At 35.4% G+C, this 72,089-nt stretch overlaps 5 protein-coding genes across 7 annotated transcripts in view; 2 read left to right on the top strand and 3 right to left on the bottom strand.

Moving 5' to 3' along the window:
- The window catches only part of plpp1a (phospholipid phosphatase 1a), a 23,210-nt gene extending 12,228 nt beyond the window's left edge, over positions 1-10,982 (bottom strand). Inside the window, exons 1-2 of one of the 2 annotated variants that reach the window (XM_028463162.1) lie at positions 10,374-10,982; positions 3,626-3,780 (exon numbers count right to left, since the gene is read on the bottom strand). In XM_028463162.1, coding sequence (XP_028318963.1) covers positions 3,626-3,780; positions 10,374-10,431 — 213 coding nt within the window. In that variant the 5' untranslated portion in view covers positions 10,432-10,982. Of the gene's footprint in view, positions 1-31; positions 184-3,625; positions 3,781-10,373 lie in introns of both variants that reach the window. The other variant, XM_028463163.1, reaches the window with a different exon arrangement.
- A 4,454-nt stretch (positions 10,983-15,436) lies between these two features.
- Positions 15,437-55,973, bottom strand: csgalnact1a (chondroitin sulfate N-acetylgalactosaminyltransferase 1a). Its single transcript, XM_028462524.1, has 8 exons — positions 55,899-55,973; positions 41,072-42,353; positions 36,285-36,501; positions 31,572-31,673; positions 22,061-22,239; positions 20,065-20,159; positions 19,771-19,852; positions 15,437-15,950 (listed from the first exon to the last, which is right to left on the bottom strand). Exons 2-8 carry the CDS (start codon positions 41,856-41,858, stop codon positions 15,661-15,663), a joined length of 1,752 nt encoding a protein of 583 aa, XP_028318325.1. The 5' UTR covers positions 41,859-42,353; positions 55,899-55,973; the 3' UTR covers positions 15,437-15,660.
- Positions 55,974-60,197: 4,224 nt separating this feature from the next.
- On the bottom strand, positions 60,198-62,510 carry nxnl2 (nucleoredoxin like 2). Its single transcript, XM_028462527.1, has 2 exons — positions 62,016-62,510; positions 60,198-60,938 (listed from the first exon to the last, which is right to left on the bottom strand). The coding sequence occupies exons 1-2, from the start codon at positions 62,315-62,317 to the stop codon at positions 60,770-60,772; spliced, it is 471 nt and encodes a 156-aa protein (XP_028318328.1). The 5' UTR covers positions 62,318-62,510; the 3' UTR covers positions 60,198-60,769.
- A 2,144-nt stretch (positions 62,511-64,654) lies between these two features.
- Positions 64,655-66,281, top strand: gng10 (guanine nucleotide binding protein (G protein), gamma 10). Its single transcript, XM_028462528.1, has 2 exons — positions 64,655-64,837; positions 65,787-66,281. The coding sequence occupies exons 1-2, from the start codon at positions 64,757-64,759 to the stop codon at positions 65,910-65,912; spliced, it is 207 nt and encodes a 68-aa protein (XP_028318329.1). The 5' UTR covers positions 64,655-64,756; the 3' UTR covers positions 65,913-66,281.
- A 4,440-nt stretch (positions 66,282-70,721) lies between these two features.
- btc (betacellulin, epidermal growth factor family member) overlaps positions 70,722-72,089 on the top strand; it is a 6,632-nt gene continuing 5,264 nt past the window's right edge. Inside the window, exons 1-2 of one of the 2 annotated variants that reach the window (XM_028462525.1) lie at positions 70,725-71,183; positions 71,595-71,702. In XM_028462525.1, the coding sequence (XP_028318326.1) occupies positions 71,144-71,183; positions 71,595-71,702 (148 nt within the window). In that variant the 5' untranslated portion in view covers positions 70,725-71,143. Of the gene's footprint in view, positions 71,184-71,594; positions 71,703-72,089 lie in introns of both variants that reach the window. The other variant, XM_028462526.1, reaches the window with a different exon arrangement.

The raw sequence follows: 72,089 nt of genomic DNA, 5'->3' as shown, positions 1-72,089 counted from the left end.
GTGAGCAGACAATAAAAACAGATGCACTTACAGTGAGCACTGTGACGGGAATCATGACACCTCCTAACAACTGATAGGAAATGGTGTCGTCTTTAAGCGGGTACTTGATCGTATCATCGTTACAGAAAAAGCCTCGGCGGAAAGGCCGGTGCTGTGCAGTGAGTATTACAAAGGGGAGTCCGGCTAGCAGGGAAGCAACAACAAAGAAAAAGAAAACAGTTACAAAAGGGTGCCCCACACCTCTACCCATGATGCAACAGGACAGCCCTCGCAATCTGTTGCATCCCCTGAAGACGGCTGCATCCTCAGCAGCTTTCAGGAGCGTGGTTAATAATGGTTAATGGTTAATAACGTGTTGGCAGGGAAACAGAGCAAATGGTAAATGCTTGTAAAGAAAGGCTGTTAATGTAGGAAGGTTCAACCTGAAGGAAAGAAAATAAATGAGCTTCTGAACAGGTTATTAATCCTTTAGTCTGGTTTATTTCTCTTTTAGGCATCTGAGGACAAAAATGATTTATTATTATTTAAGGCAGGTCATGGACGTCAAACCCAACAGCCCAGATTGGCTCCTTATTGGTCGAAGCATAAAGGATGCACTAATTAAACCGTGACAGCTGCCTCATACCTTCTAAGCAAGCATCTCGCACCCCACCTCCACTCCAGCTCCTCCAGGTCAGTATGTATCTAACAAACTGGGTGTCATTTCGTTGTCATTAACATCTGCTCTGCTAACCGCTCTCCTTGCTTTAGCCTTTTAGCTAGGGCTCGTGGAAGGTCAGGGAGGTCCCAGAACAGACCCATATCGCCAAATATAAGATCGCATGCACATCAATGTAAAGCGTTTGAAGGCTCTATATAAAATCCAATGCATTATTATTGACTGAAATATCTTCAAATTTTCCTAACCAGGTTACAGCTTTGCATCATCATCATCATCATTCATTTTTAATAGCAAACAGATGAGTGCACCCACATTCACACAAGCACTGCTATTTCCTGCCTCAGTTACTCTCCACCACTTTCCAGAAAAGCATTCCAGCTTTATTTATTTATTTTTTTTAAGAGCTGTTGATGTATTCTTTGAATTCTTGTTGTACTGAATAAGAGCAGCTGGCAACTTTACCCAGTGGGTCATTCCACGTCAATTCAACAACCCTCTGTAGTGCCATTATTTGTGCACTTAGCAGAAAGTCTATGGGCTTACGCTATTAAAACAAGCTTTTTACATCTAAAGTGTTTGTCAATGAATTTTCCTGAATGTGATGACTAACAATCGTGAAAAAAAGAGAAAAAAAACATTAGGAAATAAACTGAAAGAGGATGTTGCAAAAGGGGTCATTCCATGTCATTTTACAAATGGCCCACACACTTCGGTCTCAAAAAATGCTGAAATTTTTACCAATTGTTCGGTGATTAATCAATGGGCACATTTTAAATTTTTTGTTTGATCAGATGAATACTTCTTGAGATATGGCCAATTTAGTGAGGAGGGTAAGTGTCGGTTTTCGTGCATCCTTATTTTTCTTCCATTTTCAGCTTCCAATATCTCAAGAACTACATCACATAGAAAACTGAAATTTGGTATAATAATAATACAGCTCCACCTACTCTCTCAGAATAAACAAAAAGATGTGCTATACATCATATCTTGTGGACATGCCAGCTCCGCAAAATTGATAAAGGTTTGTTGGGATTTAGGGCTGGAACATATTTGGGCCTTCAGTAAACAACTTTACATAAGCCTCAGCTTCCTGTAATTTGATCAGCTTTGCGCTATGCACATAGACTGTTCACATCAATGATTAGTCTCATATACGCATTGGTTCTTGGGTAACAGTCTCTAGAATTCCATAGCTGCATGTGGAAATGTAAGAAAATGTCTGCATTTTTATTTTGGACCCCAACTTTGGGTTATTTCACCACTCTAAGATATTGAAAATCCTTTACACAAGGCCATTGTAGCTTACCTCTGTGTCTCATAATCATTTATTGTTTATTAGTTTTTCCACTAGTAACAATAAAAATGTAAAAACATGAAAAAAGAGAAAATTACATGGAATTACCTCAGTAGAGTTAATCAAATTTAAGCCAAAACAGGTGATACTGACATCACGGGACATACAGGGTCACATGAAGTCGTGTCAGTTTAGATATTGGCCAACACTCCTTTAGTTTTTAGGATACTAACTAAAAAAATACTAAGATTCAGGAGGAAAATGTGCAAAACAGTGAGAATACAGGACTGAAACCAATGAAACCCAGATTTGTTTACTTGGACAACACAAAGAAAAATGTTAATGCACCAACTTCATTTCTAAATGCACAAAATGGGCAGCATTCTTGTGCCTGAATGCAATACGTGCTAATGTTTCAGCGCAAATGAAGAAAAGGACATTTAGTTACACTATCCCATTTCATCAAAGCATGAAGTTTACTTGAAAAAAAAAACAATAGTTATATTCCTCCTGCAGGCAGCTGTGTTAAACCTTTAAGCAGCATAACTGGACTGGTTATTGTTTTGTGTGAACTGGATTTAATCCGTTTAAGTGTAATTTCTCAAAACAAAGCAAAACACTAGCAGCTATAGTCACTAAGTACAGAGTCTTTGTGTTGAGACATCAGTGAGGATGAGATGTAATGGCTCAGAGTGTTTGTCCTTTAACATGCTGCTCTCTGTTCCCTCCATCACACACCCACACCCACCCACACACCCTCACAGCAAATACAGAATTCTCCAGTGTTGCAGGGTAGACGTTGGTGAGCCTGGACACCATCACAATTATAACTGCGTAACTGATAAGTAATTACAATAATTGTAATTGTAATTGAAAACATTGGTTGCTGTTGTAATTATAATTGAAGTGTAACTGAGTTCAAATAATTGACTTTGTAATTGTAATTGGCATGAAAATTATATAAAAACCACAATTTAATTAAAACGCAAAACCGGGGAACCAGGCTAAGAGTTCTATGGCTTGCTTACATATACATATATACACACACACACACACACACATATATATATATATATATATATATATAGTTAACAATTGTTAAAATATGTTTCATATCAAGTTTTTTCACTACATTTCAGTTCAGTTCTCCGTTATAAGAGATGCTAACAGAAACCTAACACAAGAAGAAGGTTAAGCTTTATGGGGTTATTTATTAAAGGCTCAGTAATTGGGATTAATTGAATTTGAAATTTAGTAACTGAGAATGTAATTGTAATTGACGTTCAACGGAAAAATTATTTTGATTGAAATTGGGAAAAAATGCTGGTCACAGTAATCATGTAGCTAAACATGGATAATTAAAGAAGTAATTGTAATTGTAATTGTAATTAATTGAATTTAAACTTTAGTAATTAAGAATGTAACTGTAATTGACGTTCAGTGGAAAGAAAAAAAAAATTTAAATGTAATTGGAAAAAATGCTTGTCACCGTAATCATAATTTAGTTGTAACTAAACATGAATAATTGAAGACATAATTGTAATTGCAAAATTTAATTGACCAGAACCCTGCTGTAAATCACTGATGTAGGTAAAAGCACCACTCGGCAGTATTTGCTGTGAGGCAGGTTACTAGTGTGTGAGTTGCTGCCTTGCATCACTCTTACTTACACAACTAATGGGCAGGGTGAAGCCCACAGTATAGAGCACGGTGGAGGTGACTGTGCTGGGATGGAAAGGGTACCTGATGCTGTCATCACTACAGAAAAAGCCTCTCTGGTAAGGACGGATCTTACCCAGGTTAAAGGCTGCCAGAGGCAGACCGCCTGTGGGAGGGAGAGGTTATCACCAGTTAACACAAGGGTCAGAAGGAGCGTGTGATACAGAGCTAATATTATTGGGCTATTTTTACAGCTAAGGTCATCAGCTCGCATGTTAACCTCATTTGAACACAGACTGTGAGGCACTAATACAGCTAAGGACTTCCACATTTTACCTGAAAATCTAAATGTTAAATGTACATGTCAAATCTAAATGTAAATGTAAATGTCATTATCATTATAAATAATAAATGTTAAATGTAAATGTACATCTAAATGTTAAACGTAAAATAACAAGCGACGGCATTTTGCAGAGATAAAAAATTTGTAAATGAAGGATGATCAGATATTTTACACCCGAGTTTATGTGTGCACATATCAACAAGCCCTTAAAACAGAGATGGGCAACTTTTATCACAGTGGGGCCACAGAAATGTGATCCAAGGGCCACATTATCAACAATTATGTCAACATTCAGATTAATGACCAATCTGGACAAAACAGGAAATAACAAAGGCATGGAACTATGAAATTAATTTTATTTATTTTTTCCACATTAAGTGTTTTCTTAATTCAGTTTTTTTTTAAATAAATATTTATCATTTTTTTCAGAAAATATTAGTTTTCAACTCCTGTGAGGAAACAAAATAAATATTAATTTTAAAAGAAAGAAAGAAAACGATAATGAATGTGTAAGCTACAAATAAAAAGTTAAACTATGTGTGTTGTTTTATCTGTGTTTTTTTAATCAGTTTGTGCATTTTTTTTCTTGTCCTTTTCTGTGTTTTTAGAGTCATTTTTTTTTTTTTTTACATTTTTCACTCATTTTGTTTGAGTTTGTTGAGGTTTCGGCATTTTTGTTTTTGTTTTGTATATTTTTCTGTTGTTTTGTATATTATTCTTTTATTGTGTGTGTGTGTTCTTTCTTTGTGTGTGTTCTGGAATCAGTTCGTGCATTTTTCTTGTCCTTTTCTGTGTTTTTGAGTAATTTTTTTTTACATTTCTCACTCATTTTATTTGAGTTTGTTGTGGTTTTTGGAGTCAGTTTGTGCATTTGTTTTGTATATTTTTCTGTCATTTTGTGTATTTTAGTAGTCGTCTTGACTGTTTTTAAAATTATTTTCTGTGTATTTTTGCTGTGGTTTTGTACATTTTTGGAGTGACTTTTTGCATTTACCTTGAAGGCCTCATAAAATGAGACGAGCTGCATGTGGCCCTTGGGGCCGCCAGTTGCTCATGTCTGCTTAACCACTTTTGGCCAAAATGCTGTTCCTGTCGCACACTAAAACCATTACCCTATTAAGTAGATACAGATTCAAGTGAAACCTGTCTATAGAGAGCTTTTTTTGAACAACCAAACCACACAGAGACCACACATGCACAATGAATTATTTACTACACCTGCTTTGTAGAAAGCCTGGCCTGCTGTGTGAAATCCCACTTTGTAGCTGCTTTTTATTGCTTTCCTTGTGTCGTTAAAAGGACTAGCCAAAAAACAGAATGGCTGGAATGGTATTAAAACAGAATTGCTCGATGAAAAGGAACCTCTGATGATGAGGTCATCAGATATATAGGATTGGGGAGTAATATATACGGTATGTTGGTAAAAGTTGCTGTATTGAATTAGATTAAATGTCAGTTGACTTTTTTTTTAAAGCATTCCTGAAATACGATTTATAGCAGTGGTTCCCAACCTGTTTTACTGTTTTAAGTCGTGACCCCATTTTTATATTATATTAGATTAGATTAGATAGAACTTTATTGATCTGTTGGGAAGGCTCCTCAGGGAAATAACATTTCCATCAGCATTAAAAAAAAAAGAAAAGAAAAGCAGCACACAAGGTTGAAATAATATATTAATACAGAATATAGAGAATATACAGAAACAAATTAACAAGGTTGGTGCTACAGACTACAATTACTGCTCCTCCATATCACACATTTCTGGAGACACCAGAGATGTTTTTGTTTTTCTCTAGAATTAATTTTTATCATGTTTGTTTTATACATTTGTTGTTTGTGCACAAACTATAGAATACAGTACTTCTGTTTGAGATTGTATGTGGTAAAGAATAATAACTAAACAATAATAATTCAAAAATGTATAATTTATTCAGTATTTTTTTTTATCAATGACTAGGCGACCCCACATGGGGTCATCACCCCAAGATTGAAAAACACTGCTTTATAAAATGAAAGGTAGCTTGTTTAAAAAAAAAAAAAAAAAAAAAAATATGACTATTAAACAAAACACAGAACAGTTGACTTTTTTCAGCTATTTTTGAATTCCTGGTGGAATGCTTAACCATGTTAACAACAGCATGATGTCCTATTAACCAATCACACAATACATTACTGAACTCAAGCTTAAACAATAAGAGTTTTTTAAGTTATTGCCTGATAATCTTTAACTGTGTCTGGATTAAGGCTGAACAATTAATTGCATTTGCGATATTCTTACGATATAAAACGCGATTTTCTAATCGCAAAGGCTTTTTTTTTTTTTTGAAGTAATAATTTATTTTAAGTTTGTTGGAAGTTTGATTTAAAGTTTATATATTATATTTAGTTAAAGTTTAAATTATTCTGAAATTGTTTATTATGAAACGAATTGATTTATTGCTTGAGTTGATTGAAAAATACATGACAAGAGGCCCTTAAAAAAATAATTGCAATCGCAATATTGAGGGAAAAAAAAAAAAATCGCAATTAGATTATTTTGCAAAATTGTTCAGCCCTAGTCTGGATTTAACAGACAGGTTATGAGCAGATAACTGTTGGTATTGAATAGCTACATAGGAATGAAGAATCCATGAACACACTGTAGCATGCCCAACAGATTAAATCCCATAAAGATAGCGCCTTATACTAATTGCTTTCAGTGGTCCATAGTCTGCGTGCAAGGTCGCTGTCGTTCCTCAGAGCGGCTCATTTATGCCTTTGGATGTCAGAGAAGAAAAAAAAAAAACTCATTTATTAGATGAATCTGGCTTCCAGCCCCTGTCTGTGTCTGTAGCCCCCCCACTACTCTGTAGGTGGTTTGTGGGCGGTGTTTCTGCAGCTGTTGGCACCTTCAGCCGTGCCATCCTCAAATGACAGGCAGCAGCAGCAGGTCCGCACAAACACAGGCCGATGGCTGCACGCATGATGGTTATGATACTCTGATTATTTCTGATCACTGCAACAGAACTCAAAGGCCTCTGCTGCATAATATGAGGCAGTGAAAGCCAAAAACCATGTGCATGCAGCATCAATAACTGCCTAAACTGGTCATTTTTTATTATAATATATAGTCTTTGTGTACTGTGTGTAAAACTGTGTTAAATTATATGTATTTAAAAGCAATAAAATGAAGACAAACATGAGCTGAATGCTTTAAATAATCAGCCTAACTGTGATCTGCATTATACGACCTTATAAAATGAATAAAACCTTAATAAGAGATGATTCTTCCTTGATTACCATAATTACCACATGGAGAACTTGGTTGATTTACAACATTCAATTAAGAAATTGCGTACTTTTTACGTCATAATCTTCTAGAGTTTAAAACTTGTGACTTATCTTTAGAGTTTAGCTGACTGCATTCTAATTTTTTCACGGTATATTTTTGCACATTTCACTGTTTCTGGATCATATGTTGTTTTCCATCTGCATGGTTGGCAGTGGAATGTTATTGTTGATAATGAAATGAATGAATTCTTTCTCCAGGAAATGTCACAGATTCCTGATTTTACGTGAATAATCAGAAAACTTCCCCCAATTAACATTTAAAATCAAAAAAATATATTTTGTCAAAGAAAAAAAGCTTTGAGAAGGTCAATATTTCCTCTCTAAAGGGAAGAGTATTTAATTATAAAATGACTGATGAATGATATACTTGTTCATCCATATCTACTATGGTACAATTCTGCCAAAACAAACCTTTTTATTTTCAAAATATCCTGACAGTGTTTTTATTTTTTTTACAAATTCACCATAAACTATCAGGACTATTGCTCAATAAAATACTACATGTTTTTGTAACAGGATTATTTCATGCTACAGAGATAATTTTATCACATTTCTGACAAAAGAAGACAATAACTAGCTACATTTTACAAAGTAGACTTTATTTACTTACAATTGAAGTTGTAGTTTAACTAAATTCCACTTTAAATTCCACTCAATGTTTTGGATTTGTAGATTAAGCCTTGGGAACTAACGTTTGAGACAAAGCATATGAAATTATGGAGGGGGTATTTATGATATAAAGAGGGCATACAAATGATTTGACAAATAAAATGCCATGGGGGTTCACAGGACAAAAAAAGATTGGGAACCACTGTCCTAAGATATAAATATCAGCATTAGTTCAGCACAATTCAGAAGATGATTTAAAACCTCCAGATTTAAAAAAAAAAAAAAAAAAAAAAACAACAACAAAACACACAAATGTGATGAATTCAAATGGAGACAAAAGGCTTGTAAACATCTATAAACTGGTTTTATCCATAATAAACAAACCCCATCCAACAGCCCAAAATTATCACTCCAAGCATTGGACTTTAGAATTTTAGCCGATTGCATTCTTTTTTTTTTTTTTTTTACATATTTTGCACATTTCATGATTTCTGGATTATGTTTTTGTTTTCCATCTGAATGTTTTGCAGTGGAAGATTGTTGTAAACAACTTCTTTCTCCAGGAAATGTCACAGATTCCTTATTTTAAGTGAATAATCAGATGTAGTTAACCAGAAAACTTCCCCACAGCAACACTGCCCCCCCCCCCCCCGTTTTCTTCCAGGGCGAAATAAACAATTTCTCCCATAATGTTTAGTCAAAAGAGATAATTTCGTGGAGGTAAATATTTACTCTCTAAAGCAGGGTTGTCAAACTCATTTAAGTTCAGGGCCAAATACGGAGCAGTTTGATCTCAAGTGTGGGCCACTGATTTTATGCAGGAAAAATGAGTAATTTCGACAATATTGGGCCCTAGTTTGCACTTCTACGTATACATAAAATACTAAATATGTAAGAAACCGACAATATCCAAGCAATACGTCACAGATATGAGTCCCAACAGGGTCCTCAATTCAAAAATTCCTAGATTTTGTGACAAATTTCTATTTAATTAAGGGAAATGTTATGTAGTAATTTAAGGAAAATTGAAGGATTTTGTAAGAATTTGTGGTTTTTTCAACAGTTTAATATTAAAAATGACTGCAATCATGCGATATAAGCATTTACACAGTGATTCTTGTCATTTCTACTGTCTCCTGTGGACCGAATTGGATGCTCCAAAGGGCCAGATTTGGCCCCCGGGTCTTGAGTTTGACACATGCGCTCTGAAGGGAAGTATATTTAATTATAAAAATGACTATGATTGATGATGTTGACTGTGGGAGGCCAGCAATGGTTTTATGAGTCTAAGTGTAAACATATTCAGCCCTCACTATCTACTAAGGCAGTGGTTCTCATCCTTGTTTGGCTCAAGTCCCCCCTTTGTCTGGCTACAACATTTAGCTCAGAATAATGTTAAAAAAACAACAATAAAACATAATGATGAAATGAATGAGTGATAACACACATTTTAAAGAATATAACTTTGTAAATAAGTGGGAAAAAACAGTATTTAGTCCCTCCTGAATAGATTTTTTACAATTTCCTGTCATCAAGACTGATCCTTGTATTTTTTAGTTTATGTTCTAATAAAGATCATTTTAATGATCATTATTGTGATTATCATTACATGTTTTGAAATCCGCATATCTTTCATATCTCTATCTATTTAAATTAAACTCAAAACAGCTTTATTGGCATGATAAACAAGCTTATATTGGCAGAGCAGGTGTGACGTAGAACGATGTACACACAAAAATAATAAAAACTAAAAATAGCAACATTTGTGTTGTGTAAAAGATTCAAATAAAATAAAAATAGGGTTTCACTATATATATGTGTGTGTAGAACAAAGTATTCACTAAACTTATAAGTAGGGTGGCACAATTATGGCCAAAATGATAATTGTGGTTTTTTTTTTTCAATCAATAATTTAATCCTAAATATTTATCATGTGTGGGGAAAAAAAAAAATCTGTTTTTATTACAATACTTTTAAACAAACAATAGGTGGTGTAGAGTTTACAGTGCAAAATGAAGCTTTAAATAACAATTACACCAAAAACATAATTTGAAAAAAATAAATAACCCAAGAATTTAAAATGTAAAAACTGAATAAATACATTATTACAGAGTGCAGGCCCATATTTTAAATGTTAATATTGCCAATGATCAGGTTAACTTAATCGTAGCAACCAAAATCGTGATCACGATGAAAATGCGATTAAATGTGCAGATTTATAAGTAGTGCCATCGCGTACCCGGGTACGCGTACCGCCATTTGAGAAACACTGCACTAAGGTTCAGAGCTGCCATAATAATGCATTTATTTTTAAACATCCTAACATATAAATATCTGCATTAGTTTAGCACATTTCAGAAGATGATTTAAAATCTCTAGATTAAAAAAAACAACATACAAATATTATTAATTTAAATTGTGAGAAAAGGCGTGTTCGGAGACCTGAAAATTGTCTTTTATTCGTAATAACGACTTACCCAGAATGAGACAAACCCCGTCCAGCACCACAAAGAGAATCCCTTTGGTTTCAAACATGTTTCCTTGTTGTGTGAGGGCCGCAGTGGACGGTGCTCCCGGTCCGGCTGATTTCAGGGACTGAGGGTCGGTCTCTCTCTCTCCTCTCTCTGGGCGGTGACGCACAACGTGATTACGTCACACGGTCAGCGGCTTGCGATGAAATTACGTCGGGAAGTCATGTTTACAGACTTTATATCAACTCCACTAAATAAAGCCACAAACCTGCTATGTCACAGGTCTAGGTTAGGTAATATTGGATAAGTGATAGTTTATAAAAAAGAAGCACCGAGCATCAAAAAAGACGCGCGTCACCGTCGCACGGTCTGTTGTTGTCTGTAGGAGGTAGTAATCCACAGCACACCCAAATTATCCACAACAGCCTCATGAAGTGATAGATATGTATTCACTAATGTACAAACAGCCCTTATTCCTCAGCCGTGGTCATATTTAACAAGACCTCCGCCCGCTGAGAAGCCCTGAATCGGGGGAAAAAAACGTAACGCGAAGAAGAAGAAGAAGAAGAAGAAGAAGAAGAATGAGGCAGTAGCTATCCGCCCAATGCTGCGTTCAAATGCTCCTCAGAAATAGTGGGATATTTGTGCTGCATTATGCGGTGTCGAATGTATGAACTCGGTCACGGTTTCATGGCCGACAGTTGGAGATTTTGTACGTAAAAGATTAAACTTTGACCCTGAATCATGTACCTTTTGTCCATTCTAAACATTTATTTTTTTGTTGTGAAAAGACAAATGTGCTTTGGACTGATATTCACAGTTTGCTGTCTCTAAAAATCAACAATGTACCACCATTTTCTTCCAAAGACATTGTTTATTTCATGAACAATCTGGGTTGAAGTATTTCTGATGTTATACATCTTGTTATTGTAATGTGTAAATATCTTATTCATACTTGTAAATGGATAAACTCTACTCTTTTGTGTGATGTGTGTATTCAGGATTCTCAACTGATGGGTCGGGACCCAAAAGTGGGTCACGGACCTGTACTGGGTGGGTCGCGGACAGATGGTCAAAATAAATAAATAAATAATCAATGTCCCTCATGCTGGACTTTTGATACGCATGCTGTGAAATGCATGTTGCGCAGGAAAATATATAGATTTAAGTTTTTTTTTTTTTTTTTTTAAGAGTATATATGTATGTTTTCAACAGCTATTTTTGAAAACCTATATTTGGTTGGTTGAATTCTAAAAAAAAAAAAAAATAAAAAAAAAATGGGTCACGATTTAATGACGTGGCAAAACGTGGGTTCCAGGGTGAGACCAGTTGAGAACCCCTGATCTAGATCACTGATTACTTCAAGTATCTTAAATTGATCAGACAAAATACCAAAAAAAAAAAAACACCAAAATTTATAAAGAAATCAAAATGTCCTTGTTTTTTTAGGTTGTCACAGCCTTTTTTCTCTCTTATTTAGAATTTTATTGTAAATTATGTTCACTTCTTTAGCAAATGCCAGACTGTGTACATTATTGTGCCTATGTACCCTGATTTAAAATGTATATGTATTATTACATTATAGAATAATTAAGAATATATATTTTTTGAACATTTAGCTCACTTTCCTTTGAGACAGAGATTCATGTAAAACAGCATGTTATATCATTGTTAAAAATGTTTACAGATAATAAAAAATCTAAATGTACATGTTAATTGTAAACCTAATTTTTAAATCTAAATCTAAATGTATAACATGCTGTTTTACATGAATTTCTGTGATTCTTGATTTAGAGATGGTCAGAGCGCTTTTTCACTCGCATTCCATTTATTTGATAACAGTGACACCAAGTGGCAAACAACAGTTAAAACAACAATTTAAAAGCATTAAAGCGCTCAAAAACGTCACTCAAGTTTGTTTTATAAAAGCAAACTTACATAGCAGGAAAATATCCAACAAATACCCCAACCCTTTACACATTAAATATGTGTTTTTAATGTCCTTTACCTCATTTATCACGTCTACCTGACAGATATTGCGTATTATTGGGTATTTAACAGGACAGGAGGTTCATATTTTGGATCATGAAGGGAAACCTGAGGATACAAAAAAACAAACAAAAAAAAAAACCAAAAAAAAAACAAGGGAGAACCTACCAAAAATAAAAAAAATAATACCATTCCAGAAATAATTAGTTTCATGTTTATATGCTTGGGCAAATTTATTTATCATTTTGAACCAAACATGAGGCCTTGTAAAAATAACAAAATACACGAAAACATCATGTAAATGCATACAGATCCACATATGTTTTTTTTTTTTCCAAATTTTCAACTGTACATTAAGAATTTAAACATTTTAGATAAGGCTTCAAAAGCAACTATAACTATAAGTGAGAGTGTGCTGGTTTATGCTTTAAAATGCACCAGCTTCACTCTTCCTCCTGATCTAATGTAACAAAATATCTATGACCACAACAATGCAAAGCAAACTGTAAAGTATTGGTTACCAAAAATCATAACGACGTGCTATACTTGTGACTAGTCACAAATGCAACGCCCGACCACACTTTAAAATATTGCACTATATGGATTTCTCCACTCATTTGTTTGTCTTCACATTATAACTTGAGGCCCGTGATTTAAAATGTTGATTTCATCAAATAAAAATAACGTTTTTCTGACTTCTCAAGTCATCGTCAACAACTATTTCTAAGTTGCAATTGAGTTATGTGGGAAGAAAAAAACACAAAAATATACGTACGGTAGTTTGATCTTAAGTAGGTCACAGATTATAGGTGGAAACACGAGCAATTTCAATATTAATGTCCTTAAGTTTGCACTTTGACGTATAAATGAAACATAAAGTATGTAAGGTGGCCACAATATCCAGGCAATAAGTGACCGATATCAGCCTCTGCAGGATTTTCTGACCAATTTTAATTTAATTTGGGGAAATTATGTGAAATTGAGGAAAATTCAGTTCTTTGAACAATTTGAGATTTGAAAAGACTGTAGTCATGTGATAAAAGTGTGGAAAAATCATTTGCCATCCTCCAAATATTGTGGAGTTACATTGAATTTGAGTATTTAGTAGGACTGAGATATCTACAACTGAGTTATTTGGTAATTTGCACAATAATTCATGTTTTTTTTTTTTTGTCTTTTTGTACTTTCTCCTGCAGGCCGAATTGGATGGTCTAAAGCATGTGTCAAACTCATGGCCCGGGTGCCAAATCTGGCCCTTTGGAGCATCCAATTCGGCCTGCAGGAGAAAGTGGAAATGACAGAGAAAACACGAATCATCGTATAAAATGAAACAATTTTTGCAGGGGCTTAGTTTTCATTTTTTATGTTAAACTGTTGAAAAAACTCAAAATTCTTACAAAATCTTTACATTTTTCTCAAATTATTACTTAACATTTCCCTTAATGAAATAGAAAATGGTAAAATATATATATATATATATATATATAGGAAATTGAAAGTAAAGACCCTGTTGGGACTGATATTTGTCACTTATTACTTGGATATTGTTGGTTTCTTACATAGTTTTGTATTTTATGTGTACGTAGTATACACAAGTATACATAAAGTGTAATCTAGTACACAATAATTACTCGTTTTCCCACCTCAAACCTGTGACCGACTTGAGATCAATGCTCCTTATTTGGCCCTTGAACTAAAATGAGTTTGACACATCTGGTCTAAAGGGCCGGATTTGGCCCCTGGACCTTAAATTTGACACGATATGTATGTAATGTTTCTTTCACTGCAACATTCCCTTCATAATGAATAATCCACAAATAATACTGTCAAGGTAAAAACAGAAAGCCAATGTGTTGGCAGAAAATGGCAATAAAATAAGAAATACCATATATAATCAATTATATAATAACATGATTCTTGTTCTTTTACTTGTAAAAGTGTTCCATAAATGCCCTCTAGGTGGCTCTGTTTCCATTCACGTCAAACCTGTGTGGGATGAAATCAGTTCTTAGTCCAGAGGAATGAATGAAGGGTTATTCATGGAAGGCACATGGCTCATGAGTGCTGAGAGCGGAAGAAGAAGATGATAAAGCAGCTCTCAGAGTCCTTTGATCAAGTTCTTTCAAGAAAAACCAACAATTCGTCATATTTTAATGAGTAAATTGGGGAAAGATTTTGTGAACTATAGTCATTTGGCATCTAGTCGAGATCTGATCAGAATATGCTGCCAGGGGAAGCAGACTTTATCTCAGTTTTTCTTAAAAAGCTTGAAAAATGACAATATAGGTCTAAATATCAAGTCTTTCCTTTTGTTAAATCACTTTTTCAGTTAATGTCACGGTATTTTAGGAATTTTAGCAATCATATCGTCCAACATGACACCCTGACACTTTTTTTCAGGAAATTTGATCTCCTGACATGTTTCGACTGTTAACTGCCAGTCTCTCTCAGGGGTGTCTGCTGATTGCTTTGATGTGTCCTTGACTTCAACGTAATAATTCTAGCACTTCTTTTTGTCTTCTTTTTAAATAAAATGTTAAGGTTTAATTTATTCAGACAACTGGTTTTCAGGAAATTTAATTTGATCTCCTGACATGTTTCGACTGTCAACTGCCAGACTACCTCAGAGGCATCTGCTGATCGCTGTGATGTGTTGTTTGACTTCTGTGTCCAGCAAGTTATGTTTGAATAAGATGTTGAAGTTTCATTTATTCAGAACTGGTTTTATGGAAATTTACTATGAAGAAGACTGGCAGTTGACAGTCAAAAAATGTCAGGAGATCAGAGGTGTCTGCTGATCGCTTTGATGTGTCCTTGACTTCTGTGTAATAATTCCAGCAAGTTATTTTTGAATAATATGTTAAAGTTTAATTTATTCAGGCAACTGGTTTTCAGGAAATTTCCTTTGATCTCAGGACATTTTTTGACTGTCAACTGCCAGTCTTCTTCAGAGGCGTCTGCTGATCGCTTTGATGTGTCTTTGACTTCCGCGTAATAATTCCTGAAAGTTAATTTTTGTCTTCATTTTGAATAATATGTTAAGGTTTCATTTATTCAGACAACTGGTTTCCAGGAAATGTAATTTGATCTAAGTACAATGAAATTTTGATCTAAGTCAAGGACACATCAAAGAGATCAGCAGACGTCTCTGAGGAAGACTGGCAGCTGAAACGTGTCAGGAGATCAAAGTAAACTTCCTGAAAAACTGTTGTCTGAATAAACCATAGTTTATTATTAGAATATAATGCTTCGATACAATGATATTTTTATACCAGTCCATTTTCACTCTTTTTCCGGTGCTTTTCTACGTTTTCTTGGTGTTTTGCTGCAGTTTTTGCTTGCGTAGATGAGCTTCAATCTCCTGCCTAAAGAAAAGCATCCCCAGCTGTCCATGCGAGGCTTCATTCATAGCCTTGGACTGCATGCACATGCGGTACTGGTCCGGTGGGAGCTCGTCAACACACTGCTTCTCGTGCCAGAGGTGGAAGAGTCCTCGTGATGGCGCACGGACCACCAGGAGGTTACTGTGGAGGTACTTTCTGTAGAGATGGACGTCCTCACCTCCCCACCCTTTGATATCGATGTCAAAGCCACCTAAAGTACCAGGAAGAATGGAAAAAACCTTTATTACACGTCAGATATGGTCAACAACTGTATTATCACAGTGGGGGCCATTTTTAGAATTTGTGTTAGCATTTAATATAACATAATGACCAACTGTCAATGACAACCAACCACTATGGTTTTGCTTTTGTTGTTTTGTATATTTTAAACATCATTTTAGTACATTTTCGTAATATTGTGTATTTGATTTGTTTTTGGAGTCATTTTGTGTATTGTTTTTGCTGTTTTGTCCATGTTTGGAGTCATTTTATATATTTTGGTGTTTTGGAAGGTTTATTTCAATCATTTTGTGTGTTTTGGGGGGTTTATTCCAGAAATTATTTGAGTTTTTAGAGTCGTTTTGTGTATTTTTGATGCTGTTTTGTCTGTGTTTGGAGTTATTTTGTATATTTTGGTGTTTTGGGGGATTTATTTCAGTCATTTTGTGTTTTTGGAATCATTTTGAATATTTTGGTGTTTTGAGGGGTTTCTTTCAGTCATTTTGTGTGTTTTGGAGGGTTTATTTCAGTGTTTTTGGTGGTTTATTTCAGAAATTCTTTATGTTTTTAGAGTAATTTTGTGTATTTTTGTTGCTATTTTGTCTGTTTGGAGTATATTTTGGTGTTTTTGTGGGTTTATTTGAGTCATTTTGTGTATTTTTGCAGTTACTTTGTGCGGTTTTTGTAGCTGTTTTGTATTTCTGTTGCAGTTTTTCAAATTTGAACATTTTGTGTGTTTTTGATTAATTTTGTACCATTAATTTGGGGGCCGTACAAAGTTTGACTGAGGGCTACGTGTGGCCCCCAGGCCACCACTTGCCCATATCTGTATAACATAATGAAAATGAGATCCTCAGTCCTTCCAATTTGATTTCACTTTCTCAGAAAACGAAGCAGGTTTTCTTTTCTACTGATTTACAACAAACACGAGCATCCTTCAGTCTATTTTCTTTCACTTCGTGTGGGCAGTGAGGAGATTTTGAGCAGATGGCTCAAAAAACGACAGTTTTTGATCAAACATGTTTTTGACACGGCATCCTTTAGACTTTCCAGCAGCTATTCATCTTCTCACTTCTCTGCATCAGGTTTGTTTTGATCATGTCTGCCTTTTTCTATTTTTAAGACCCAGGCTCGAGGGGTAAACAGAGACAGAACACAGGTGAGCTGTGTTGTGTTTGCAAGTGCACTAATCTCCATAATCGTCTCACAGCATAAACCTCTACATCTATAGGATGCTTTTATAGGATTCCTTACAGGATATTTTCTTTGAAAGGCATACAATCACTGAAAATAGGAAAATGCATCTGTTTGAACACATTTATCAAAAATCTGTGGTCAGATTAGGCAGTTTTCAGCCCCTCGAGGGAATATACACTCTATTTCTCAAGCTAAAAGTCATTCAAAGTGGATAAAAAAGTGTTTTGTTTATTCAATTTGGGATTGATTGATCCTCATAAGTTTAAGGACAGGAAATCCTCAGCTGGTAACACAGTTTCATGCATTAACAGTGCTTTTATTAGCGTTGCCTATGACCAGTCCTTTACTCTCAGTAAAAAAAGGCTTGATCATTAACAGAAGGGCTGCAAAGCTAGAGGAAGTAAAACATGTTGAGGGCGGGGCCTTGAGACGTTCTCTCGGAAAAACTCTGAATAGCAGTTTTAATATATGTCGCTCTTTATTTTAATTTAAAAGGTTTATTTCAGAAATTATTTGTTTTTAGAGTCATTTTGTGTATTTTTGATGCAGTTTTTTTGTCTGTGTTTGGAGTTGTTTTGTATATTTGGGTGTTTTGGGGGATTTATTTCAGTCATTTAGTGTGTTTTTGGAGTCATTTTTTATATTTTGGTGTTTTGGAGGATTTATTTCAGTCATTTTGTGTGTTTTGGGGGGGTTATTTCAGAAATTCTTTTTGTTTTTAAAGTAATTTTGTGTATTTTTTATGCTGCTTTGTCTGTGTTTGTGGAGTCATTTTGTATATTTTGGTGTTTTTGTGGGTTTATTTGAGTCATTTATTTCAGTATTTTTTGAGTTATTTTGCATGTTTCTGTTGCTGTTTTTTCAAATTTTGTTGTCATTCTATGTATTTTAGGAGTCATTTTGTGTATTTTGGTTGTTTTGCATTTTGTTATTTTTTCAGTCATTTTGTGTGTTTTTGGAATCATTTTGTCCAGTTACTTTGGGAGCCACACAAAATCGCACCGAGGGCAGCATGTGGCCCCCAAGCCGCCAGTTTCCCATGTCTGTATAACATAATGAGATCCTCAGTCTTTCCAATTTGATTTTACTTTCTCAAAACGAAGCAGGTTTTCTTGCCTACTGCAATAATACAAGAAACAATATTAAAATAAACAAAAGATTTGATGCAGATGGCTTCCCTCCAGAAAAAAAAACTGCAAAAAACAATAATTAGATATATTACTGCAATTTTGTGTTTGAAAGGGAGTGGGTGGAAGTACCCACCCCTTTTCTACATTACAGGAAACATATATTATAATTTTCAGCATCCTGTTTTCTAACCATTGCTGCTGTTAATAGATTATTTTTGTCTATTCTTTAATACACACAAAAAAAACAAAAAACATATTATACACTTTCAAAAATTGTCATACAACATAAATGTATTTTCTTTATATTTTCCTTTAAATATACTTTGCAAATGAAAACTGGTTCTCAATGGCCAATCTGGTAAAATAAAGGTAAAATAATAATAAATAAAGTCACTGAGGAAGGAATTCCCAATCATAAAAACTACACTATTTCTATAAATCAAACTTAATGGCAACTTTAAATGTACACACGCACTGTTATTGTGTGTGTGTGACTGTGTGTGTGTGTGTGTGTTTTAGGAGCTAAACAATAAAGCAATAAAAGATCCCATTACCTCACGATGGTTTCGCTTTGAAGGAAAACTGAGCTGCTGTAAATCTATCCACCGAGACTCATTTCCTCACATATTATGCAGATGGAGAGAGGACGTGATGTAGTATTCTACCACATGATTAAATATCGTCATATAACGCAGAAACATTTTCCTTTCGATCATTAAAGCCGTGGTGTTGTTAGCGTGGCCAGGCTACATCAGAGAAACAGTGTTGTTTAGCACAGTGTTTTATGCTATTTTGAGCCAAGGTACATGTTTTTATTGAAAAAAAAAAAAAAAATCCCAAGGCACGCCACCAACCGAAAATGTAAAAAAAATTAAAACTTTGTCACCTATATTAACAATATACAGTAATTTTCATCAAAGGGTCATGAATAGGAATCAAATAAACACAAAAAAGTGTTTTTTTAATAGGAATCAAATTAACAACAAAATCTATGATTTTTACACATTTCTTTTTTCAAATAAAAGAGTGACATTAACAATATGCAATAATTTTTATCAAAGTGTATTGAACAAATAAAATATATATATATATATATATATATATATATTATCTTTCATATTTTGCATACTTGATGCACATCGTGGGATGAATAAAACTAATTTAAAAAAAATAAAACATTAAATATGATTAGAACTAAAGTTGAACTCTGTGCTGTTAAATAATGATTTGCATTTTTATTATATTATGTAATTTTATTTTATATTTATATAACATATAATACATAAATATATGATGATTATTATTAATAATAATATTAATAATAACAATAAATACATTTATAACACATTTTTATCACTCTGAGTGTGTGACAATCTCTCATGGCACACAGTGGTTGAAAAACCTTGGTTTGAGAAGCATTGGCGTGAAATGCTGCACTGCTGAAATGTTGTGAAAAAGATGCAAATGCAAATGTTGGCAACTCACCGATGTTGATGAAGTCCGTCCTGTACTGGCAGGTCATGCCAAAACCAAAGTCCCTCCAGAAACCTGTGTCTTTCTTGATTATCTGTCAGGAAAAGGATCTGAGTGTTCAAAGAGCTCAGGAAAGGAAATGCAGGATTTTAATCAGACGTGGAGGAAGAGGGAGATATTTAAAAAAATGAATAAAATAAAAAAGTATCATCCTCAGTCACTACACAAAACAAACTGCAGAATCATTCCATTGCTCACTATTAGTGAAGAGGAAAGGAAGGAAACACGTGTGATTAGTTTTGTTACCAGCTGTTGTTCCACAGGTGGGATGTGATCTGGTCCTCCATAGATCAGACTGGGATTGTACTGGCTGAACAACACTGGGTAGAACACCTTTTTACCTGGGGTTAGGGAGAACTCATGTTAACGTCTTAGACCAGCGGTTCCCAAACATTTCACAGTCCTGTGTTCAGATCTTTAACCTGAGGCCATGCACCCCCTACACTTAAAAAACATAATGTCATATACGATGCAGCCCTACAGTGATATTTGTCTCTGGAAGTTTACCTATCCTGTTGAGGAATAATATATCATTATAAAAAATAATAATATTCTGTAAGCACACAACAAAACATCGTATTCAGAATTATGACTCGATTTATGTAATTAATCAGCCTATTGTCATTTTCAGTGAGAAACAATCTTTTTTGGCAATGCATGGAGGCTCCTGACCACTGCTCTATTTACAGTATATTCTAGTTTCCAATGTTGTCACCATGTCTTTAATTTTTGTTCACATACCCAATTTGCATGCTATTGTGGGTACCCGTACCGCACTTTGGGAACCTAGGTTTTTAGGCAATATTGAAAAAGTTTCCCTGAATGATCTCTTATTACTACAAATAATGTTTGGACATTATGATGATCTCTTATTACTACAAATAATGTTTGGACATCCTGCATTCACACATGAAAACATGTTTTAATGGCTTTCGCTTTGTAAAGCATTAATGAATTAAATTAAATTTGTGAATTATTCTTTAAAGCTTAAGCGACCAAAGATATTTTTATTTGATCCATAGTATTTACTCCCTCCACACTATTTAAGTAATACTATATATATATATATATATCTTCTGTCCATCTTATCTATAAAGCAAGGAACCTCTGTGTGTGTCCATTCCACAAATATCTCTGTGAATCAGGCTCAGGTTGACCTGAGACTTTCAACATGGCTGCTGCTTGGTTAAAGAGTGTGCAACATCGGATTTGTTTGGACTGCAATGATACCGTTCATAAATTATTTCATAAAAATTGTTTTAAATGCAGCTTTTCAGAACAGCTCAACTTTGATAGGTAGTCATTGTAACTCAGGATAAGTTAAACCAGCTCAATGTTGACAGGTAGTCATGGTAAATCAAGATAATCGAAAGCTGCATATAATCTACAGGAGTGACTGCACAAAGGGCTTTTAAAAACGACTAAAGTGGGCCTAATATCCTTAAAAAAAACACCCCGTAAATATTGACCTGCAGGTGTCCTCAGTGAGCAACGTTTGTAACTATGGAAAGTAATAATAATAATAATAATAAATTGCGCGCGTGTGTGTAATTCAGAATTAAATTTGCATTAGTAAATGAGAGTTTACAAGGTTAGTTTAAAGAGGATTTAACTATTATTTTAAATTAAAGCGGAATTAAAGATCCCATGTAAACCATCCATGAAAAAGCAAGTTAATGTCCCACTTTTATATAGCAAGACATACTTGCTATTTATTTTGACAGCAAATTTTGATTTAGTTTTAGTCGTAGTCGTTAGTTTTAGTCCAAATTTAGTCTTTAGGACTATTTCAGTTATAGTCTATTTTCAGTCAACTATATGACATCAAGATTTAGCCGACTAAATCTGTTACTGATATAGTCGACTAAAATAGGCTTGTCCCGCCTTCAACGTAGCAATAGTTAAAAAGAAACTAAGGTTTTATTAGACAGCGAAAATAACAATTTAATTTGATTTCGTTTTTCTTCACATTTATTTTTGTTTAACTAGTCATAGACTAGTTATTATCACTTTAAAAAATTATAGTCGTCAAAAACTATGACCAAAATCTTTTAGTCAACAAAATGAACGCTGGAGTGCTCACAGCAATCCTCATCAATCCACTGCGTATTCTGAAATTCAGTAATTATTACATCTTGAAACTTGAATTAAGATACTGACTAAACCTTTATTATTCATGAGGTAAATGAACAAACAATAATTGAGTGTGTACACTGTGTAAACCTTTGCGTGACCCTCTCACCTGGTTGTGTGTTGAGCCGGCAGGTGTTAAGGAAGTCAGCGGTAAAGAAAATGTCCACGTCGCAGAAGAAAAGCAGCACGTTTCCTCCTTTCCAAGCTCGGGCCCCGACATCAAGACCCCGTCCCCGAGAAAACTCCTCGTCCAGCTGCAGCAGCGTATAGTTCTTGAAATTAACCTCCCTTAAAAAAAGAAAGAAAAAAAACAAGATATAATCAGAGTGTGTTTCTGTTTTGTGCGTGTTTGGAGTCATTATGCATGCTTTTGTTGTGGTTTTGTGTACTGTTGTGATGTTTGGTGTCTTTTGGAGTCATTTTGTGTATCTTTTGAGTCATTTTGCATGATTTTTGTTGCATTTTTTTTGCGCCATTTTATGTGTTTTTGGAGTCATTTTATGTTGTTGTTGTTGTTTGTATTGTCTTTTGGTGTCATTTTATTCAGTTACTTTGGGGGACGCAAAAATTAGACCAAGGGCTGCATGTGGCCCCTGAGCCGCCATTTGCTCATATCTGTATAACATAATGAGATCCTCATTCATTCAAATGTATAGAGATCAAGAATTTTACAAGAAGGTGGATCAAAAAAAGATTAGAAAAAAAAGAAATTCCTTTATTTATATATATATATATATATATATATATATATATACATATATTATTGCGTTTCCTCATTTATTCATTTACTTATTTGTAACCATGTCATTTTTTGTCCCCCATACCATGCAATTGCAGGCGATAAACAAAAAAGTGACAATTTGCAAAGAGAATGAAAGATTTTCAAGACCAGCAACTGTAGCATTTATTTAGCACGTTATGCTGACTACACATGATTGCTTTTTTTTGGTGATCAATGTTTATCTTAGTAATTACTTTGGGATTCCTCATTAACTCTGGCCAACTTGAAATCGTAGTTTTAATTCAGCTGAATCCCTTTTTGAAACACATTTCATCACTTTAGTGGCACTTAGGCTTGTGGTGATTTACCAATTATCCTTGGTAATTAGTTTTGGAGTGTGCAGCGCTGCAGTGAAATACATAATAGAAAGAACAGAAATCAGCTTTAGGCTCTTCCCTGCATTTTAAAAGAGTCCTGTGCCAAAATCTAATCTAATGACTTGTTTGTGCCTTCGGTGTTTCCCACAGGTTCTCATCAACACTAACGCCTTCTTCCTGTGTCACTGCTCACAAGAGTTTATACAACTGTGGGTTTGAGGAAAACAGGCACAGTTGGATCCAGATGTGCACAGCTGTGGCTTTTAGGTTGACCATAACAAGTTGCACAGTTAGCGAGTTATACTTTACTCAGGCATGCAGACGCACACAGCAATTTCAACATTATTATACCCTAGTTTGCACTTCTACGTATACGTAAAATACAAAAATATGTAAGAAACCGACAATATCCAAGGAATAAGCGACTGATATCAGATCTTCAATTCATATTTCCTAGATTTTGTGACCAATTTGTATTTAATTAAGGAAAAAATGACGTAATAACTTGGGGAAAATTCAAAGATTTTGTTAAAAAGTTTTTAGCAACAGTTAAACATAAAAAAATTATTGAAATCATGCGATATAAGCACAGGGTAAACTGTGAGCCGCTGCAAATATTGTTGAGTTTCATTAACACAATGATTCATGTTTCCTCTGTCATTTTTACTTTCTTCTGTGGGCCAAATTGGATGCTCCAAAGGGCCAGATTTGGCCCCTGGGCCTTGAGTTTGACATATGTGCTTTAGAACATCAAATTCAGCCCGCTCAAGAAAGTAAAAATGGTAGAAAAACATGAAACATTTTGTAAATTACCAACTAATTCAGCAGTAGATATCTCAGCCCCTCCAAATACCAAAATTCAATTAAAATCCACATTATTTGCAGAGCTCAGTTTTCCAGTTCTTATATCAAATGACAGCACTAATTTTTAATCTAAAAGTGTTGAAAAAACTCCTATTTTTTCCAAAATATGGCAAATTTTACTCAAATTATTCCACAATATTTTCCCAAATTCCCAAAATCTGACTGATATACTTACATAATTTACCATTTATATATTATTCATATGTGGAAGTTCAAACCAGGGCACATTAATGTTGAATTTTCTCTTTTTTCTCACTTAAAATCTGTGGCCCACTTGGGATAAAACTGGTCTGTATTTGGCCCCTGTACTGAAATGAGTTTGACACGTGTGCTTTAGAGCAGTGATTCTCAACTGGTGGGTCACGGACCTGTACTGGGTGGGTCGTAGACAGCTGGTCAAAAATAAATAAATACTCAATGTCTCTCATGCTGGACTTGACTTTTATTTTGAAAGAAACTTTTCTTTTGATAGGCATGCTGTGTTTTTTGTGTGTGTTTTCTACAGATATTTTTGAAAACCTAAATTTGATTGGTTGAATTCTAAAAACAAAATAAGTGGGTCGCGATTTAATGACCGTGGCAAAACGTGGGTCCCAGGGTGAGACCAGTTGAAAATCCCTGCTTTAGAGCATCAAATTCGGCCCACTCAAGAAAGTAAAAATGACAGGAAAAACATAAGATATTTTACCAACTAATTCAGCTGTAGATATCTCAGCCTATCCAAATTTAAAAATTCAATTAAAATCCACATTATTTCACTTTTCCAATTCCTATATCACATGATGGCAGTCCTTTCTCATTTTGAACTGATGAAAGAACTCCTACATTTTCCAACATCTGGCAAATTTTAGTCAAACTGTTACACAAAATGTCCCCAAACTCCCAAAATCTGGAAGCTTTAAGCAAAGATCCTGCAGGGACTGATATACTTACATACTTTATCATTTATAAAGTATATATCATTCATATGCGGAAGTGCAAACCAGAGCACATTACATTGATGTTGAATTTGCTCCCTTTCCCACCTAAAATCTGTGGCCCACTTAAGCTCAAACTGGTCCGTATTTGGTCCCTGAACTAAAATAAGTTCAACACCCCTGCACTATTGCATCAGCTTTCACAGACGACACTAAGGAATGCATGCTTCACAGTCTGAAGCTGGAGTCATGATTTGTTTGATGCTGGGGAACACAACATGTGAGGCAGAGAGACAGTTACACACACACCAGTTAGTCAGAGGAAACCTGCACGGTCACCAGAGGAAACGCTTTGCCTCGGGGCACGAGCTCCAGTCATTCCCACAAATCCATCTGTGTGTCGTGTTTGCATCTTTTTATGCGTTACCGTGAGGACGCTTTCATCTCTCATTCTTTTCTTTGAATAATATAATAAAACACAATGAATCCCTTTGGATCAAAAAAACCTTCCCAAATCCCTGGAAAACACGACACCATTTACGAGGACCTTTTTTTCTTGTTTTGTTCAAAGTGAAAAATCTTTGTCACGGGAAGAGGAGGAGGTGGTGAGGGGGCGCATGAGCACATCTGCTTGTTAGTCAGTCCGTCAGTTACGACTCCAAACACAATCAATGGGTTTCTCTGAACCACATGTGTCAAACTCAAGGCCCGGGGGCCAAATCCGGCCCTGCAGAACATACAATTTGGCCCTAACGTGAAATTAAAATGACAGAAAAATAATGAATTATTACCCAACTCTTCATTTATCAAAAATCCTACAATTTTTCTTAAATTGTTGAACATGATTTCCCCAAATTAAACGAAAGTGGAGTAAAAAAAAAGATCCTGCAGGGACTTATTTGTAACTTATTGCTTGAATGTTGTCATTGCCTTCCATACTTTTAATATAAGTCAGATGAAGAACTTAAACTAGGGCATATTAATGTTGAAATTGCTCATTTTCCCGTATAAAACTGGTCTGTATTTGGCCCCCTGCTCTAAACAGTGTATGCAGAGATGAGATCCACCCACAAATGCTGTATAGAACAATGACACACAATGGTAATACAACCACAAATACACTCACAGTGTGATTCACTCTCAAAGTCACTGAAACACAAACATATAACTTTTTTAATAAAAGCTGAAAGGGATAAAACATTTTACAAAGACACCTTGATGTAGAAACTTTCTTAGTAACAAAGGAAAATGGAAACAATCACATTTTCTACAATAAATATGAAATTAAAATGATTGGAAACAAAACAAAAGTATAAAAATCCTTTTACTTAAAAGATATTCAACACATACTGCTTCTAAAGTGTGTCTGTTAACTCTATTTCTGCATTATTCTCTCCATCTACAGCCCAATCGCCAAATAAAGGTCTTATGCCAAAAAAAAGAATAATCATGGAAGTAGGCGTAGGTGCTTTCTCAGCTTAGGTCAAATGATTTTCCAGGTTGACTTCATAAAAAGATGCTTCACAGTCCGTGAAAGTCCACTGAGGTGTGGGAAACTTTTCATTGCGTGGCAGCAAGTTAAAACAACAGTTAGCTAAATGTTTGCTAGCTGATATGATAGTGAACACAATAATGGCTTGTTATGATAATTTTTAATTCATTTATAATGCACAGACTTTCAAAAGGCTGAAAGTTCTTGCACTGTGATGAATTTGAGGCCCAGAGATAAGCTAGCTGGTGTTATGCTACGGCTACATGCTACATCAAAAATGAAGAGACGACAATCAAAAAAGGCTTGTTATGATAATTTTTAATTCATTTATAATGCACAGACCCTAACCCTAACCCAAAAAGGCTGAAAGTTCTTGAACTGTGATGAAGTTGAGGCTCAGAGATAAGCTAGCTGGCGTTATGCTAAGCTACATGCTACATCAAAATGTTCTCTGTTCTTTGTCAGCGAACTAAGAATTAGAGGCATGAATATTAACACTTTTAAAAAACCGGACCACTGTTTCCAGGTCTTTATAAAAAGATGTTTTAGTCCTTGAAAGTCCACTGATGTGTGGTAAACTTTTCATAGCAGTGCAGTCATCTAAAATAACAATTAGCTAAACGTTTACTAGTTGATACAATATGTAGCTATAAAGTCAGGTTGTAAACACTTATAAAAATTAATAGGTGTCATTCAAAAAAGGCTTGTTGTGATGATTTATAATTCATTTATAATGCAAATACTTCCAAAAAGCTGAAAGTTCTTGCACTGTGATTAATTTGAGGCTCAGGAACAAGCTAGCTGGTGTTATGCTACTGCTACATGCTACATCGAAAATGAAGAGACGACAATCAAAAAAGGCTTGTTATGATAATTTTTAATTCATTTATAACGCACAGACCCTAACCCTAACCCAAAAAGGCTGAAAGTTATTGAAATGTGATGAAGTCGAGGCTCAGAGATAAGCTAGCTGGCATTATGCTAAGCTACATGCTACATCAATATGTTTTCTGTTCTTTGTCAGTAAACAAAGAGTTAGAGGCATTAACACTAACACATTTTGAAGACCACACCACTGGTTCCAGGTTGTCTTCATAAAAAAGATACTTTAGTCCTTGAAAGTCAACTGATGTGTTCATAGCAGCGCAGTAAGTTAAAACTACAATTTGCTAGCTTGTTTGTAGCCCATAAAGTCAGGTTGTAAACACAAATTTGAAAAAAGGAAGAGATGACATTCAAAAAAGGCGTGCTATGATCATTTTTAATTTATATTTATAACGCACAGACTTACAAAAAGGCTGAAAGTTATCGCACTGTAATGATTTTGAGGCTCAGAGATAAGCTAGCTGGCCTTATGCTAAGCTACATGCTACATCAAAATGTAGAGGCATTCAAACTAACACATTTTAAAGACCAAACCATTGATGCTTCTAAGAATAATTTGTACTTTAGAGTCAATATTCCTCATATACAAATCCGATACAATTGGAAAGCATTAATCTAAAAATGTAAATGTGCTACAACCATGTTAAAGAAGTTCATTTTACTTTTCAAAAATAAAAACAACAAAAGTGAAAGAGTTTTCTGAGAAAGATCCGCAAGCTCTGCTACACACCACATTGTTGTGTTTTTTTAAATACTTATATAAGTGTTTTTAAAGTGTAAAGACCCTTTTTTCCTTTTAATTGGCCATGTGTAGTGTTTTGCCCTTTTCTACTGCTCAGAGTGATCAGATGAGGCCCTTTGATGACAGAAATAGTGGAATCGTTTTCTATGGACGTGATGGCTGTTACATTGCACGAGCTAAGTAGAGGAACTGTATGGGAGAGAGAAGGCTGTGCAGAAAGCTATCCTGTGGTGTTCAGCAGCAGGTCTGATCCTGTTAGTTCAGCTCATCCACGGGAGAAAAAGAGAGATTCACTGCAAACACGTATCACCACACTGGCTGAATATAGTCTTGACTTTAAGCTCCCCCTATGTGGTATTTCCAGCACCTCTGAAATAATGTGCCTCATTTATAGCCATGCTTTGTGTACAATAATGTCCAAAAAATGACAGAAATTGTAAGGTTTGTAGCTTTATTCTCACATATTGTGTTGGTGCTGTTTCTGTTGCTTTATTTGGAGAATATTTAGGTTCAAATCCAGGTCGGAGATGGTAATTGTCACCTATTTTGAATCTTCAAATACATCCACTTTTCACTTTTTATGAAATTCAATAAAACACTGAGTGCTAGTTTGATTGTGAAATAATGGTTTATTCTTCTGACGATAGTGAGTGAGAAATCTACGGTAGAGGATACAATATTACAATATTGTAATTTGAGTTAATTTTCAAATATTTTGACTTATCTTGTCTTTTTTACTTTAATCTCTACATTATATTTCAACTTAGTTCTCGAAATTTCAACTTCAATCTCGACATTTCGACTTCTTTATTGATTTGCCCAAAATTAAAATTGGCCCTTATCCTTTTCCGTAGAAATCCAAATTTTCAAATCCATTTCCTAAAAAATCTTTTGTACTTGGTACTATATAAATAAAATTGGAATTGACTTAAAAACCAAATGTTACCCAGACCTAAGACAGTTTTAACATGCTTAAAACAGAAAGTTACCTCAAATTAATATCCACATTCAGTTCGAAAAAAAATACTTACTTTCCATCTTTAGATAATCTATATTTGGTGCTTCTCATCTTATCTTTTTATTTAATTCTAACCTCCTTTTACAGTTATGCCAAAGCATCCAAATCCACTATAATTATTCATAGGTATTGACTTGTTTGTCCTTTGAACACAGCACTCATTCACCTCCCTCTTTAATACAGATTCACACTCCCTCAGCCGTTTCTCCCCCTCGTCCCACTCCTCTCCATCTCATGCTGTTTTGGGTCATTATATCAGAGATGTACAACACGGCCCCTGGTGGTTTAGGCACGGTAGCTGCATTTTAAAAAGGGACTTCATAATGCATCTCTGGTGTTTGAGACGCCAAGTGTCTAAAATAGTTTACCAATGTTGATCACATCCATCCATTTATAGTTCTGTAATATATGACACCTTGCTTGGGTTTTAACCAGAACAAATTAGGAATACAAAATCATTTAATCACATAATTCTGACTTTAAACTGAGATTTGTGACTTTAATCTTAAAATTATGATTTTTTTCCCCCCCTCAAAATTATAACTTTAAGCTGATAATTTTGACTTTAAACTGAGAATTGGGGCTTTAATCTCAGAATTCTGACTTTAAACTCAGAATTCTGACTTTAAACTCCAATTTGTGACTTTAATCTCAAAATTCAGACTTTAACCTCTGAATTCAGACTTTAACCTCTGAATTCAGACTTTAACCTCTGAATTCAGACTTTAACCTCTGAACTCAGACTTTAGCCTCTGAATTCAGACTTTAACCTCTGAATTCAGACTTTAACCTCTGAATTCAGACTTTAACCTCTGAATTCAGACTTTAACCTCTGAATTCAGACTTTAACCTCTGAATTCAGACTTTAACCTCTGAATTCAGACTTTAACCTCTGAATTCAGACTTTAATCTCTGAATTCAGACTTATTTTTTTCCTCAGAATTAGCTTTCTTCCCCCTCAGAAATATGACTTTAATCTCAAAATTGACTTCTTTCTCAGAATTATGACTTTAATCAAAGAATTCTGACTTTTTTCTCTTAACATTAATAATAATAAAAAATATTGGACCTTGTTTAGTTTTTTTTTTTTCAGTGGCCCTAATCTTAATCATAGGTTAGGGTTCCGTTGGGAGCAAATAAAATATAATATAAATAAATAATCTAAAACATTTATAAATAAATTGGCTATCATCAATATATTATACATTTGTGTATTATTTGCAAGTAGTTTGTTTCAGAAATATGTCTGTGAAAAGATCTTGTAAATATGATAAATAACGAAGAAATGAAAAGAGAACTTTACTTTGCCTCATTGGGCCTCACTTTAGCTCTTAATGTTTGTTTTTATTTTTATTTTTTGTGTCATTCCTGTCGTGTTTTCTAGATGTGACTTTGTATTCCTTCCACTTGTGCAACTCAAAAATCCACAATGGCTTGTTTTTCCTCAACAAAGAAGGACAAAAGGTGGCTGCATGATACTGGAGACAGTCCAACTAATTCAAGGTAACACAAAGACCTAAGAGGCTCGGTAATTGATAAGCGTTTCTATAGCAACAGCCTGAGCGAGCGTGCAACTCGGATCACGTTCTGTCTGACTCCAGATCAACCAGCAGTGATAGTCTCCAGAGGTTGTGTGTGAGAGAGCAGCGAGAGTCAGGAGAGATCACAGGTCTGTTGTCATTTCTTTGTGTTGGCTGCTAACTACTAGCATAGCATGACAGCTTCATTATTAATCAGTCTGATGACAAGATGTGGCAGCACGCCACGCTGAGGCAGGCGTGCACAGGCCATCTGGCATACTATCGACCCGAAGTGGGCCGGTCTCGTCCGTTGGAGGTAAACATGTTAACGGGGAGCCAAAATGGTCCAAAAGTGACTAAAATGGGCCAAAAGCAGTCAAGAGTGGCCCAAAAATGGGAAAATACAGAGGAACCAGGTGGTATGTAATGGCAAAGGGTAGATTAAATGGGCAAAATGTGGCAAACAATAGTGAAAAAGGGCAACAATGTGGAACAAAAAAAGGCAAATACTATGGGGAAAAGAAAACAAGGGCAAAAGTTAGCTTATTTGGATGAAAAGTGGGCCAAAAAAATTAAGGAAAAGTGAAAAATTGGTTAAAAGTGTCAAAAAGAACTTGCAAAAACTGACAAAAAATAGGGAAAAAGGGATATTTATTGGCAAAGGGTAGCTAAAGTATGAAAAAAGTGTCAGAACTTGAAAAGAGGCAAAAATGGGACAAAGAAAGTTACAAAATGGCCAAAGCAAATAGGTAAGAAGGGATTAAAAATTTCCCCCTTTTTAAGGTGTTCTAGGAGAAATAATAATTAAAATGAAGACATAAAGAGCCACATGTTGAGCAAACTTAATAATGGCGTCTAAAGGGTGTCATTGATAATGTAGTGGGCTGGTCTGGACGGAAAATGCCAGGGCAGAATATTTGTCCCAGTTAGTGTGTCATTAGAGACAAAAACTAATAATAAAGAAAATGATGCTGCTTTTAAGAGAGGACGAGCAAGTGCATCCACTTTGAGTTTATTACAAAAATCGCCTTTTACAATGTGTCTCCACTTATCTGATTATGATCTTGGCAGCAGTTAAACCCACCTGGACGTGTTCTCCAGAGTGCTGTGGACCTCACTCATCTGCTCTTTCCCAAAATACACCACCGTCAGATGAACTCGACCGTCCTGACGCACACACACTTCCCTGTAGAGCCACAACAACACACAAAGGGAAGCGAAGGTAAGAATCAAAGCAGTGTTACTAAGCTGAGTGAGGATAGGAAGAGCAAAGAGGGCTAATTATTTCACTGTTTCTAGCTGAAATAAGCATCACCCAAAATATGTTACTGTGCAAGTTACTACGACTTAAACACATGTACAGCTAATTTCAGATTTACTATGTTTCAAATAAAGATTGTAAACCTGATTACGTTGCCCGAGAGCAGTGGTTCTCAACCTTTTCAACCCACGACCCCCAAAAATAAAGGTTCCAGAGACCGGGGACCCCCACTGTACCCGAAGGTGGTTGAACACAAACATAAAAATGTGCAGAAAAGGCATTGAAATTTAATGGACTTGGAAAAGTCAGCAAAATGATGGTCCATTGTTCTATGAATCCGTGATAACCACGTTTATTTATCTATCTGAATAATATCCACTGTTATCCAGGAAGTGTGTTATTATTTGGACCATAGTATATAGTCATCTTAAAGATTTACATTCTTGTTTTGATCAGAAATTAAATTGGTTAAATGTGAGGAAAATGGTGGAAAATGTCATGAGATGGTGTTTTAAAAACCACAGAAATTGGTTAAAAAGCTGCACATTAGAGTGGCCAAAAACGGACAGAAAAAGTGGTGAAAAAGAGTTCAAAGAGGCAATATTGGAACAATTAGTTTAAAGTGGAAAATAATGGGCATGGCAAATAGTGAATGTGATTAAATTGGCCAAAATAAGCATGAAATATGATGGAAAGAGGTTAAAAGTGACAATAGTGGGTCAACATAAGCAGCAATAGGTAGGAAAAGTGGTGGAAAAAGTTTGTAAGTGCCGATATTGTCATGAAAGTGGAAAAAAATTGCAGAAAAGGCATTGAAATTTGAAGGAGAAGTGGCAGAAATGGGAGTAATGTAGCAAAAATGCATTAAAAGGAGCAAATATGGCAAGTTTGATGTGGTTGCAGAAAAAGTATAAAAATAAGCCAAAATTAGCTTAAATTGTTCAAAAAAATATTCTTCAGTTTTTTGAAGGCATCTGATGACCCCCTCCCAGTGTCTCGCGACCCCACGGTTGAGAACACCTGCCCTAGTGCACACACATAAATGCACATGTGCACGAAAACTCATTTGTCAGAAATTAAATCCTCAATAATCTCCTAAACATGTGCTTGAAAAACATGGTTAAAAAATAAAAATGTGTATTTAAAAAAATAAAATAAACATTCATAAAGGTTACTTAAGAGAAATCAGACCTTAAATTCCTTACTGGCATCCACTCAATGCTCCACACACTGCCAACACAACTTTTCCTAATTCTATTCTAGAAGAAGTTGTTAAAGTGTTTACTCAGCGTTACTCGCCGAGTCTTTCAAGTCTTTTCCTTGCCACGGTGTTCATGTAGTGCAGCTGGTGTGCCCAGGGGAGGGTTTTTTAATGGCCTTGACGCTGCTTCTAAGGAGGATTTACTATATAAAAAGAGCTGTGATAAGCAGCCACGGTGGCACAATAAATCACTAACATTTAGGAGGGCATCGTGGTGATGGATTGCACCGCTGAACAACCCATTTTACTGATAGTTAATGAATATTTTAACTGCGTGTGGCAGATGTAATGAACTTTCTCTAAAATTCGGCTGTAATCTTGTTTTCTTTACATCTGCTCCTGCTGATGAGTCTATTTGTAGTGTTACATAAAGTGAAACGTGCTGCAGTGACGGGTAGTGAATCACGATCCCTGTAGTTATGAAGTGGTTGATTTAACCCTCCTATTTTCCTTGGGGTCAATTTGACTCCATTCAATGTTTATCGTTCAAAAAAATAATAGTTGACTTTATTGTTTTTTGCTTCGTTTTTCATGACTTTTCCTAATTTGATGGGTACAAATGATTAACTCATTCAGTGCCAGCCATTTTCCGATTTTCTACCCCCCTCAGTGCCAGCCGTTTTTGAGCATTCTGACTGATTTTAAAGACCCACAGATAATTTTCGACTATGACTATCTGAAATCTGACACCAGATTCTGAAAGATTGACGCATCTACTTTCATAAAAAAAAAAAAGATTTTGTTTCTGGTTTGTTTCGTTCTTTTGTAATCAGCCGTTGAATAGAGCACGTTTCACACAAATCTTCAGTTTCAGAGCAAAAAGCTGAGAAAAAAGCCTTTTTCTAAAAAAAAACCCTGTCAGTGACTTTAAAGCTATTTTTTTTGCTTTAGTGACAACTCAAACATCTGAACATTGGTTCCTTTTATAAAAAAAAAAAACAAAAAAAACACTGACACTGGGCTTTTGATGAGAAAATTATTATTTTGCTATCTGGGTCAGAGTTGAATGGATTTCTTACTGTATTTCGGCGCTCCTCCAAGTTTCTCTCCCGTCATTCTGCACACACGCAACTTCCTCTTTCTCCCGGACAAGCAGACTGTCACTGCGTTCCCCGTTTTTTTTATGGTTTTATCTCACCATCGCCACGCTATCCATGAGTTCCACACATGTTCTGGTGGAGTGTGCGCTGCTATGCGCTGCTGGGAACGTCAACTCTCGTACGTAGCGCCATTATCTGTCTCATAAACGCATTTCCTCCTCTCCCTCTGAGCTCTGCTGAGCAAAGGTGCGCTGCTACCGCCGTGTCACCTATTATTTTGCTATCTGGCTCACAGGCTGGGGGTATTTTGTACATCCCCCCTCACCCCCTCCCACTACGTAGGGATGACCTGTTTGGCCCGGTTAGTTGATGGTTTTATCTCACCATCTCAACATAATCAATAATCCACTCAGGTCCACACAGGTTCTGTGTTAGTATGTTGAGCTGTGAGCTGCTGGATACGTCACAATATCACTCTGTAGCGCCATAATCTCACTCGTTCCTGCTTCTCCTCCCCAGCTAATGGTAGCATCAGTGGCTACTCTCTCATCTAAAGGTGTACTGCTGCCATCTTCAGGGCACAGTTGGTCACTACAACACCTCACAGCTTAGATATTGATGAGGGACCTCCGTCAGGGTGTTTTCTAGTGATCCCTGTGAAAAAACGCAAATGACGAGTTATCTCGTCAATGGCACTGAGTGAGTTAAGATGATATTTTTTCCCCACCAATGAGTTGATAGTTTAGGGTTCATACTCTTGTGCTCATTAATGTTGTTGGTAAATTTGAGATTTGGATGAAAACTGTTTGAGATAAATTTATTCTAATTTAAAAGTTTGGCCTGATGGTGGCACTAGAGCAGTAGTTCCCAAACTTTTCACAGTCCCGTACCCTTTCAGACATTAACCCTGAAGCCATGTACCCCTTACTCCTGCAGATTTAAAAAACATAATAAGGTAATGTCATATACAATGTAGCCCTACAGTGAATTTTACCTATCCTGTTGAGGAATAATGCATAATAATAATAATAATAATAATAATAACTAGAACATTTGCATTTCCTGAAGAAAATACAAGTGAGGATGCAGATGCTAGCCCGCATCACACTGCATTAGCTTATCATTGGCATTAGCCTAGCAATAGCATTAACCTAGCACCATCGTTAACATTAGCATATCAATAGCATTAATATCAACCTAGTATTTGCTTTAACCTAGCTTTATCATTAGCCTGGCAATAGCATTAGTCTAACATTACCCTAGCATTAGCTTAACAATAGCAATAAGCTAGCATTAGCCTTCACCTAACATTAGCTTTAACCCAGCATTAGCATTAACGTAACCATAACATTAGCCTCGCATTAGCATTAACCTAACAATAACATTAGCCTATAGCATTAGCTTAACAATAGCAATAAGCTAGCATTAACCTTTATATTTCATGACTTTTTCTAATTTGATGGATACAATTGATTAAGCATAAAATCATCATGATGATATTTTTTTCATTGTGCTGAACGCATATTGCACGCATTGGTGTTCCTCTGGGGTCAATTTGACCCCAAGCTGTTTTAGCTGTGTAAAACTTGTCAACCAATAAGGTTCATACTCTTGCGGTCATTATTGTTGTGAGCAAATTGGAGAAGATTTGGATGAAAACTATGAAATGAATTCAATTCTAAAAGTTTGGCCTGATGGTGGCGCTAGAGAACATGTCAAGGTTTCATTATCAAAAGGTTATTTATGTATTCAACAAATAAACAAAGTGCCAGAGACAAAAACTTGGTCTGAAAATCATTTTCTGCAGGCAAATACCCCTTGGGGTCAGATTGACCCCAAGGGTAAAACGTATTATTAATATTTGAGGATAATAGGAGCAGAGATCAGACGGCAAAATTCTATCAGGTTTTCTTAACATTCTGTGTGCAAAACAAATTCATTGATAACACCAATCATGCACTTTCTGAGAGTTAATTACATGTTTTCCTGCTAAAAAACAGAAAACACAGCTGCACTGATGTCTGTTTCCTCTTCCTTGATCTCATCCTCCTGCGTGTCTGCCTCATCGCCAATTAAAATGTGAAGCTGGCACAGAAACTACATTTTGACCAAAACACAAAAATCCATTCTCATGAATTAGTTATGTGTCATAAAAAGAAACTTTTTCAATAATTTATTTGTGCTACTTTTTTGTCCTTTTTTTTTGGCCAACTTACAAAAAACGGTTCGTCTCACCTGAAGTTGTGCATGAACTGTTTGAACTTGTCAATGCGTCTGGACAGAGGGAGGATGATGTTGATGGCGACGTTACTCGTGTCCACCCGCTCGTTTTTCACCTTCATCAGTGGACCGAAAGGTCGGAAAAGAACCAGGCGTCTGAATTCGTGACTCGACTCTCCTCTGAAGGTCAGATCGTACAGCGTGCCCTTGTCCTTCTCTGTGCGAGTGATTCCTGATGGCCACAAACCAAAAGACTTTCACCACAAAAAAAGTATTTTTCGGTGCATGAGTAAACATTTAGAATCATATCCTCATCTTATTTTAGTTCTTAATTTATAGAACTAAATCACAATAAAAATAAAAATATGTTTACTACAACTTTACTGTATGTATGGTGAAGTGGAGGGAATGGAAGGACGATAGTGGAGTTTATAGCCAAGTAGGTAATATTTTCAGACAACTTTATTTTGAAATGTACTTACAAAACGCTGTAATTATTAACATTTATTTATTTTTTGTCTGTTTACGTCAAAAGCACTGAAAGGATTTCGACAAAATTATTAACCAGACATAGACCTTTCTGCCAACCTTTCTGAAACTGCAAGATCATATAATTTAAAAGGTACTGAATAATCTGAAGAGCTACCTGTAAAAAAATAAATAAAAAATTAAAGCTTAAATATTATTTTTTTTACGGTTTCATAAGATAATAATAAATACAAATAAAAAATTACAAATAATAATACATAATATTAATATTACATAATATAAAATAAAGGTGTATTTTATTCTATTCTATAGTAAACAGTAACTTAAAAAGGTAAAAAATGTTTGTTTCAACATGCAACACTTTATTTCCCTTACATTCCATAGGAAATCATCATGTTCCTCTTACTAGCCACTAACTAACAACTTTTAAATAATTGTAAAACATGTAACATTCGTACAATTTAGCAATTATGTAATATTTTACAAAAATCCCCTTTGCAGGTTTTTTTTTTTTTTTAAACACACCTTCTCATAAACTATACACCAAATCTGCAACACATAAAAACATTTGTCGCAACATTTTAGCGAAAATAAACAATTTAAGATGATTCAATAATACAAAAACTCTCTCAAATAGAGCAGAATCCAATTATATTAAAGCTGCACTACCTGATTCTTTTTTTTTTTTAGTGCAATCATTATGAGACAGCAATGCATGTTTTGTTATTGCAATAAAATAAATTGATTGATTTTATTGCTTAATTGTGACCATCACCAGCCCTCCCTAAGGAAGGGTAAGAAATCTTTTATTAGAGGGACTACCTGATTCTTGAACCATGACAGAGGGGCGTGGTTGAATTCTAGCCATAAATCCCGCCCCCCGTTCTGGTAATCCCTCCCTGTCTCCTCTTCTCACGGATGTGCACAAAATTGCGCACGTGAACGTGCACTACAGGTGAAACACGTTGCCACGCAAAAGGATGCACACAAAATATAGGAAAATTGAACATTAGATTAACTGTCTAGAAGGAAAACAGCCACTGGCATGTTCAAAGTTAGTCTGAGACTGAAAACACGCGACAGCCAATGAGGAGGCTCCTTTGTGGGCTTTGCTCACCCCTCTTTTCTCTAAATCCTGTGATTGGAGCTGGAGGGGGTGACCGCCAAGAAAATACTTCATTATAAGGCACAGACAGCACGCAGACGTACGATTTTTTCAGAAATGATTACTTTTACAGTATACTATATTATGCTAATAAGAATTTTTTTTTAATTAAAGAAAATAAATCGAGTACCCCAGCTTTAAGGCACTGACATCTGTATTTATCTTTGTGAGTTTGAATCGTGGCAAGTAAATCAGATTTTAGATGGAGCTTATTGTTCTCCTGTCAGAACATGGTGGTGACCCCTGCCTTACACGCCATGGAAGAATCCATTTAATTTTGTAGGTGATTTGGATCAAGACATGGATTCTGGATCAGTTTCAAAAAAGGAAAGTGCTTTTGCTTAGAATTTATTATCTTTTTAGTGCAAACACTTTTTATTTTGTCTTTCTATGAGCAAATGATGCTGTTTGTTATCTCCACCAGAATCCATATCAAACACAAGGAAGCACACGCTCTACCAGGGCCCCTAAGCTGTAAGCCTGGAGGAAATGTTGGATCTGGATATATATACACATAGCTGCAGAGAAGATGTAGACATCCCCAAGATGTTACCATTTGTTCACAATGAATAACATCAATCATGATTGTATGATGTCCAACTATCTGACACAGACATTTTCTTTATGAAAAAGGATTAAACTCATCATTCCAGATGACACATCGTCTGTGCACTAGCTTCTATTTGGCCTGGAGCCACATCTGTACACACATCTAGGCTGTTCTGGTCATTTCGTCTTGGCTCTAACCCTCCCATTAGCTAATTACCAAGAGGTTGACTCACAATTACTCAGCCATTACTAAGTCTGGAACTTGCAAACTGACCCAGTAAGTTTAAGAAACCAGGGCGGGGGGGGGGGGGGGGGGGGGGGGGGGGGGGGGGGGGGGTATGCAGTTAGGTATGATGGAAAAACACATTTTTGGGAAGTAGGAAAATGAAAAGTCATCAGTGGGAGAGTGAGAGGAGGCGTATGATCTCCGGAGTGGTTTAGAACGGAAACAAAGGAGACATGAAGAACAGATGGAAGTGTGAGGAGGACAGATGTAAAAAAGAAGAAGAGGACAGAGGGTTCTCTGATAGCTAATCAGATCGTAGCTTCTTACTTTTAGATTGGAGCGCTTCCTGTGATGGGAGGCCTTCATTCCCCAAGGACGTGATAAGCTTTCAATCAGTAAATACCTAGAACGGTTTAGACTAAACGCCTTCACATCCTGTCTCTGTCCTACTGTCTATCTAGCCGTCTCGAGCCTAAACTCCAGTGTGTTTGTGTACAGTTTCAATTCAATGGCTCATAAATGCAGCCAAAAGACAAAATTAAAATCACCCCAGAGACTTTTTTGTCCATCCCAGCTTCGTCTGGCTGCAGATAAAAATGCTGCTTATACGAGATTTGTTGTAAATCAATGTTTAAGTCCACTTGAGATAATGAGGCTCAACGTATCAGAGGGAGTCTAGGTTTCATTATAAGCAGGCTTCACTTTCACTGTCTGCTCACGATAACAACACAGAGACCTTGAACTACAGATGCTAGAGGAGAGCCATTATCTTATTTTAAAAAACATCACACGCTAATATTGTTTTTCATTGTGATATACAACTGAGATGTTCTGTCAATCCCTGGTGCTAAACGATCAAATGTGGAATGAAATTGGTGTAATTTAACTTTTATTGGATGTATCTTTTGTCCCTCAAAGTCAGGACAAAAGAAACACCATAAAATATACTGCGGTTTAAAAAATAAAAAACAATAATTCAACAATGTCCTGGATAATAAATTATTAATAATAAAAAAAATCTTACTGCATAATTATTTGATACTTTCTCATAATTATAACAATAATTTTGTTTATTATTATTGTTTCACTTTTCTTAGTTTTTCACAAAAGGCAGAAAAGTAACACCATGAAATACACTACGGTTTTAAAAAAACAAAAACAAAACAAAAATAGGAAAAATCTAATAATAATAAGAAATGTTTACATCATAATAATAAGATATTAAGTCATAATTATGTTATATTGATCATTTTACTGTTTAAATATGTTTTTAAATATTAATTCATAATTTTAATTTAAGCTTCTTTTAAAAACACAAATGAAAACGCAAACAGATTTTTTTCCAAACTGAAAGACTGCTTTTTCAGTTCCCAAGGTTGTGTTACATGAATAAACATTATTAATATGACACGTGCAACAACAAACACAACCTTTCTAATTAAGAAAAGTTCACCACTTGAGCAAACTTTCATACCAGCTCTACCTACTGTACAAAATGTGCACACATCTATCAAATGAACACCTACTCTGACTACAGTGACCTTCAAACACACACGTGCACGAGCACACACACGCTATGTTGCATGAGATGCTTCACCGTGAACGAGATGCAGCTCTGCTCATTTCCTGAGCTTTTGATCAGAGCTGAACAAAACAGAACTTGGAGGATATCCTGACATTAGCAGCGCACAAACACAGGTGGACGTTTCTGACCCTCCAGGGAACATTTATCGTACAATCAATTGTACCTTGAAGACAGCTGAATACTTTTCACACATGCTCTGAGAGCTTTATTCACTGTTTTAATTCATTTTTGAGGTAGGCAGTGAGGGAGGGGGGAGGGGTTATAAAGCAGTGTACAGTAAAAACTGAAATGACCAAACAATTAAATGCATCACATCATAGCCGACCAACCAGATTAAACGTAATGCACGGTGCCAAAACAGCCTTAATTTAGTTTTAAAGTTAATAATACAAAGAAATACAAGGGTCAGTTTTGGTCCCACATCAAGAGCGAGATGACCATAAATGATAAAAAGTATAGAAATAAATCTATTCGGGAGGCACTAAATATTGTTTAATTCCACTTATTTACAAAATGAGATTCTTTCAAATGTGTGTTATCACTCATTCATTCTACCATTATGCTCTATAAGTTTTTTCACAGAATCCTGAGCAAAAGTAGTTGGACATAAAGGAGTACTTGGAGTCAAAGTAAGACAAAGGATGTACTTGAGCCAAAAAAAGTTTGAGAACCACTGCTTTACACCTCTGCCCGTCGATAGGTCTGTTGAAATCTAGTGGTATTAAAGTATGTTGCTCCACCCACCTCTATAGCTCCGCCCCCTCTGTTGTGTGGACACATGTTCTCACCTTCAACAAAGTCAGACGGCGTGTAGATTTTGCTGGTCCGGGGTTTTCGCGCTGCACTTTTTCCGTCCTGCAGAGATGACGGTGCATTGAGGATGTGCAGAGCATTCTCTAGCACGTCCACCAGCTCGTCTCGTTTGTCCTTCCTCACAGGTTTCTCCTCGGGGTGTCGAGTCAAACCCATCTCTAGCTGATACACCCGCTGCAGGGTGAAGCTTTCGAATGGCACCACGGCGTACTCGCTGGGCAGTCTGGAGCCAGCGGTCACTTCAGCCTTGGACAGCTGGCTCCTCAGGAACTCCTGGAGGTCTGCCTGATGGCTTTTGAGCCCCTGCGGCTCCTCTACGCCTTGTCTTTCTGATCCGACTCTGGTTTCCTGTGCCTCCGCCGGGGCATCAGCAATTTTCTTCAGGCTGTCCTGCACTCCCTTCAGCTGCAGGCTGCGCTCCTGCAACGCCTCCTTCAGCTGAGCGATCTGCTTTTTCAGAGACGAGATGTGGAGTCTGTGCTGCTCCTCGCGTTCCTGAAGTAGAACTTGGTACGAGTGGGCTCCTGGTATGGCCCCAGGCCCTGGTCCACCCGTCCCACCAGCCACCGATCCAACATCCGGCCTTGTTCCCGCCAGGCCTGGGTGGTTGGGTTCAGCGCGGGGTAAAGCATGACTCAGCGGAGGCTCATCGGAGTGTGGAGGACTGCACGTCATCACATAGAGAAGAGAGACGGAACACGAGAAGAGCACCAACATCCCACCAACGCGAGACACCCAGCCCATGAGTCCACGCCGCAACATGTCCGTATTTAGCACCAAACTTAAACCGTCACACACAGAACCTTCATGTAACCTCACACACTCCAGCCTCAACGATAAGAGTCCTTTTACGAGTAAGTTCCATCACCCAGCGCAGGAGGCGGCTGCTTATCAGCGTGAGGTCATTTCATCTGAATTAGGTCATTGCCTCTGCAACACTCTGACTTATTTTGCCATTTGGAATAATAGATGATTAAGAGTCAGAAGCTTGAGAAAAAACTCCTTCCAATCAGCTCCATCATCTGCCCAGAGTTAAATCGTCCACTGCTCATATTTGGCACATCGATCAGCAAGCACTTGGACTCTCTCCATCAATCCATATTTCCTGCGCTCTGTCTGCTTGCCTGTGCGCCGCAATGATTGAATATCCATATGCATGAGCTGGGGAATGATGGAATAAAGCATGAAGAGAAGAAACAACTGTGTGGTCAGCAGAGGTTCTCCCACGATGTATCTACTGTAGAACCAAAGAAAAGCCTGGAGAACAACAAAGAAAGACCAGTCATTACAAACAACATCACTAATCAACACACATTGATCCACAACTACTAATCCACCATCAATCAGTAGACAACATAAAACAGAAAATGGACGAGTCCAAACATTTTTGTATTTGTATTATTTTTTGTACATTCTTATTAAACTTTAAAGTAGAGGAATGTTCAACATCCCCCAGCTGTCTAACACCATATTTCAAAACTCAATAAGACACCAAACGTCCATAAAGCATGTTAAACTGGACCAATCTGGAAGGAATATGGCATAATCATGTTGAAACTGACTTTTTCCCCTTTCAACTAAAACTGCCCAGATTTACCTGATTTTAACAAATGTTTCATGGGATTAAAGTAAACTGTGTGACAACCTATAGACCTGTTATAGATTAATTTAATCTGAAAATCAATATTATTTGGGATTCAGGTATTAAGAAACCTTTTTTTTCATTCTGGCAAATAAATAAATAAATGAGTGAATTAATAAATAAATAAATATAAAGATAAATAGATGATTAAATAAATAATGTGAATAATAATGTGCATGACTTTTAATTACTTGATAAATACGAGGTCAAAGTTCACAGAAAAGTCTCCGAAAACGTTGTTGAAAAAAGGCAAGGGCATTTCAATGTTCTTTACATGATTAAAAAGTTTAACAGTTTTAAAATCAGTAGTAAAAACATTAAATTAACAATAATATGATTACAAATCTCCCTCTCAGTCACATGCAGTAGAGAAAAAGAGTTCCTTTAACTTGACAAGACTAAACACCAGACCTGAAATATCTCTGTTGGCTCCAAATGTGTTCGTATCTCACATTAGATGAAGTGAAATCAGACCAAACTAATCCCTGTGGTTTGATGATTATTTTGCCTAATGTCTATAAAAAATGTTCTTCTGTGCTGATTTCATTAACTAGTCTTGTCTCACTGTGTGTGGAGTAGTAGAGCTGTAAGTTTATTTAAACATAACTAGTAGAGACAAGTATCGCTAGGCGGCTCCTTTGTTATTTTCCCTGAGTGTTATATAAGCTGATAGACTTTTTCTCTTTTCATCACAGATGTTTCTCTGTGTGTTCTTCTTTCTTATGAAATAACAATTATTTGATCTTGATGCTTATAAAACACATAAAGTAGGATGAATTAAAAAAAAAACTAGAGTAAAAAGATCAAACTGATGAGACAGGGAGACCTGATTATGTGATAAAGCATTCATTGAATGTGACATCTGTTAGATTGGCTAGAAATAAATCAGATAAAAAACTACAGCAGGGGTTCTCAGCCTTGGGGGGGTGAGCCTACGGGAGGGCGGGCCCACGTCATCTTTTTGGGCTCTGCTCGGTCGGGGCTTGTGGGCAGAGCCCTGGACACCAGGCACTCGCTCTCTAGCCCTAGCCCCAGCCCCAGGCCTGGCTCCAGGGTGGGGCCCCGGTTGTGCCAATCCGGTGACGCAAACTTCCTTTGTTGTTTCTACATCACATGTGGTTTCCGAAATTTTAATGCCTTCATTTCTGCACATTTTGTACCACTTTCAAGACATTTTCAGCACTTATAAACCCTTTCCACCACTTTTCCCACCTAATGTCGCACATGTTGATCCATTATTGTCACTTTGAACCTCTTTTTACCATATTTCATGCTTATTTTTGACAATTTAACCACATTCATGATTTTTCATGCCCAGTATTTGCCAGGTTAAATTAATTGTTCCATTATAGACCCTTGAACCCTTTTTACCACTTTTTTCTGTTTGTTTTTAACCAATTTCTGTTTTAAAATCTCATTTAACCACAATTTTTGCTCAATTTTAACCCATTTCATTTCTGATTAAATCAAGGATTTACATCTTTTAGACGAATATGGCACAAAAAATAATATTACACTTCGTGGATAACAGTGATATTATTCAGATTATTAAATAAAAGTGGTTGTCACAGATTCAAATAACAATGGACCATCACTTTGGTGATTTTATGGATTTGTAAACCAACTTTCAGAAACATCTTTCAAGTTGTCTATCAGAAAATTCATTCTCCTTAAGTAAAAAAAAAAATTCTTTTAATTTGTTAATACAAATTTTGTTAGTTGGTTTGGTATTTTTTGAGAGAGTGGTGTGAGTGTTTGAGTTACTGTATGTATCTGTATCTCTGTGTATCAACCTCAGTCACTTTCTGCCTGCAAACACAGTCAAGGCTTTGACAGTTGGGGCCTGAAGTAGAGGCTAATGAAAGGATCAGTATGTGGCACGAGTGAATACTGGACTGTGCTCCAACAGATGGCTGAATCAGTGGAGACGGGGCGTTGGGCCAGCAGGACCTCCACTAGTGAGCAGGAAAAATGATTAAGGAACGAACGGCTTGGCTAGGAAATGGGTCGACTTGACTATGATGCTGCGTGGAGAAAGCAATAATGATAATTACAAAAAAGAAATGTGTTAGGCGTGATTACCAAGATATGGCAGGCAGAGAAATAGTGCAGCTTCATTGTTTTGGAAAATCATTTAAAAAAAATAATAGCTTTCCAGTTTTTGTGACTTCTGTTGCACACAATGATGCAAAAGCTTAAAATCATATCACATACCCATGCACATAAAATGCTTAGAATTTGTTTAATTACCAAAAACATTAATTTTTTTAAATTAATTTAGCTACAGCCCATAGGATGCACTAAACAAAAGTTTTTTTAAAGGATAATTTACTTTTTTTGCTGATAAATCTATTTTGATAAATTACAACAACCGTGAATCAACAATACAAGATAAAGACATAAATGACATAACACTTTTAGGTGGATAACTCTAGCAAGTTCTTTCTGTCTTCTTTTTGAATAACATGCTATGGTTTCATTGATTTAGACAACTGTTTTTCAGGAAATTTACTTTAATCTCCTGACATGTTTTGACTCTCAACTGCCAGTCTTCTTCAAAGGCGTCTGCTGATCGCTTTGATATTTCCTTAACTTCGGCGTAATAATTCCAGTTATTTTTGTCTTCTTTTTGAATAATACGCTATGGTTTCATTCATTCAGAATATGCGGAAGTCAAGGAAACATCAAAGCAATCAGCAGACACCTCTGAAGACGCCTGGCAGTTGAAAAATCAAAACATGTCATAAGATCAAAGTACATTTCCTGAAAAACAGTTGTCTGAATAAATTAAACCATAACACATATTCAAAAAGAAGAGAAAAAAACTTGCAGGAATTAATACGCGGAAGTCAAGGAAACATCAAAGCGATCAGCAGACGCCTTTGAAGAAGACTGGCAGTTGAGAGTCAAAACATGTCGGGAGATTAAAGTAAATTTCCTGAAAAACAGTTGTCTAAAAAAATGAAACCTTAACACATTATTCAAAAAGAAGACAACATTAACTACCTGGAAATAATTACTACGCAAAAGTCAAGAAAACATCAAAGCGATCAGCAGACGTCTCTGAAGAAGACTGGCAGTTGATAGTCAAAACATGTCAGGAGCTCAAAGTAAAATTCCTGATAAACCGTTGTCTGAATAACATATTAAACATATTAACTTAAGTTGATTTGTTTGAAATTTTGTGTCACCATACCTCAACTATATACAGTATCTACCTAAATATAGAGTTAAAACACACACAGGTAAATGTTCATGCTGCTACATGTAATGTATGAAGCCCACAGTCCAACCGCTGCATTTTATCAGGAATGAATGAGTTGATTCAGCTTCCCTTTAGGAATGGGAATGGCAGCCACACAGTAGCTGAATAATCATGTTTGGTTTTATTAGTGCTGGGATGTCTGAACAGATGTATCTAATATCCTGTTATGTGTTTGGGCTTGTATATGGGCCCCCTGCACTGTTTTCTCTTTTTTTTTTTTAAATATGATTTGTAAAAGCAACACTGACAAGCAGAAGACAAACATGGAAAAAAACACATGCCTGAATGGGAAACAAAAAGAAATGGGAGAATGTTCATCACCTCCCAACAGTATTCATGGAAAACAAGGCAAAGTCTGTTTTTTAAATAAATAAAATACTTCCGTGTAAAATGGGAGAATAACAGTTCCTTCACTTATGGCAAAAGAGGAAATAAACCATCTATACTGCCATAGAGTGACTGCATTTTGTTCATTAAACATGAAAAAGAAGTGAAGGAAATAGAGGATTTTAACACGTATCGGAAACCTTGGCTGGACACTAGACCATTCATTCCTATTGTCCACTCCAATGACAAATAAACATGCATTTTATTTTATTTTTTAATGTTGATAAATTAACATTAAAAGTGGGCCATCTATGACTTTTAGTTGAAGTAAGTTCAGCATCATTAATAAAGGTTTTCTGCAACTTTGATGTTTGACTTTAAAATTATTTTATTAACTTTACCAAATGCTTGAACAAACAATGGTTAAAACTTTACCACTAGGTAGAACACCTTCACTGACCAAATATAACAGCTAAACAGCTGTTCCCTGAGTGCTTGAAAACACATTGTACATTATTTAATTAGTAAAAGTAAAACACTCTGGGATATTTCATTTTAGTTTGATCCATTTTATAGGTCAATTTTGATTTTAAAATGAATGATGTGTGTAGGTTATTTACTATATTCATGCAATAAGAGACAGATTTTAAAGGGTCAATGACTTATAATAATTTCACTGCATGATATTTCATAAAATGGGCGTCATCGGGCACGATTTGCATGAATATTACAATGGAAATGAAAACAGAAATACTTTGAAATCTTATACAGGACTATAATAGAACTAAAAAAGGGCAGAAATACATTTGAATAGATTTAGAGTAATTTTAAAGATTTTTTTCAAAACAGCATTCATGGACAGACAGTTGCACTACATGATATTTTGACACTAACAGAATAAATTACAGAAGTAATTTAGTAACATTAAATAAAAGTGAGTGCATATATACTAAGTTACTACACATTTGGTGTCTTTTAATCCAATTAAACCTTTTTTTTTTAACTAAAAAATGCAGGTTTTAGCATATTTAGGTGTCACGTCATTGACTTATTAGCACTTCCAAGATCTTGAATTTAAAAATTCCTTCATTTTGCAATCGATTTTCTCTAAATTTTGAATGTAATTTGCAATTCAAAAATGACTGCAATCATCCACGTATTGGCAAGTTTGATCTAATTTGTGAATTTGGATGAACTGGGATATAGGGAGCGGAATTATTAGGTGATTTACCTTAGAATTCATGTTTTGTCCTCCTACATTGTTTTTTTTAGTAACCACTCTAATGGTTTCAGGGTGATTTTCCTACTTTGATGCTATGAACAGATAAAAAGTCACTTTACACCGGTTCACTTGTTCTTTTCTCTATTTTCTATTTTTCAACCTCCAAACAGGATCGCTGTTGTTTTCCTTGAAGACATTTCATCCATCATCCGAGCGTGTACATGCTCTCAATGCATTTGTTTGTTTACCAAATCAGAATAAAAAAGGGCTGAGGACGCGTTTCCCTCACTGGCTTACACGACAAATGTGTTGCCTCTAATCACATATTTGACTGTTTTGGTTGTACAGAGTACGGTACAGGAGAAGGTCAAGCAAAAACAGGAGAAAATAGATAAATGAGGTTGTCATGGAGTGAAAAAAAAAAAAGGGAATGGCTTTGTATTCGGTGGCCAGAGATGTTTTCATCAGTACCCGTGCCTCAGCATCCAAAATCACTTCCTCCTCTCCTGCTGCAACTTTCTGCCCACAGGGGTTGAACTGTTCGAGTGTGCTTCATGTGCACGCTGTGAGTGGCGAGGTTTGGGTTATAATTGCAGTGAAAGTATTCACCGTACCCTCTTAGCGCCTGATGAGTGTGCTGTGACAATAAGCGCCAAGAACGAGCGATGGAGCTTTGACTAAAAGTGTTAGAGAAGCGGTCAGAAAGCAGAAAAGCTCATTTATTTACCGCTCATCCTTTGGCCTAGTTTTAGGTCGACGCTGTCACTGGAGCAGCAGAAATCACACTCAGGTGACAGGTTATCTTCGTCTGTTTCCTCCTCTCTGTACGGAAGCCCACGCAGGCCGACCTTTAAATGTCTGAGGCACTCGAGAAGCGACCTTGTGACCCTCTCAGCGAGACAAATGCTGCATGTCTGTCTAGCTGTCAGACTTAAAGAGCACACTGTGGATGCTCTGCTGGTATGTAATGTATGCAGGGACGCTCTCAGACAGAGTGGAATATACTGTATGCACTGAGATCCCACTTTGGTCTTTTTAGAAGATGCAGGTAGGAGCAAAAAAAGTGTAGGAGTCATGAGAGGAACCAGAGACTGGGATTTGATCAGATTATATATGTTAAAGCTTCACAGGTGAGTTCAATTCTCCTGTTTGCTGGTCTTTCACGTTTGGGTCATTCCATGTCATTTCAACAAATTTTCAGGATATCTCATGCATTTTTTTTAAAATCACACACAACCCTGAATTTTTTTTACAAATTGTTCCTTAATAATTCAATTGGCACACTGTACATTTTTAGTTTGAAAAGTGAAAAACAATAAATGATTATAAGACACAGAGGCAAGCGACAATGGCCTCATGTAAAGGATTTTCAGTATTGGCGAGTGGTAAAATAGCCCTAAAATTGGGGTCCAAAATAAAGAGTTCATATAAAGAAAAACTGATTTATATCCCAAGAAAGAGTCATATTTATACAATACATTAAAACAGATCAGATTTTTTTTCTTACATTCCCGCATGCAGTTATGGGCCAATGAAAATAGTAAAAAAAAAAAGTATTTTTCCGGATTTCAAGAGACTGTCGTCCAAAAACCAATGCATACATGTGACTAATCATTAGTGATGTGAACAGTCTATGTTTATAGCTCGAAGCTGATTAAATTACAGGGAGCTGAGACATATTCAAAGTTATTTACTAAAGGCCCAAACATGTTCCAAACAAACTTTTGAGGGGCTGTCCACCAGATAGAATGTATAACATATATTTTCATATTTCTGAGAGAGTAGGAGGAGCTATATTACTATACCAAATTTCAGTTTCCTATGTGGTGGAGTACATGAGATATTAGAAGCTGAAAATGGAAAAAAAAATAAGGACGCACGAAAAACAACACATTCCCCCCTCCCTAAATTGTCCATATCTCAAAAAGTGTTCATTAGATCAAACTACAAATCTACAGTGTGCCTATTGAATAATCAAAATTCAGATTTTTTTGAGACCGAAGTGCATGGGCCATTTGTGAAATAACATTTGGAACATTGTTTTTCAGTTTATTCCTCAATTTTTTTTTTCATTATTGTTAGTGATCATATTTAGGAAAGTCTACGAGGAATAATCTCAAAATACACAGAAAAAATTTATTATTTACGAACACAAGAGATGTGAATTTAAGTCTGTTTTTTTTAGATTAAAGATTAAATCGGGGCTTTCGCCTTTATTGGTCATATTCTGTATTATTGTTACAGATATAAAATTTGTCCTCTGCATTTAACCCATCCCTGAGGAGCAGTAAGCAGCCATTTTTGCGGTGCCTGGGGAGCAGTTTAGTGTATAGCGTGAAACTCACAGACCTTCGGCTAAGTTTTCGTATTCGTTTAGTAGTATAAAGTGTTAGTTCCCCTAGACCTAGTGCACCGTAAAAATAAAGGTACAGAATGAACCAATTCATCTAGAATTTCAGTAGGTTTTTTTAAGATTCGATTTAAAATCAATTTCTGAATTTATAAACCATTTATGTTTCTTCTTCCCAGTGTGATTCACTTTGTGTTGGAGCTGATGGTGAAGACAAAAAGAAACCTTTCGATCTTTCATAGGACATCTACTGTACTGTCATCTCCTGTGAATAACATCTGATCATTAGCGTCACATGATTATATTTTTAACCATGTCGCCACATGCTGTGTCTTTACTGTACATTCATGTATGACCTTCACTGATTTCAATATTTTCCTAAAGATTTGCAGCGTTAGCAATTGAATTACGTACATTTTCAAAAATAATTATGTCTATAAATGTATAAATCAATAAATATTTCTGTATATGTATGTGTAGAAAAAGGTAGGTTTGGATATTAAAAAAACATGAAAATGATGAGCTATCAAAGCTTTACTTGATTACAGTGAAAGTTACAGATTCTTCTTTTTGATTCTAAATGATTTGTACTCAGAAAATGTACTTTGATCTCCTAACATGTTTTGATTGTCAACTGCTAGTCTTCTTCAGAGGCGTCTGCTGATGGCTTTGTTGTTTTCTTGACTTCTGCTTAATAATTACAGAAAATTAATTTTGTCTTCATTTGAATCACATGTGAAGGTATAATTTATTCCAACAACTTTTTTTCCGGAAAATGACTTTGATCTCCTGACATGTTTTGACTGTCAACTGCCAAGTCTTCTTCAGAGGCATCTGCTGATCGCTTTGATGTTTTCGTGACTCCCGCTTAATAATTCCAGGCAGTTAAATTTGTCGTCTTTTTTTAACAAAATGTTATGATTTGATTTATTCCCACAACTTTTTTTTCTGGAAATTTACTTTGATCTCCTGATATGTTTTGACTGTCAACTGCCAAGTCTTCTTCAGAGGCATCTGCTGATCGCTTTGATGTTTTCGTGACTCCTGCTTAATTTAATTTGTCGTCTTTTTTTAACAAAATGTTATGGTTTGATTCATTCCCACAACTTTTTTTTTCTGGAAATTTACTTTGATCTCCTGACATGTTTTGACTGTCAACTGCCAAATCTTCTACAGAGGCATCTGCTGATCGCTTTGATGTTTTCTTGACTTCCTCTTAATAATTACAGAAAATACATTTTGTCATATTTTTGAATAGTATGGTTAGGTTTCATTTATTAATACAACTTTTTTCAGAAAATTTACTTTGATCTCCTGACACGTTTCAACTGTCAACTGCCAGTCTTCTTCAGAGGCATAAATACGTACGGGTCAGAGACTTGGAGGTTGCTGATGTGCGTGTTTCCTCTGTGAACAGTTCTGTCTGAACCTGCCTTTGAGCTCTTTTACTGAAAAACTGAGGAATGTCCACTGGGGAAGGGATTGGGAATAAGAAAACGGAGAAGAGGGATTATTAAAATACAACTGGGATGAGGAAAAGATGCAAGTGGAAACAACGTCATCCATGGCCAGATCACATCAACTGATGTGCCAAGTCGGCATGAAGTGAACACGAGTGAGGAGGAAACGACAGACGAGAGAAAGGTTCCTTTGATGTCTTTCCGTTCCCTCAGGTGATTCCACCTCCCATTCATTAGGGGCCGCGTTCCCCCCCTGAACCTTCCTGTTGATGTGCCATCTGCAAAGGGCCTTTTAAAAAAAAAAAAAAAAAACCATGACAACCATCTTGTGTTAACTGCCACTTGTTCTCTGCCTTTCTCTTTTCTCTCTTAAAGTGCTCCACTTCTTTAGAGGTTGGATGATATCGGATGAATGTTTAATGCCCTCATGGGGGAAAATGGGTCATTGCAGAACAACAACACTGATACTGAAAATATCACAGCATCCTGATATTCTTTTAAGTGGGTAACATTACCTGTATAACATTAAAAAAAGTAAAATATTTATTATAACTTTTTAGTATATGTTAGATGAATATGTGGATATTTGTTTACATTTATTTATGGGTTCACCCCATGATATTTTATAAAATGGGCATCATCGGGCAAGGTTTGCATGAATATTATGATGGAAATAAAAATAGAAACACTTTGAAATCTTATACAGGACTATAATAGAACTTAAATAGAGCACAAAATACATTTGAATAGATTTAGAGTAATTTTAAAGATTGTTTTCGAAACAGCAGTCATGGCCAGACTCACAGTCGCACCACATGATATTATGACACTTTGAATAACAGGGGAGAGCTTTTTAGGGTCCATCCATAAAGTCAACAAAATGATGGTTCATTGTTCTATGAATCTGTGATAATCACATTTATGTATTTATCTGAATTCTGAATTATATCCACTGTTATCCAGGATGTTTAGTATTATTTGTGCTATAGTTTTTAATGTCATCTTAAAAATGTAAATCCTTGTTTTAATCAGAAATAAAAATGGGTTAAAAGTGAATAAAAATGGTGGAAAAGGTGGTGAAATGGGATTTTAAAAACCACAGAAATTGGTTAAAAGTTGCAAATTAGAGTGGGCAAAAACAGACAGAAAAAAAGTGGTAAAAAGGGTTCAAAGTGTCAATATTGGCTTAAAAGTGGCGGGACAAAAAGTAGAAACAAATAGTTTAAATTGGCAAATAATGGGCATGAAAAATCGCAAATGTGCTTAAATTGGTAAAAAAAAAAAAAAGCATGAAATATGGTGAAAAAAAAGGTTAAAAGTGAAAATAGTAGCTCAAAATATGTGACATTAGGTGGGAAAAGTGGTGGAAAGGGTTTATAAGTGCAGAAAATGTCTTGAACGTGGAAGAAATGTGCAGAAAAGGCAGAAATGGGAGTAATGTAGGAAAAATGCATTGAAAGGAGCAAAAATATGACAATATTTAGGTTAAAACATGGCAAGTTTGGTGTAGTTGCATAAAAAGGGTAAAAAAAATAAGCAAAAATGGGTTCGAATTGTAAATTTTTTTTAAAAAATATCTTAGTTTTTTGAAGGCGTATGGCGACCTCGTACCAGTGTCTTGCGACCCCAAATGGGGTCCTGACCCCAAGGTTGAGAACAACTGTACTTCCCTGTTCTGGTGGAGAACAAACTGTTAAACAGACTATCAGCCTGAACAGAGGCATTTCTCAACTGCAGCCTGTTACGAAGGTAAAGTCTTGTGGTTTTGGATTTCAGGAGTTACAAAATGTTTCCATCAGTTGGAAACTGCCACCCTTCAGCACCCAAAGGCAAAAAAAACACCTTCCAGTGCAACTGACAGAACTACCAGGAAGTTTATTAGAAATCTGAATCACCTAAACAAGTAAAGGCAACTACAACAGAGACACAGCTGTACTCATAAAATGATGTTCTCACTCACAGTAGCTCAGTGGAGATAATTTGCCTTCAGGCCACAGGAAGCACATTTATGTCATCATGGATCAGATCACGTGTGTGTGTGTGTGTGTTTTAAAGTGAGCAACATAGGATGAACATTTAAACCAACGTTTTTCAACCTTGGGGTCGTGACCCCATTTGGGGTCACGAGACACTGGGAGGGGGTCACCAGAGGTTTTCAAGAAACTAAGAATATTGTTTTCAACAATTTGAGCCCATTTTTGCTTATTTTTAAAACTACACCAAACTTACCATATTCTAACCTATTCATCATTTTTACTTACCAGATTTTTGCACCTTTTAATGCATTTTTGCAACATTACTCCCATTTCTGCCACTTCTCCATCAAATTTCAATAGGAAGGAGTCACCAGATATGCATACATGAAACTAAGAACATATATTTGTTTAACAATTTGAGCTCATTTTTGCTTATTTTCACCCTTTTTTTCTGCAACTATACCAGACTTGCCATATTTTAAGGTATTTTCTCCACTTTTTTTCTTGCCGCCTCCTAATGCATTTTTGCTACATTAGTCCCATTTCTGCCACTTTCAGATTCCAATGCCTTTTCTGCACATTTTTCCCCACTTTCAAGACATTTTTGGCACTTATGAACCCTTTCCACCACGTTTCTCACCTAATGTCACACATGTCGCCTGGAATGTGTTAAAAACAATTACTGATTATAAATATATTTAATTTTTCAAATTAAAACACACTCAGAAAGACCTGTTTTCTATACTTTCACAAATATAAATCTAGTTCAAATAAGATGCAGAAAAAAGAAAAGACAAAAAAAAAATACAGTATAAAAATAACTGAGCTATTGCAGCTTATCACTGTGTACATTAATCTTGTCTACACTGTATTCGTTACACAGTATAACAACAACCGTGATTAAAAACTACTTATAGAACAATATTTTTTGGGGTCACCAGAAATTTGTGATATAAAAAAAAGGGGTCACGATCCAAGAAAAAGGTTGGGAACCACTGATTTAAACACTTGTTTAAACTTGGTTAGCAGTGTATACACTCTGTCAGTGTCTGCTGATTCTGAACATAAAATATAACGTCTAGTTTAATTCTCCTATTATGTGGAAAACAAGCCCACAGGCTTGAAAAACCAAATACTTCAGAGGGCAGGGTGCTTAAAGGGGGCCAGTAAGCAGGATTACAGCTGTTTCCTTGATAAAAGCTCTGGTTTGTTATGCTGTGTGTGCACATATGTGTGTGTGTGTGTGTGTGTGAAAGAGAGAGAGTGAAGCAGTGCAAAGAAGCCTGCAGGCTACTGAGTGCTTGTAATGTTGTTATCTGCAGTAGATTATGGTTGATATCTTTTACACTTAGTTTTGACTCCGCAAGTCAAACCTTTAATTTTGAATTATATATATATATATATATATATATGTGTGTGTGTGTGTTCCATCCTCATCCACAAGGCTATGGGGTGCCCAATGTAAAAACTCATTCATTCAACTCAGTCATTTTTTCATAGCCAACATATTTTGATCATTTAGCTCATTTAGCTGTGTCATTGTTAAAAATGTGTACACTTGAAAAATAAATCTAAATGTAAATGTTAACTTTAAATATAAATGTTTCATTTACATCTAAATCTGTGTTACATTTAGTGCTGACCAGCCCACATTGTATATTTTTTAAACATTTAGCCTTACCCAAATTAACATTTAGATTTACATTTAACATTTAGATTTAAAACAGCATGTTCTATATCACTGTAAAAAATGTGTACACATAAAAAATAAATCTAAATGTAAATGTTAAATGTAAATTCAAATGTTACATTTAGCGCTGACCATCCCACGTTGCATAATTTTTAAACATTTAGCAATACACTTGGAGATCGATTTAACATTTAGATTTAAATTTAACACTTAGATTTACATGTAACGTTAAGATTTAAAACAGCATGTTCTACATCATTGTTAAAAATGTGTACACATGAAAAACAAATCTAAATGTAAATGTTGAATCTAAATGTAAATGTAAATCTAAATGTTAAACCGGTCCCCGGTCCCCAAGTGTAACGCTAAATGCTTAGAAATAATACAAAGTGGGCTGGTAAGCACCTGTCGATCACATTTAGATATAAATTTAACATTTAGGTTTAGATATACATTAATCATTTAGATTTACATTTAACATTTACATTTATTTTTCATGTGTACACATTTTTAACGATGATATAGAACATGCTGTTTTACATGAATTTCTGTCTCAAATGAAAGAAAAATTAACTAAATGTTCAAAACATGTCAGCTGTGAAAAAGTGACTTTTTCATGCACAAAAATTTCAAAATGAAAGCATGATATTAGGACAGCTTTACAAAAACAAAACGCTCTCCTTTAATGACTACAATAAACATAAAAACGTAGATTACTTTGAGACTATACTACTTAAATTAATAGTTAATATCAGGAGAGTGGATATATTACACAGAAGCGCTCTGAATACAGACAAACTCTAAGTGTATTAGACATTAAAGCTGTTTTAGGAGAAGTTCAGAGCAGAGTTAATAACATGAAAACCTCACCTTGGCTCCGTTCCTGTGCTTCCTGCGGGAAAAGGTGAGCTCTCTCCCGCTGACGCTCCTGCAGTCTGTGCTGCTTCACACTGGGAGCGATTTTTCTACCTTCAACACGCGTCAAGCTAAAATACCAACGGAAAACAAAAACAGCTGCCTTTCAAAATAAATGTCAACATGTAAAAAGTTAAAACGACACCTAAAGAACTGCATTCCCCATTTAAAAAAGGCATTAAAACCGACTAACACTACTAATATTAAAAAGGTTCAATAAAGCAAGTATAGAAAATGGATGGATGAATTTTGATTATGGCATGTTAGTACAGGGGTTCTCAACCATGGGGTTGCGAGACACTGGGAAAAACTTGAGAAAAATCTCAGGATTTTGGAAAAAATTGAGAGTTCTTTCATCAGTTTGAGATTAAAAATGACAGCCATCACATGATTTAAGCATCGCAAACTGTAAGACCTGCAAATATTGTGGAATTTCATTGAATTTGAGTATTTGGAGGGAAAGAAATACCTACAACTGAATTATTTGGTCATTTGTACAACACCATTAATGTTTTCTCGTGTTTGGCCCCCGGTCCTTGAGTTTGACACGTGAACTACACAAAAGTTCAATAAATGCATACGACTCTTACTTTGAAAGCTCCCAGACACACATCCTGCTATAAACACAGGTGTGTTGACAGAGGCGCTCTGAAGTGCAGGTCCGCTAGCCCCGCCCTGTCCGTCCTCTCATAAAGAAAGACAGCCTTGTTGTGAAGTTGACTCTCAACTGTTACAGGAACACGACACACTGATGCCTTTCATTTATAAAAGCCGAGCAGGAGCTAAAAAGTGAAGCTGTAGCTAATCCAGGTTGACCCGAGGGACTCTTTACACCCTGGGTCCCAATTTATGCGCGTGGTGGTGGACGTGGGTGACGTCACCGCGTCGGAAATGATCAGTGGACCGATTAATTACATTTTCTTTGTCTACACAGGGAACAAAAGAACATCAGTTTTACAACAGACACCTTGCAAATAAATAAAACAATGAAATAATAATAATAATAATAATAATAATAATAATAATAATAATAATAATAATAATAATAATAATAATAATATATATATATATATATATAATCAACGCAAGTCCAGTTTAATTTGGAATTTGCATGATCTAGAACAGACATAGGCAACTGGTGGCCTGGGAACCACATGTGGCCCTCTGTCTAATTTTGTGTGGCCCTGCGGCAAAAAAAAAATAAAGACTCCAAAACACAAAAAATGACAGAGAAATACACAAAAAGACTCCAAAAATCCTAAATGACAACAAAAATGCACAAAATGACTCGGAACAGACAATGTAATAAAAGAATACACAAAAATGCTCCAAAAATATGGAGGTAGATTTGTGTCTTTATTATTCAATAAAAAAAAACAAAAAACTTTTCAATAAAAAGAACAATCAAAATAATAAAACAACAACTTTTTTTGTTTATTATTATTATCAAAAAACATTAGGTCAATCAAAAATGAATAACTTCATTCAAAGAAAAAAGTGTTCAAATACAAAAAAATATTTGAGACCCAAATAATTGCTTTGAACACTTTTTTTTCTTTGATCAAAGAGGTTATTTTGAAAATATTATTGTGAAAGTCTTTTTTGTATTTGAGCCATATTATGAGTAGTACCGATAATTTGTGTCTTTACTATTCAAATTAAAAAAAAAAGACAAGAAAAAAATTCAATCAGAAAATATTTCAACACTAAATGACTTGTTCAACACAAAAAACTGAAAGGAAAATGACAGAAAATACATGGATACGTGGATATTGTGGCCCTCAGATCAGACAATCACTTTTTTGTGGCCCCTGCTGTAATAGTAGTTCCTCACTTCTGATCTATGAATGAATTAGAATTTCACAGACACATCAAAGCATTTGTTTTTGAAATATTGAGGCAGTGAAGAAGAACCGTCTTTGTTCCTGTGGAGAACTTTATGGACCGTACAATTGTTTATCAAACGTTCTTAGTGAAAGTAATGAGCTTCAAACTGCTGCACATACGGAACTTTTTGTTCTAAGTTGTATTTTTAAACTTTTTTTTTTTTACAGGAAATTTTCATCCTATCCCAAATATAGATGCCTTATATAATTTATATTGACATGTAAATTGTTAAACAATAATAGTCACTAGCTTTAATCAATATATATATACTGTAAAATAGTTATATAATAATATGAATATACCTTACTATTTATGCTTTCTTTTACAGTAAAAAGCGTTTCTTTCTTTCTTTTTTTAATATATTACTGTATATGGGTTAGTTTTGTTTTTTTTCTGGAGTTATAGTGACCTCACATGGTGAATAGTGAAATTACAACTCTTAATTTTCTTACCAACGGAAGTGAAATAAAGTATAAATAAATCATTCAAAGGGGTTATTTGATACACTGTGACATCAAAAGAAATTATAGGTTATTATGAGGTTTTTCATATATTGATTTGTTTTGTGTTACAGTATTAGTAATGTCTACCCATACAGTGATTTCTTACATCAAACCTTTAATATTGATTTGAGTAACTGTTCAATTTGGGATATTTCTAGTGCAGTTGGCACTCATTTATTTGATTTTTTTACCTAAGCACACAAATATGCTTAGGATTTCAATTTGTTTTTTCAATCTCTTCATTTTTTTTTAGATTAAAAATAGAGGCTAAAAATTGTGATTTTTTTTTTTTTGTAGAACTACTAATTTTTTTCCACTCACAAATGTAGAAATTCAAAAACACAGCCATGTTTTTTCAGTTTACCAAAATGAGTCGAAAATAATTAAAAACACTGTTCAAAACAAAACAATTATCAGATCTAAAACTGCTGTTAATTTTCCCTAAATTATTGGAATTTTGTTTTCCAGCATTATTTATTTATTTAATCAAAAACTAGTTTTATTATTGATACTGAGATTTGAGTTGACCTGACTTGACTTCAAAATATGCTTAAGTTGAACTTCCTAAGGCTGCTTCAGGGCGTTAACAAACCAGTTTGTGCAGATGCATCGCGACACGATAACAAACTGTGCCAGTGGATGTTTTTTTTGGCATAGGGTAGTGAAAGCAGAGCTAGTCAGCACCATTAATGCCCTGGATGTGAAAGCAAAGTGGAAACTAATCACATGGGAAACTAATCACGTGGGAATCGTGTTGGTTAATGAGCCTGGAGGGGAATAAATGTGTTAATTCAACACACGCTTGTTTACGGTGTGACACAAGACACAACCACACTTCAAGTTTTCAAAGCTTTATTCCCAAACTTGGGTCGCAATCTATAAAAAACTATTTATAAAAATTGTACAAGCAGCACAGAGCAGCAACTCTCAGGTTTCTAGGCAGTATAAAAGAGAAAGCTCGTGGGAAAACACCTTTTTATACAGAAAAGTCCAGCCAAATGCATTATTAGTGCTGTAGCATGACAATACACGCAGGACTGTGCTTCAACACAAACTGAGACACTACATTCACACCGGAGGTCTATGGTAATGCATAGGAAGCTTATTGCATGCTGTTTAATCATGAACCTCAAGTCAAAGTGTAGGACACACACATCAATAAATAAAAAATAATTTAATAAAATTAAAAAAAAGTCAAGGAACCTTCAAAGGAAAGGTCAAAGCAATCAGCAGATGCCTCTGACAAAGACTGGCAGTTGTCAGTCGTAACATGTCAAAAGATGAATTTCCTGAAGAACAGTTGTCTGATTAAATGAAAACTTAACTTATTATTTAAAAATAATCTTGCTGGAATTAATACGTGGAAGTCAAGGAAACATCAACGTGATCAGCAATCGCCTCTGAAGAAGACTGGCAGTTGTCAGTCAAAACATATCAAGAGGTCAAAGTGAATTTCCTGGAAAAAAAAAAGTTCACTGAATAAATTAAACCATAACTTAGTATTTAGAAAGAAGATTAAAAAAAAAATCCTGCTGGAATTATTACACGGAAGTCAAGGAAACTTCAAAGAAAATATCAAAGCAATCAGTAGACGCCTCTGATGAAGACTTGCAGTTGTCAGTCAAAACATGTCACGAGATCAAAGTACATTTCCTGAGGAACAGATGTCTGAATAAATTAAACCTTAACTTAGTATTTAGAAAGAAGATAAAAAGAATCCCGCTGGAATTATTACGCGGAAGTCAAGGAAACTTCAAAGGAAACATCAAAGCGAACAGCACTTGCCTCTTATGAAAACTGGCAGTTGTCAGTCAAAACATGTCAGGAAATCAAAGTGAATTTCCTGAAAAAAAAAAAAGTTGTCTTAATAAATTAAACCTTAACAGATCACTTCAAAAGTTTGTTTTCATCTCCTTCGTGAACACTTTCATTTGACATTTTTGAAATAGTTTTGCGCATTGCATTCTGGGATATGGAGTCCTGTAAGCAGATGTGTAGAAGTGCGTTTTTTATTCCCATTCTTCCAAGTGATTTCTTGTGTTTCTTTGCCAGATCTCGTTTGCTTCTGGTATTCCTCGCGATATCACCTAGGATTTGGATATTTCCGTTTAAACCCAAATAAACATCTGCCATTGTTTTGTCAAAACTTTAATTCTGTGAGTTTGGCAGAGTTTTTTTGGGGGAAAAAAAACAAGAAATCACGATAAGAATAAAGTAAAAACACTTCTCTGCATTCGTCTGCAGTACTCCACATCCATCAATTCAATGTGTCAAACTTTTCTGATAACGTCAATGAACAGTGGACTTAAAAAAAAAAAACTAAATTTCAACCTTTTACATCTTTTTCCGAGCAAATGACCTTTGATTTATTGATCGATAAGGCCTAAACTATGTTTTTATCTGATAAATATGTGTCTCCTGCACTGCTGTAGCTCTTTAACCCTTAAAGTTCTGGAAGATCTCTGCAGCATCCAGCCAGGTCCTGAAGCAGGCCAGCCCACGGTCTCGGATCTGTTTCCGTCCTTTGTCTGTGATCACGTCACCGTTTTCCTTCACAATCACCAGCCGAGGAACAGCTGTGATGTTGTAGCGCTGCTTCAGTTCACTGCCAGAGACAAAGTGGAACAAAAACACACGATGGAAAAAAAAAAATGCATCGTATAATAATTAGTTTAAAACTTATTGACTGGACTAGAGAATAATGTTGGAATTAAATCTGGTATTTTTAATTTAAAAGGAGAAATGTGTGTAAAGCCTTTAGTGTGACTATTTTATTTTCCTCCTCACTATTGTTTTATTTCTTGTATTTGTAGATTTATCACGCAGGGAACGATAGGCAAAAGAAAAGTGGTGAGAAATCCACCAAACGAAAAAAATATAAAAATGAGTAAAAAACAAACACATTTATCATGTGCATGTCCCATCTAATTAAACCAGGGAAACATATACCCCTTTATAACACTACAGACTATCTACACCTCTTTGTACATCGAACCTTCAAATACATACTCATTTGGCCATAATTGACAACTCTACTTACTACACTTAATCTGCACTAGGAGTGTGAAGATATCTCGATACGGCGATATATTGCGATATTTTTTCACACGATTGATTATTGATAGGCTTGTGCTAAGTATCGATTTAAAAAAAAAAAAAAATTCAAAACCTTTTCTGCTTTTTCACTAAAATGTGCAGGTACGCATTCACAATAATTTTGTCACTGTTTGTTGAAGGAACCAATATATTGTTTACTGGAATATTACACTATAATGGTGTCACTGGTAAGAATGATCCTATTTTTTGTTTACAGAAAGCACTATTGGAGATACTTATTCATTTACATTAGTATGTTGACACTTATTTGCAGACATTTTGCACTAAAATAGTGTCACTGTTCATAGGACACTTTTTTTTTTAAAATGTATTGTCTTTTAGAGATATAAAATAAAAATTGTATTTTTTCACTTAATCTTTTTTTCTTGTTATGTCAAATTATTGTAGATTGATTTCTGCCCAATATATGAATAATCGCAGTATCGTGAGATAATCGTTTTCGCGAGGTACCCACCACTAATATGCACCTGTAGCTAATCCTTCCTGGTGACCTGGGTTTCCCTCATTAGTATTAAACTAACCACTTTGACAGTATATTTAGTAAACGTGCGTTCATAAAACTCACTGTCTGTAATCATCGGACCAGGGCAGAGCCAGCCAGTCTCCGTGTAGATCGTGGTAATAATCCACCATGTCATCCACAGACTTATCAGAGGAGATAAAAACTATCTCAAACTGAGCTGGAGGTTCTCCCTCCTCCACCAGCTCCGTGTAGAAGTCACACAGGATGGGAGTGAAGTCCCGACACGGTGGACACCAGCCAGCAGAGAAGTAAATCCCCACCACCTTGTTCCTGAGAGCCTCCTCAGGGTCCACCAGGTCCCCGTCCTTGTTCAGGAGAGACCGACCTAAGAACACCTCCACCATGTTCCCGTCACTACAAACCGGTCACCGGAAGTTTCTCAGCTTTTATTCTAGTTTACTTTTAGCTCATGTTTAGTGAGTCTGAGCAGCTCAGAGTGCAAAACACAAGCCACTTAATGTCAATCCCCGGAAAACCCTTCACACAGCCAATCAGGAAGCGAGAAGACGTTGTGGTGTGCGCCATGTGCTACACACAGCCACACGCACACACACCACGTAATTCCCTGGTCCCGCCCACATCCAAATAACTAATCTGCGCATGCGCACACATAAACAGGAAGTGATTAGAAAAACAACCACTGGAAGAACGAGTTTAAACTGTTTTTTTTTTTTTTTTTTATCAATTCTTTATTTCTTATTCATGGCAGAAATTCCTTTAGACTTGTTTCATTTATGAAAAAAAAAACAACAACAAAAAAAAACAACAACCCTCATTTCAACGCCTTTCATCATCTCATTTTTACAATATTTTGAATCCATTCAAATAAAAAAAAACGTGTAAAACATGATAGAAGAATTTACATTAACAGAAAAACCATAGCCCCCTTTAATTCTTTAAATCGGTATTCTACTGTACCATTGAATTATCGCCATTAAAAGCCCTTATGTATGTATTTTATCTTTTTATTTTATCTTTTTCTTTATTTTCATCTTGTTTTTTTTTTCTCTTTACTATGTTCCTATAGAGACTGAACTTGTGGTTTTGGCTTGAATATGCTATCGTTCTAATGATTGTTGTATATGACATTAAAGTGCTGTCACAGCAAATTTGCGGTTGACCTCATTTGGAGACATGATTTATTGCTCTGGTTGAATGATGGAGTCCAGGCGAGGCATTGATGATTTTATAAAAAAGATTTATTATAAAATTAAATAAAAAAGGAGTAAAAAAGAAGCTTCCATCCTGAAAGAATGAAAGGCAAAAGGCTCGTGGCAGAGCAAAAAGGCAAGACCCACTCTAACTAACAGTTTCACAGCTTAAGCTTTTATACAGATAACAGAAAAAGTTCCACCCTGAGGTGAGGAGAAGGAGGGAGTCAGATGCCCAACAGTGGAAGCATTTGAGGATGATGAAGACGTGTATATTATGAGGAAGATTGGGCTCCACTCTTATCTATCCTTGATAGTGTGTGCGTTCGTGTATATCTGCATGTGAGTTTGAGTTTTGGCCTTCAGCAGAGACTCTGTGTTGCACTGAGTACAATACGATCTGTACTGTTTAATCTAACATGATTCAGCTGTTCAAAAGTGCAAAGAGTAATGGAGTCATCATGTATTAAAACATGACAAATTGTACACATGAACATACATTTGACGATATGATGATGAATATAAAAATTGCCATAACAGTGCCATGTTATGTATATATACTGTGCACTTTTGCTCAATAAAAAAATAAAATAAAAATAAAGAGCAGACAACAATATAATAAATAAAAATCCAAACACAGCAGTTAATGATCACTTTAATTAAAAACTGAACCTTTTAGCACAATAAATAATTAAATATATTCTACAGCAATTGAATCAGATATCAATCGACATAAACTCATAAGAGCATTTTTTCCCAGCTCTCTAAGTGGTTTATAAGAACACGAATGCTTAGTTTTTTGTAATAAACATCATTGTAATTATCAGTAAATGCACACTATACATAAATAATCATCATTATAAAAAATATTGTATGTATTGTATGAATGTATTGAAAATGGACAAAAAAGTGTGACAAGTCTCACATTTAAAACAATGTTGCATTAAAAATGGAAAAAATGTCTAACATATATTAAAAAAACCCAAAAATTTAAAAAGTGAATGTAGTTTTTCATGATCGTTAATCAAATCCGCTAAATAAATAGGCAAAAACTGAAGAACACTTTCAAGATTTTGGGTACACTTTATTTAGCCCTATAATATTATCATTTATTTATTTATTCATTTTTAAAGATAAAGATAAGATATAGATCAAGATAACCTTTATTAGTCCTACACAGGGGAAATTTGCGTGTTTCAGCAGCAAAGGATCACAGCGTAATAAAAAACAGCACAAAAAATAATATATACACACGCTCCTGTACATAAAGAGGGAAGACATTGGTGCAAGAAAGGACATTGCAGAGTGAAAACAGAATATAATATATACATAAGCAAACTAAAATTGCAGATTTAATTTATTTTCAGGAGCTAATGATGTTTCTCACACTGGTGAAGGTTGAAGGTTGGGCTCCTCACATCCTTCCTTGCTTCTACAACTAAGTGCACTGAGGTCATGTGGAAGGAAACGGGCCCGCCTCTCCTTCCTCCTGCTGTCTTTAGTGCCCATAAGTGGATTCACTCACTCACTCAGTCTGTCTGTGCCTGAAGACTGGAGGGGACAAACACTTTTTAATCCCATTTTTACTGAGAAAACTCCTCTTCCTCTGAAGAACGACTGACTGTCACCACCATGACCTCCAACTCCAACCTATCTACTATGCGTCGACTGGTGGAACAACTGAAGCTTGAGGCTAGTGTGGAGAGAATTAAGGTAAAAAAAAAAAAAGAGCAAGAATTTTTAGAATTTAAACAAACACACATCGAATTTTATTTGTTTGCTCCTAAAATGACTTTAGGTTAGATTTCATGTTGACATTGTTATCTGAGTTGTGTACTTTTATTTTAGGTTGCTAAATATTTGTGAAGGTCTTTTACTGATATTCTCTGAACATAACCTTTTCTATTCCTCTTTTACTGATCATTTTACTGATCAAATACAACCACAATAGACTTTAAACACATGTTAGACATCAAAGCATTATCACAAATATACAAACATTTTTTATTTTCATTTTTTTTTGTCTTCTTTTTGAAGAGTATGTTCAGGTTTCATTTATTCAGACAACTTTGTTTCAGGAAATTTACTTTGATCTCCTGACATATTTCAACTGTCAGCTGCCAGTCTTCTTCAGAGGCATCTGCTGATCGCTTTGACGTTTTCTTAACTTCGCGTAATAATTCCATCAAGTTCATTTTGTCTTCTTTTTTGAATAATATGTTTCATTTAATTTATCTAGGTAACTTTTTTTTCAGGAAATTTACTTTGATCTTCTTGAACTTTACTTTGACATACTTCAACTGTCAACTGCCAGTCTTCTTCAGAGGTGCCTGCTGATCACGTTGATGTGTCCTTGACTTCGGTGTATTAAGGACACATCAAAGCAAGTTTCACATCAAAGTAGATTTCCTGAAAAAATGTGTCAGAAAAAATGAAACCGTAACATATTATTCAAACATTTTTCCTTTAATAATGCACATTAAATTGGTGTTCTTCAGACCTGTACGTTGACCACATTTTTATAATCCCTTTGATATCAATTTATATACATTTACCCAAGTATAGTGGATGCCAATTCATCTATAATTTGGTATTGTCTTCACGCCTTCTTTAGTGTACATGTATCTGGTGTAGAAATGTATTGATGTGCATGTTTGTGCAGGTTTCCCAGGCAGCTACAGAGCTGCAGCAGTACTGTCTGCAGAATGCAGGGAAAGACGCTCTCCTGGTTGGAGTCCCAACAGGCAGTAACCCCTTCAGAGAACCTCGATCCTGTGCCGTGGTTTGAAGGTCAGGATCCAACAATGTACAGCAAATGTTGTTTATATAGAAACACCTGCTAAAGGAGTTAAACTAAAGAAGTTACATCTAGAGGTAGTAGAAGAAGAAGAAGAAGAAGAAGAAGAAGAAGAAGAAGAAGAAGAAGAAGAAGAAGAAGAAGAAGAAGAAGAAGAAGAAGAAGAAGAAGAAGAAGAAGAAGAACAAGAAGAAGAAGAAGAACAAGAAGAAGAAGAAGAAGAAGTTGTGAGATCTCACCCTTAGAACAGATTTTGTTGGTATTTGCTTTTTTTTTCTCTTCATGATTTTTATGTAAAATTGCAAAAGTAACAATTAAACTGTGAATTTATCTTTCACAATAAAATGCCCAGTTTGCTAATCTTCTTCGTTTAAATAACTTTCTAAGACTTGAAGCTCTGTCAGAGTTATGAAAACATGATTCATCTAAAGCATATGTGTCAAACTCAAGGCTCGGGGACCAAATCCGGCCTTTGTTGAGCATCCAATACGGCCTGCAGGAGACAGTAAAAATGACAGAGAATTATTATGTAAATTACCAAATAATCCAGTTGTAGATGGACAAATTCAGCAATTTAATGAAACTCCACAATATTTTTAGTATTGTTTCCTTGAATGAATTCAGTCATTTTTAATTTCAAACTGTGGAAAGAACACAAATCTCACAATTTTTCACAAACAATGGCACAAAATTTCTCTAAATTACACAAAAATTGGTGAAAAATCAATATATTTTTAAGTGAATCAAATTGATATTGAAAACTGGGGCACAATGATGTTAACATTGCTCTTTTTTTCCCACACCACCTATAATCTGCCGCTCACTTGAGATCAAACTGGTCCGTATTTGGCCCATGAACTACAATGATTTTGACACCCCTGATCTCAAGGTTCCCAACCTTTTTTGGGGGTCGTGACTCGTGACCCCAGTTTGATATCACAAATGTCTGGCGACCCCACAAACGATTTTTTTTTTTTTCCTTCATAAAATGAGTTTTTGATCAAAGTGTTTATTAAAGTGTGTTACAAACACAGAGTGGCTGCAGGGTTAAAGCACAAAGTCACAAGTGCGTCACCTCAGATATTTTTATACTGCATTTTATTTGAACGAGAAAGTTTAAGTATATGTTTTTTACGTACATATGTTTTATTTTTAAAAAAGTAAAAATTTTTTTTTTTACCAATTACTAGACATTTCATGCGACCCCACATGGGACAATGATTTCAAGGTTGAAAAACCCTCATCTAAAGTGAATCCAAACGTGTGTGGTCTCCACTGTTTTGCCTTAGTTTGTAATTATCTAATGATAGTAGTGATGTACTTATAAAGATGTCACTGCTGATTCCTTCATACCGGATGTTTAGAGTTGCAATCTTAATTCCATCTTGGAATGTGGCGGCATTGAAGCTTCCTGAGCTTCACCAAGTCTAATTTGGGAGGCGAGCAGAGAAAGGAAACCATAATGTTTCCTGTTTTAGATCACAAAAACACAGCAAAGTCTTTCCCTTTGAAACGTATGATGGTTTGTATGGAATTATTTGGGTTATTTCAAAGCCAGGTCAGAATTACACTGAAGTAGAAAGTGATTAAATTATTATTTATACAAATTTCTATTTTAGTAACTTCAATTGATCATTAAAAAAAGGTTTTTGTGTCATGAGACAGTTTTTTCCTCTATCACTTCCTTTTTCTCTTCGGGCACTTTCCAGGGACAAGTCTCAATGTGTTTCACATTTCGCTGCTTCCTCCACCAACAGGTTCCTCATCCTGTGTGCAATGTCAGTATTTTCCACATAAGAATCCACATTACATCACTGGCTTCTCTATGTTGAAAATGTTTAACAATGTGACTAATTCTATTAATTTAAAAGCTTAAAACTTTCTTATCAAATGCTACTTTAATTTATTTCTCCACCAAGTGATTGTCACTTATATGTAACAAAAAAAATCCCTTGGTCCGGACAAATACTTTTGTGATTTTGTGTGCGGTCCCCAAAGTAAAAGCACAAAATGACAAAACATTACACAAACAACAACAAAAATACACAAAAGTATTCCAAAAATACACAAGACCAATATGAAAATGCACAAAAATAACTGAAAGATATTAAAAATGACAACAAAAATGACTTGTAAAACACAATCTGACAGCAAAAATACACAAAATGACTCAAAAATCACATTAAAAGACTATACAAATACAAATACATACTCAAAATGACAACATAAAAATCTGAAATTGACAGAATAATACACAAAATAACAATAAAAACACAAAATACATGTCCTTCACTGAATTAATGTTCAGATTGGTCATTATTAAAATAAATGCGGATAATGTGGCCCTCAGATCGGACAATCGCATTTAATAATAAAAGAAGCCCATCCCTGCAGAATATGATAAATGTTTTAAAAGATTTTCCAGGACTAATTAAACACTTTGATTTACATTCATTTCAGTGTTACTATAAACAGTGATTACCAACCTGAAAATAGAAAAAAACTGATGGATATGAGCTTTTGATACATTGACACAAATATACATTTATTTAGTTATAGTTTCAGTCATCATGTCTTTGTTTGTATTCAAACTAAATCTAGTTTTCATCAGGTAAAAAAGTGTTGTGCAAAAACTACAAGTCGATGAACTAAATACAGCCTGACACCAAGATGAAAAACGTTTATGTTTTTAATACAAACCAGGAAATACATGCACAGTTTTGTCATGAGACAAAATATTGATTTTGTGACTGTAGGCAAGAAATTAAACTGGATATCATAAGATCAAAAACAAAGATTTATCTTAACCTGTATACAACAGGCCAAGCTGTGTAAATTAGAAATAGATAATACATTCACAACCCACATTGTTGCACAAATTTGTGTCAATAGGTGCAACTTTTTGTTATAAACAATACATTCCATAAATATTCAAATACCCTTTTAATTTTTGTACACACAGTCAAATGCTGTGCACACAGAACACCAACTTTTACTTCAAGACTAAAAGTTAACCTTACACTCTTCTCACATCGGAGACATGTTTATATATGTATATATATATATATATATACAGTATTTAAAGCATTTCTCAAACTTTCATTTTGTGATTTCAAAGCAAAAAAAGATCAATAATAAGTGCAACAAGGCTGATCTTTGTAAACACATTCTATAACAGCAAACGTATCATATTTGATACATGAGTTTTGGAACTCTCTACATGATCGGTATGATGTTTTTTTTTTCTTCAAAAACCCACTGTATATTATTATAATTTGCATGCAATACAAGTATAATCTACTATGGTACAGTAATTAGTTCATCAGAGGCCTTTCCAGAAAATCTACAATATTGTCATTTATGAGGAAAGATGCACACATTGTTTTCAGATAAAGTGTTTTTCCAATTTTGAAAAGAATAAGGTAAGAAAAACATTGAAATTTGTTACTGGGTTGATGCAATGTGACATTAGTTAATATTTAATAATCTCTGTTTTAATAAAACCATGTTGAAAATAGTGTATCAGATGTGATACAGCAGGTCTATATGGTCATGTAACTAAATCAGTCAATTGTCATTTTATTGCATGTCATGCATTTTACATATCATCAAGCAAAAAAAAAGTCTTTTATTTTTTTAAGTAAACTAAATAAATGTTTATATTGCATTATATTGGTAACCAACATGGGAATGTAAGCATTGTGCAGGACACTTTTCCCATGTGTACTGTGAGAAATGCAAAGTGCATCTCTGTAAATAGTAAAATGGTAAATGGACTAGATTTATATAGCTCTTTATCACCACACTGAAGCAGTCTCAAAGCGCTTTGCATATCAGCTCATTCACCCAATCATTCTCACATTCACACACCAATGGGACAGGACTGCCATGCAAGGCGCTAGTCGACCACTGGGAGCAATTTAGGGTTCAGTGTCTTGCCCAAGGACACTTCGACACATAGTCAGGTACTGGGATCGAACCCCCAACCTCTCGATCAGAATACGACCCTCTCCCACCTGAGCCACGGTTGCCCTCTCTGTCTGAACAAGGTCAGGAACTGTTGTCAGGGCCTCCACCATGCAAAATAAAAAAATCTGTGATCAACAAAATGAGGAAAAATATGTGAAATATTACATGTTCTAGACTTCATCGTGTCAGTTCCATTGGTGATATTTTCTTGTTGCATGAAAATAGCACTAAAATGTTCTTGTGTATGTATGGAATTACCAATTTGTTGACATGTTGGTCATTTATTATGTTTTTGTTGGTACTGAGCATTGAGACCAGATGTATCAAATATGATACAAATTAAAACTCATAAATGTAAATTGATGTTTGAAAATTATTATTATTTTTTTCAGGGGGGGTTTAATAGGGACCAATAAAGGCCCCAATTTCAAAACATTGGAAATTTCTGTCAATTATTTATTGATTCAGGCTTCACAGGTTTAAAGCTGTAATTATGAAATAATCTCTGTATAGTTATTTAGAGAAATAAAAATCTCCCCAAATTGTTTAACAACCTCTAATGTGTTGCTATTGTACAGGTGGTTGTGCTCATTATTGTATCTACTATAGAATCATCAGGAATACGGTGAACAGAGGAGACTATTTCACTTTTCTGTTGGTAAAACACAATCAATCTTTTTTTGGTGAGTTCTTCAACATTTATCAGATTATTGTGGGTATAGAAACTCTAAAGAACAGGAAGAGTATCAAGTATAAACCCTGTGTGAAGTTCTCAGAGAGTAAGTAGGTTGGTTGATTATTGTCAATGAAGCCCCACCCTTGGTTATTCTTAAGCTCAGGTGTGCCAGGTTTTAAAGGCGCATCTGTTGTTTGAAGAGGAAATACCCTGAATAACTTGAATAGTCCTCGTCTCCTTTAAAGGCTGTGGGCGTGGAGCAGAGTTGGGTTTCACTGCCACCTCCCTCTTCTATTCTCACAATGTGTAATTCAGCCCAGTCACAGTCCAGAGAGTGTGTGTGTATATATGTGTGTATGTGCCCTACAGCTAGAACCTCAAGGGTTTTTGGACCACTATGAATTTGGACGCCATCAATGAAGAACCACAACGAGGCTCACTTCTGGGAAACTTCCACAGCCTCTTCACACCTTCAAAGGTCATTGACCTGTAGGAAAGGATTGATCCAGTTGGCCTTCAGTTGGTCAAGAACACAGTACTTTCATGAGTGCGATGAGTACTTTTACCAAATGACGAGATGGCCAAGGTGTACAATCTCTATGTTGGAATAGCAACAGGTAAGATGGTTTTGTTGTTTTGTTGTTTCCTGCTTTTGATTAAATCAACATTTCCTTCTCACCAGTCAGGTGTAAAAGACTGGGACTATCAGAACGTAGGATGTAAATAAGCTTTTCTAAGAGTAGAATCGTAGATTTTAATGCCTTTCTAAATGACCACTTACTTCAAAAACTCATTAGTTTCAACCCTCTGTTGACCTTACCTTTAAAATGTGAAACCCTTAGTTAGAGGTTTATTAGTAAAGTAATTATACTCTAAAAGACTCGCCAAAGTGGATAATCATAGCCCTATAATACGTTATATAGACAGAGCAGTCCTGTTGTGATTCCTGTTTGGTTAGTTTGATTGTGCACATATTTGTTGTAAGTAATTGGCTTTTTTCTCTCTTGTTTGTTTGTTTCTGGCTACAGCTTTAGCTTTATGCAAATACGGTTGCGCAGAGTGGAACACCACTAAGGAGCGCACCAATCAAACTGTGTCCCAGTGTGACCACCAAGGACATGGAAACAATTGCACAGGTAGTCAATGAAAGCAGGTTTTTGCTGCTTTTAAAAGTGTCTAGATGTTTGGAGGTTATTATTGATGAATGGATGATAAACACCAGGGAATACAACACATTCAGTGATTAGTCAGAAGGTGAGAGCAATATTTGATGTACAGAGGAGTTGCTAGATGAAGCCTTTTTCACCTTTGATGGTTAAACTTGGTTTGGAAACACTACTTATATTTGTATAGTGATTGGTCTGGCTCTAATGGCTGGTTTAAGGGCCATTTACCAAAGGTTTTGTCGGGAAAACGTCAGCTTTGTCTGAAAATACTATAAGGGAGATGCATCTAGTTTTGTACCAATTACAGCTAAATTATGACTAAAATTTTGCTTAACGTGATTTTTTTTAGGTATAAGA

The sequence above is a fragment of the Gouania willdenowi genome, chromosome 12, assembly GCF_900634775.1.
Source record: "Gouania willdenowi chromosome 12, fGouWil2.1, whole genome shotgun sequence".
Classification (NCBI taxonomy): domain Eukaryota; kingdom Metazoa; phylum Chordata; class Actinopteri; order Blenniiformes; family Gobiesocidae; genus Gouania; species Gouania willdenowi.
This window is presented reverse-complemented; position numbering and strand designations above follow the sequence as displayed.

What these genes read in the sequence shown, in the direction of transcription:
- gng10 (XM_028462528.1), top strand. Translation starts at nt 64,757, where the DNA reads ATGACCTCCAACTCCAACCTATCTACTATGCGTCGACTGGTGGAACAA. An exon ending in CTAGTGTGGAGAGAATTAAG is followed by an intron (nt 64,838 to 65,786) that starts GTAAAAAAAAAA and finishes ATGTTTGTGCAG; the next exon opens with GTTTCCCAGGCAGCTACAGA.
- csgalnact1a (XM_028462524.1), bottom strand. Translation starts at nt 41,858, where the DNA reads ATGTTGCGGCGTGGACTCATGGGCTGGGTGTCTCGCGTTGGTGGGATG. An exon ending in CAGTTCATGCACAACTTCAG is followed by an intron (nt 31,674 to 36,284) that starts GTGAGACGAACC and finishes GTGGCTCTACAG; the next exon opens with GGAAGTGTGTGTGCGTCAGG. An exon ending in ACTCTGGAGAACACGTCCAG is followed by an intron (nt 22,240 to 31,571) that starts GTGGGTTTAACT and finishes TCTTTTTTTAAG; the next exon opens with GGAGGTTAATTTCAAGAACT.
- nxnl2 (XM_028462527.1), bottom strand. Translation starts at nt 62,317, where the DNA reads ATGGTGGAGGTGTTCTTAGGTCGGTCTCTCCTGAACAAGGACGGGGAC. An exon ending in TGGTCCGATGATTACAGACA is followed by an intron (nt 60,939 to 62,015) that starts GTGAGTTTTATG and finishes TGTCTCTGGCAG; the next exon opens with TGAACTGAAGCAGCGCTACA.